We start from the raw sequence: 72,089 nt of genomic DNA on the forward strand, positions 1-72,089 counted from the left end.
CTCAGCCGGATGTACTGGTTCCTCCCATGCCGAGCCAGCAGAAATTCGGCGGCCAAGGCTCCCCTCTGGAGCAGACTCATACGCCTGTGTCTCTGTTAGGAAAAAAGAGAAAAGCCTCACATTAGAATCTACATATTGGCACAATAACATTTCAGAGTTGATGACATCAAAAGATTTACCTGGGACAACATGAGGAGCCGCAAAGTCTTGCATGTCCGTATCCATGTTGGACACGCCAAACACCTCCACAGGCTGCACACACCCCTGTGCCAGCTCTTCTAAGTCCGTCAACTCCAATGACACAGGGGTGGGACCCCCACCTGTCCCCCTTGCATGCCTAGCCCTGTCCGCGAGTTTTTGCTTTAGGCGATATTTGAAGTCGCCCCATCTGTGGGAAAAAATGGAAGCCATTATCCTTTTGTTTAAAATGGTGTTTGTTTTTAGGGGGGGCAAGTGTTTACTTACCGCCGTTTGACATCCCGGGCTAGACGGACATAATCACCCACCCTATTGACAGCAACGGCTACCTCTTCCCACATTCTCCCCTTCTGGCTTAGACTCATATTCCTGTCTGCCTGTGGCAGGATGTCCACACACTTCTGTATCAAAACCTCCATCTCCTTTCTTGTGAAATGTGGCTGCCTTTTTTTTTTGGCAGCTTAGGCCGGAATACTGGGCCCAGCAGCCTCTTCCATGTCATCCTCCTCACCTATTTGTGTAAATATTCAGATTTCTCAAAATCACAACTTGCCCAATCTTATGTTTCAAATTAATCATTGATACAAAATGCATGAAAGACTTACCGCCTGACTCTTGGGCATTGTTTCCCTGGTCTGTCGCCATGTCTGAGGTCCAAACAAGAAATACACCAGAATTTTAATGTGTTTTCGTGACGTATTTATACATGCGTCCTTATTTTGCGGCCGCATCATTGATTGTGCGTTCCTATGATCCCTCCTTAATTTGTGCGGGAAACGAAACACTATTTATGGCTTGGTGTGTCTCGAGTCGAGGTGGCGTTTTTGGATTGTTGGAGGTTACCTTGGCTGGAGTTTATTGTTTGCGTATAAAGGAGTTGGCGGTTGGAGATTATTTTGTTTGGTAGATTTGCGTTTTTATTTTCCGTTCTCTTTTTTGGTTTTTATTTTTTTGACCTCGCTTCTTGATTTGGTAAGTTTTGTGAAGTTTAACTTTTGATCAATTGTTGTTTCATTGTGTTTCTTCTTTTTTTTTAATTTTGGATCCCTAATTTCATCTATTTTAGCTTTTGATTAATTTCGGACCCAAAGACCTTTTTGATTTGGACTCTTATATATTTGCTCTTGGTAAGTCCATTTTTTATCTTGTATTTGTGAACTAATTAGCGCATTTTTACTACTTACTATTGTGACTTGTATTTGCGAACTACTTAGCGCATTTTTACTACTTACTATTGTGACTTGTATTTGCGAACTAATTAGCGCATTTTTACTACTTACTATTGTGACTTGTATTTGCAAAATAATTAGCGCATTTTTACTACTTACTATTGTGACTTGTATTTGCGAACTAATTAGTGCATTTTTACTACTTACTATTGTGACTTGTATTTGCGAACTAATTAGCGCATTTTTACTACTTACTATTGTGACTTGTATTTGCGAACTAATTAGCGCATTTTTACTACTTACTATTGTGACTTGTATTTGCGAACTAATTAGCGCATTTTTACTACTTACTATTGTGACTTGTATTTGCGAACTAATTAGCGCTTTTTTACTACTTACTATTGTGACTTGTATTTGCAAACTAATTTGCACTTTTTAAAATGCTTATTAATCATTTTAATATTTTTGAGGTTGCCCTTTCGCTTTTTGTGCAAACATTTCAACCCATTTTGATGTACTGTGTGCAATGTCGTTTTGCACTTTTGCCAAATGTGTGTTTCGCATATTTTAAGTTTGGTCTAGCACAAAATTTTGAAACAAAAATGCACAGAGTGAAATTTGTCAAATAATTTTTGTGATTCATTTCAGTTTGGACGTATCATGACAATACCCCGGCATGTAAGCAGCAATGGATGGTATCATCAAGCTAAGTTGTTTTGAATTTTCTTTTGGGGTGGGTCCAAAGCCTTACATTCCAATCTTGCCATTTCAGGTTGATCTAGGGCGGATTGTTCTGGCCATGCTCTCGGAAGCCGACCAACCTCAATCTCGTCCCAGGCGTAGGCATCGTAGGCGTGCAAGGCCCCAGATATTTCGAACACGTGTCACCCTTTTTGGAATGCCCGATGATGAGGTTTTAAGACGCTACCGTCTTCCTCCCAAAATCATCATAGACACTCTCTCATTAATAGAGAGTGATCTTGAGCGGCAAATTGACAGTCCTACAGCAATACCACCACTTACGCAATTTATGGCGGTGTTACATTTCTGTGCCTCAGGATCGTTTCAAACAACGGTGGGAATAGTGGCGGGCATCTCACAATCCTCCTTTTCCCGGATCCTGAGGGCAGTGATGGAGGCACTTTTCAAGCGCCTCCATCATTTTATTCAAATGCCTTTGGATATGGGTGCCCTTAGTGTGGCCAAGGCCAATTTTTACCAAATAGCTGGCTTCCCACACATCATAGGGGTTGTGGATGGTACTCACATACCACTTCAGCCTCCAGCACGGCTGGAGGCCATATTTCAAAACAGGAAACACTATCACTCCCTGAATGTAATGGTGGTATGTGATGCCTCCCTCCAGATCCTGTCCCTGAATGCAAAATTACCAGGAAGTGCACATGACTCCTTCGTCATCCGGCAATCAGGGATATGGCACAAATTAAACAACCTACAACCTGGTGATGCGTGGCTTCTGGGTAAGTGGAGACCTTTAGTACATAACAATGTTAAGCTTGATACCCAGTGATCCTATTCTTTTTGACAGGAGACAGTGGATACCCTTGCATGCCCTGGCTGCTCACTCCTTACTTGGCTCCCACACCAGGTCCACAAAGTGAGTTTAATACCGCACTTACAGCCACCAGGCAAGTGGTGGAGCGCTGTATCGGCCTTTTAAAAGGCCGATTCAGATGCCTCCACCGCTCTGGTGGCGAGCTCATGTATTTGCCGGATATGGTTTCGAAAATTGTGGTCCTGTGTGGGATATTTCACAACATCGCCATAAGGAGTGGTGTTCCAATGCAGCCAGAGGATGCCTTACCTGAGGATGGCCCCCCCGAGGTTGGTCGGAGGTCAGTATGTGGGGGGGCCATACGCGATGATGTGGTGGCCCGATATTTTAGGTAATTATTGATCAAACAACAGTGTGTATACCCAATGTGTTCCGTTTTTTTAACGTTCATCTTTTTTTATATTAATTCTTGCACCATCTTCTGTTTGTTTGCATAATCTTTGGCACTCCCACGATGACTACTTCCTGCTACCCTTCCAAAACCTTTCTGTGGAAACTTCGGGAATATATTCTGACACCAATATTGCAACGCCATATTTTTGAAATCATGTGGGCATGGACCTTCGTCAACCAGTTCTTGATTTGTTGTGTGTTTGTTTAGTTTTTTGGTATGTGGAGTTTTTCTGATTATCACTGTGTGTTTTGTTTGTGAGTGACCACTTTGTATTTTGATTTCTGTTGTGAATAAATATTTGGAGAGTGTAATTTGTTTCCTTTTTGGGCACGTTAGAAGCAAGTGTAAACAAACTCCCAAACGTTAATTTTACCTAAGGGGTAACCCAGTAATGAAGCAAGTGGAGCTAAAATGTAATATGTTTTCGGGGTACTAACCAACACAACAAGGAATCGTGTACAATCAGTTGCCTTCGTAAGATTGTCCTAAGCAGTTTGGCCACCAAATAGGAACCTGAAAAATGGTGTAAACTATCATGTTGACCACCACAAAAAAGGAAAATGACATTGGTACTGGGAGGTGTTTCTTGTGCCTGTTTGCATTCAAAATACAACACACAATCTGTAGTGAGTTTCTGGGGCAAACCTTGCTTGAAGAGTCTACTTATGTCAGTGTAAAGAATCTTGGATTTACTCCAAACGCATGAGACAGAGCTTGATTTTAAACAGATTTATTAAGAAACAATTTGTAAAAAAATTAAAAAAAAAACTAATTCCTAAGGAGGACCAACAGATGGTCAAGGCCCTGCATTAGCCCGGCGACCTGCTCCCGCATACGGCCCACACAATTCACAATCTCTTCCCGACGCCTCTGTTCCTCTGTGGGTGACAAAAGTTTGGGGATTAATAAATCGATAATGAAGCAACATTGTAAAAAAACAAAAAACAAGCAAACACAAACTTACAAGCTTGTGGGCCCAAAAAAAATTACACGGATAAAACCCAGAACCCCAAAATGTCGTATGCCAAAAATACAAGGGCCCTAAAAAAAGGCACACAGGTGTGATATGTGTATGGTGACATCAGCAGGAACAGGTAAAGACAACCCCCAAAAATACCCTAAGGCGAAAAAAAGTCAAAAAAAATGGGGACGACACATGATTACATACAGTTTGTGGTGTCCAAAATAAACTTTAAAAACATACCGTTCTCCAAAACGAGAGAGCCAGAAGCCACTCCCTGGACCACCTCGGAGGTGGCTACATTCCCCAACCCGAGGGGCAAGGTGTTTTCTTGATCCTGGGAGGGGGTATTTGGAGGAGGGACGGATGGAGGAGAGGGGGAATTGGGCTGGAGGGGAAGTAGGCCAGAAATATCGGCCACAGGGTCTGGGGAGGAGGGGGGAATAGAGGAATTGGGGGTTGGAGAGAGGGGCCGGGACCGGCGTCTTGTGTGGCGATGCCGCCGTAGTGTTTGCTGTGCCCCTAAAAAATGACCAAAAAATTGTTGTTAGTTTCAACAGGAAACCAAAAAAAAAAAAAAAATAGGACAGACATGAAAACATGCACATGCAGATATGACTACAATGACTCAATAGGACAGACATGAAAACATGCACATGCAGATATGACTACAATGACTCAATAGGACAGACATGAAAACATGCACATGCAGATATGACTACAATGACTCAATAGGACAGACATGAAAACATGCACACGCAGTTAGGGCCCACAAGATAAACTTGAAAACCACAGTCCAGAACACTTACTTTCCGCAATCTGCATGCGAAAGCATGCCAGCAAGCGGGGCGTCCGCCGGTGCAGGTCCGACCACCTGCGCTCCAGCTTAATAAAGCACCCAAAAAAAATTTGATTGGCTAATGTATTTGGGAAATTAACAGGACCAATTCTATTGGTTAGTGTATGAGTCATGTGTTCGACAGGGCCAGAAATCTCTTGAGAGTTATGATAGGCTTGATGCAGTGACATGCGTAAGCTAATTTAAATAAAGAAATGAACCACAGAAAAATTGTGGGGAGACAAACAAATAGAACAATTGTTTAATTGGGGCTAACATGTCTTTGGAACAATAAAAGCGAAGGTTTCAGCCGTACGTATTCTGCGAGCAAATACAAACACGGACAAGATTAAAGTTTATTGCATTGTGTTGAAAAAAATAAATAAATTAAGCTAATTGATACATTGATTGGCATGATACGATTGAGGGAGGTAGGCCGAAAAAACGAGCAGGTAATCGGAATCTGACAGTCCCACTTCCGGTTTGTACTTGTGCGTGCGTTCCCTTCAAGCCATTTCGGGGATGTACGCTCGCTATTTGGCACGCTCGTTAGTCAGAGGAGGGGTCGCCTGAGTTTGGGGCGGATTTTTAGCTGCGTAGGAAAAAACGAGCGAGTGCTTGAATTTAAATATTTTTTTACGTACGGCGAACGTGCGTACGCCCACTTGCGAGTGGGTCTGAATCAGGGCCTTAGTTGCCAGAACATCATGCATGTATAAATAGATTCTCAACTTGAAACACAGAACATCAGGGGAAGACAACATTCCACACCTGTTCTAAAGGCCTAAAGGGGCACTTCCACTAGACGATCTACTCCTTGTCCAATCTCTAAACTATTTTCCCTTGTTGTTTTTTCCCTTGAAATTTTATATTTCAGTCTGAACGATTTGCAAACTATCTTTAATAGATCAAGTGAAATTGACCTGCACGTTCAGTCGCCTGATGAGACTATCAAATGACCAGCGGGAGTGCGCATCGTTGATCGTTAACGACCAAACACTGCACGATTTATAAAAGATTTTTAAACGATTGAACGAGAACGACATCGTTATCGTTCAATCGCCTGCTAGAATCGTGTAGTGGATGCTCCCCTCACGAGATTGCAACTGCGATTCCACACTGAACGTAGCTGTGAAAATATGCTAACAATTCCAAAGAGCACCCGAGCATAAGGACGCCCACTTCTGCCGCCTTACATGCGTATGTCGCTTACCTGTGCAAATATCAGTAACACTGATGAACATCGAGCGCCCATCATGCGCTTGCGGAAGGTCTGACCTGCTGCCGAGTTTGCAGCTCTACTGACACGCAGAGCTACATAGGAGATCGCAAGGGCTAATTTATGCAAACTCATGTAACGGCGTTCAGACATGCCTGTGGGACCACCCCCAAACACTGACAGCCTGTCACTCACTTCGCGATGGATTCCTCTGTGTGTCTGTAATCGCAATGCGATCACTGCACACGTGCAGTGCAGCAACAACAATCATTCGATCTGCGTACGTAATCACCATTGCATTTATCTCTGTATCAGCCCCTAAGTATCCTACAAATAAATCAGCTACATACTTCTCCAGGACCTGTAGTGTTCTGGGGGATGAACAACAATTGTCCTCTCTTACAGGTTACTTACATAATTCATGGCTGACACATAGGGGGAGATTCAATTACTGGCGATGTGCTGCTGTACTTGATGCTCAGTTATGCACATATCGGTCAATTATGATACCCCGGACTTTGCAGGTTTTCCAGTTCACCACTATGGGTTACGAGGGGAAATTTGCATTGTTGCTGGACCGGTTGTGCCATTTGGAATGTCACATTACATTCTATGGTGACTATTCAATTTGGTGGGGGAGGGACATAAAGTACCAAACGAAAGGATGATTATATTTAATGTACAATGTAATTGTGCAGGTGCAGTGGAGGTAAGGAAAACTAAGTTCCCTGCAGTATACAAATAAAATATTTTATTACTGCTAACATTGTTAGTTTAGGCTGCCTGCTGTATCCTCTGATATTTGTTAAAAAATGGGATTTTGGTGCTTACCGGTAAATCCTTTTCTGATTCCACAGGGGACACTGGAGGTTCTTACGCTGGGTATAGAGGCGTGGATAACTGGAGCCGGCACTTTAAATAATTCAGAAGTGTGAAGCTCCTCCCCCTCTATGCCCCATCAGCCCTCAGTTTAGAAAATGAAGACCGAGAGGAGATGGAGAACAAGCTGAGTAAAAGGGAGAGAACACACAATCAAAACAAACAACATACTGAACAAACCCAACAGGCAGGCAGAGAACGCTGAGGTGGGCGTCCAGTGTCCCCTGTGGAATCAGAGAAAAGGATTTACCGGTAAGTACCAAAATCCCATTTTCTCTTTTATCCACTAGGGGACACTGGAGGTGCTTATGCTGGGGACGTCCCAAAGTTTTCCCCACGGGCGGGAGCGCTCTGCGGCACCTGCAGAACAAAGCGGCCAAAACTGGATGCTGAAGCAGCAAACGTATCAAATTTGTAAAACCTTACAAACGTGTGAATCGAAGACCAAGTGGCCGCACGGCACAATTGTGACGTGGAGGCTCCACTACCGGCCGTCCATGACGCCCCCACAGAACATGTGGAATGAACAGAATGGACGAAGGAGGCCGACGGTTGGCCTAAACATAAAGCCTGATAAATAGTCAGCCGGGTCCAACGTGCCAAAGTCTGCTTAGACGCTGGCCAACCCCTCCGAACCGCATCATAGAGGACAAAAAGCGACTCAGACTTACGGAGGGGAAGCAGTCCTGTCAACATAGATGTGGAGAGCTCTAACCACATCCAAGGTAGAAGAACCACCAGAGTCCTCCACCAAAGACGTTACCACCATAGGCTGATTAATATGAAAAGCCGACACTAACTTGGGAAGGAAGGCGGCTCCCGTCTGGAGTTCCGCCCTATCAGCATGAAACACCAGGTAAGGTGGCCTATAGGACAGAGCACTCAATTCTGAAAATCTACGAGCCGATGCTAGAGCCAGAAGGAGGACAGTCTTCCAAGACAAGTACTTAATATCAATCTCTTCCAAAGGTTCAATCATGGACGACTGAAAAAACAGAAGCACTAAGTTCAAGTCGAAGGGAGCTATCGGATGTACAAAAGGAGGCTGCCCACGCAAGATCCCCTGAAGAAACGTCTGCACCTCAGGAATGAGGGCCAATTTCCGTTAAAAGAAAATGGAAAGGGCCGAAACCTGCACCTTTAAAAGTTCCAAGACGAAGGCCAGAATCCAGACCCGTCTGAAGAAAATACAGAAACCGGGACAACCGAAAAGTCCTAGACGGAAGATCCCGACTGGAACACCATGAGATATAAGAACGCCAGATGCGATGATAATGCGCAGCCGAAACTGGCTTCCTGGCGCGCAGCATGGTGGGAATAACAGAGTCTGGGATTCCTCGGCGTCTTAGTATATCGGTTTGAAGAGCCACCCCGTTAAACGGAGCTGCGCTAAGTAGGGGTGTACGAAAGGACCCTACAGTAGCAGATCCGGGCGCAGAGGGAGAGGCCACGGATCGTCTGACAATAGGATTTTAGCAGTCGAGGAACAGGTGGAATCGGAGGAAAGAGGTAAACGAAGTCGTAGATCCACGGAACTGTCAGAGCATCTCTTGACACGTATACCGGGGGCTGACTATTCAATCGTGACGCCATGAGGTCCACCTGAGGACATCCCCATCGACGTATTAGAGCGTTGAACACATCTGGATGAAGCTTCCATTCCCCGGGATGGATATCCTGGCGGTTTAGGTAATCTGTTTCCCAGTTGTCCACACCCGGGATGAATACCACCGACAGGATTACTGACTGGCTCTCGGCCCACCGAAGGATCTGAGATACTTCTCGCATGGCCATGCGACTTCGAGTCCCTCCTTGGCGATTGATGTATGCGACAGCCGTCGCACTGTCGGACTGCACTCTTACCGGATGAGTCCTCAGAAACTCTGTTGCTTCTATCAGAGCATTGTAAATCGCTCTGAGTTCCAACACATTTATGGGCCATTTTTGTTCTAGAAGGGACCATAAACCCTGAAAGTGATAATCGAGGACTACTGCTCCCCATCCTTGACGGCTGGAATCCGTTGTTACAATGATCCAGTCCCACACTCCGAATCTCTGGCCCGCTAAAAGATTGTTGGATTGTGTCCACCAGAGAAAGGCCACTCTGGTAGCTGAGCTAAGATGGATCTGTCGATGTAGATGCAGATGAGACCCTGTGTTAGTAGGTCCAGCTGAAAAGAGTGGAACCGGCCGAACTGTAGTGCCTTGAAGGTAGCTACCATCTTCCCCAGGAGACGTAGACAAAGAAGTAGGGACACCCTCCTTGGTCCGAGGACCAGCTGAACTAACAACCGGATATCTCGAGCTTTGTCTATTGGAAGAAAGATCCTCTGTGATGCCGTATCTAATATCATGCCCAGAAAGAGCAGCTTCTGGGATGGATTGAGATCTGCTTTCTTGAAGTTGATTATCCAACCGTGTTGTATTAGAGTCTGATGTGTCAGGAAGGCATGACTTGTTAGAAGAGATACCGATTGCGCTTTGAGTAACAGGTCGTCCAAATAAGGAATTATGTTCACTCCCGATGACGGAAGGAGAGCAATCATGGCTGACATGAGTTTTGGTGAAGATGCGGGGATCCGAGGAAAACCCGAACGGCAACACCAGAAACTGATAATAATCTTTCAATATGGCGAAACGCAGAAAGGCTTGGCGTGGTTCCCAGATGGGAACATGGAGATAGGCATCCTTGATATCCAGGGATAATAGGAACTCTCCTGGTTCCAAGCTCGCAATAACAGACTGCAGAGACTCCATTTTGAACCGATACATCCTGAGATACAGGTTCAATGACCTGAGGTTCAAGATGGGCCTGACCGATCCATCCAGTTTGGGTACTCCAAAGAGGTATGGGGTTTTACTCAAACCAGTTTGATGTTCTGGAACCGGAACTATCACAGATGATACTACTAGAGACTGGATAGCCTCCTGTAGAACCCTGGCCTTGTCTGTAGGTATTGGCAGACTTGTAGTGAAGAACCGAGGTGGAGGGGGACCTCGAAGTCTATTCGGTACCCCAGGGAGATTAGTTTGCGGATCCACGGTTCTGGAGAGGTCTGGTTTCCAACTTGTTGAAATCCTTGCAGGCGGGCTCCCACTGTAGAAGGTCCCAGGTGGGCCGGAAAACTGTCATGCCACCTGTTTCTCCACTGGTTTAGGCTCCTGTCTACATGCAACCGTGTGTAGGCGACCTCTACCTCTGCCGCCTCTTGCTTGGGAGGGAGAACCTCTGGCTCTACCTCCAGAGTAAGATCTTCTGGGAGCCGGTGCAGTTGACGGGAGGAAGGAAGATTTACCCCCCGTGGCCTGGGATATCCATTTGTCTAATTCCGGGCAAAACAGCATGTCTCCATTGAATGGTAAACCCTCCACCACACGCTTGGATTCAGCATCCGCATGCCAGGCGCGCAACCAGAAGCCTCTGCGGCCCGAAATAGCAGAAGCAGATATGTAAGCACTAATTTGACTTATATCTTTTGACGCTTCTCCCAGGTAAACTGCAGACACACATGTTCTGCTAGTAGGCATAACTGTGCTCTGGAAATACCAGAGTCCAAACCTGTAATCAACTGGTCAGCCTAGCCAACCACTGCCTTATTAACCCACGCCGTAACAAGAGTGGGCCTAAGTTGAGCACCCGCTGCAGTATAAATAGATCTTAGCGTTGTCTCCAATTTACGGTCCGAAGGATCTTTTAGTACTGTAGCTCCCGGTACTGGGCGTGCTGTCTTCTTAGAGAGACGGGAGACGGACGCATCTACTGGAGGAGGCGTTTCCCACTTCTCCATCATGGATGATGGAAAAAGGTAGCTAGATGGAAACCGGCGCGGAATTTGGAACCGTTTATCCGGTTGTTTCCAGGCAAGTGAGAGCTGTTGTTGAAGATGTAGTGAGAACAGAAAAAACGTTCATTAAATAATTAAAGATTCTACCCCTGGAGAGATGGACTCCAGCTTTAGAGGGGTCTCATCCTGTAACGCTTACTCCAATTCACTCTCCTCAGTAGTGAGGAATTCCTAGTCAGACTCTTCTGACTGGAGAACAGTCGATAAAGGAAGCTTTTGAGTCGGTCCTTGCCAGGAAGTGGAGGGTGCGGACACAGCTGTATCCATTACCTGTACCAGGGTGTCAAGAGGCTTGGTTAGCCCAGCAACCCAGAGAGGCTGAGACTTGCGTGCCTCAGCTAACTCTGACGTTAAATCCGTCATTACTCCTACCATGTCAGAGGACCAATGTAGGCGCAGGTGAGGCAGTATGAGCCATAGGTGGATCAATTGCTATACAAGCATCATATAACGTGGACCCAGCAGCATGCGGCTTGGTTAGTTTATTGTTACACCTAGAATAAACAAATATCCTTTGAGACGCCTTTGTTCTGTTTGACATGGATACACACAGTCACCACACACAGAGGGACAGAGTACAAAACAGAAGTAATGAAAAAAAAAAAAAAGGCTGGCTTGGGACACAGAGGAGGAGCACACCCCACTCCCTTCCCACAGATCGGATTCCCTGCACCCCCAGTGTATTATGCACAGCCTCTGTACCAGAGCCTTCTGTGCTTATCTGGAATGGGGAGCCAGAGAATCCAGCCTTCTGTATGTCTGCAGCACTCTTCCTGTGTAAGGGAGAGATGCAGGCATTTAACAGTTAAACAGTTAAAAAATGGCAGCCACGCTGTTATCTACAGCTGCTTGCCGCGTATCGTGGAGAGAGAGAGGGAATAGAGCCATCGCTGATTAGGCTCCGCCCCCTTCCACATGCCCTAAGGGCTCTGATTATGGCAGCTATTTGGCCATTACCTCCCCTTCCGCGTGTATCAGCGGGGAGAGGGGAGAAGCAGGAAGCCGGGTATAGCGCTGTTTCAACAGCGCTATGATAAACAACACAGCACAGCATGTGCTAGCGCTGGTCAGCGGGGAGAGGGGAGAAGCAGGGAGCCGCGTGTACTGAGTACACACAGCTTCCCTGACACAGCGAGATGGGAGCCACGTGGGCAGGAGCCGGGGGATGCGCAGCATGTTACTCACTGCGTGTCCCCGGAGGTCTCTCTCTCTCGGCAGGTCAGCAGAGTCTTCTCTTCTCTGTGTGAAGACTTGCTGTGGCGGTAAGGAGCTGTCAGGAGCTCTTTTAGAATGAGCCCTGCGCACTCCTTCCTGGTGTTTGCTAAAACACCAGGGCGCCAGGTACCCGGACCCCACCTTTTAGATAGGTACCCTTCGCCACCTATAGGAGTGTAAAAGATGCTTTGAAATGAAAAAAATAAAAAATAAATGTATTTGCTGGAGCACAGCATAATGTGACCAGCTCCTAGAGGCACATTTTGTAAACTGAGGGCTGATGGGGCATAGAGGGAGAGGAGCTTCACACTTCTGAATTATTTAAAGTGCGGGCTCCAGTTATCATTGCCTCTATACCCCAGCGTACGCACCTCCAGTGTCCCCTAGTGGATGAAAGAGAAATATCACCGTAGAAAAGCTCCTTTCGTGCAGGGCCGCATAAGGGATGGCTGATGACAACTGTTTTTGCCATTGATGTCAAGTCACTGATGCTGCACCATCGGCAGGAGTACTCTAATGTTGAGTAACATCGGCAGCAGCCCAATAATGAAGGTCTTCACATACGCAACACTCAACCTACCAAATGGTTTTCTGACAATGGTTTAGAGCAGTGTTTCCCAAAGTCATTCCTCAGGGAGTACTAACAGTGCATGGTTTCCATTTTTTTCTAGTTGGTGTATTCATTACTGGCTGACACATTCTAAAAGATCCACAGGGGGAGCTAATTATTTCACTTGTGATTCTGTGAGTAAACCTGGAAAACATGAACTGTTAGCGCTCCCTGAGGAATGTGTTTGGGAAACACTGGTTTCAAGGCATCGATGGCCGTCACTAGTCTGTATTATGTTTTACCAAAACAATTCTATTTAAATATTAATGCATCAACAAAATGACTAAAGGAACTTACAATTTTGATCATTGGTCATATGATTTATTGGCTTTCAAAATAAGCAAAATCTAATATGTAATAAACTGGAGGTGGCACAGGCTTAAATGGTTTGGACTTGCCCTTAAAAAAATAGCCCACTGCTGTATATGTTACTGCTATCATTCTGTACACTAAGAAAGTCTTTCATAGCCTCCCAGCAGCCCTGACAGCTACTTCACTGTCGGAGAATTAAATAGAGGCAGAACTTTATGGGGCCGGGAAGCACATTGCTCACACAGAAGAATAAAGCTACTATATTCCCACAAAAAATTATTTTATTTCAACCTGTGAAACCGATCCCGAATTTATTCTGCAATGTCAAACTAGGAAAAATAATCATGAACCAGTGTATTAAAAATGCATATAAATGAGAATTAATCCACTATGGCAGCAATACCCTATTCACCATGAAAACAAACAAAGCAATATAAATTGTAGTCAACTTTTTTTTTTTTTTTTCTTGGAGGTGGTGATCCTACCTAGTAGCCATGTTTTCCAATACTGTCCTAGATGTCTCTACAATATCTGGAGTGAAGTGTCCCACTAGTTCTACTGCCAATATTAAACTCTTCACTGTCATTATAGCTGTTGTAGCCACTGTAAAGGTGCCCATCCACTAGACGATTAAGTTGAGCAAGTGAACGATAACAATAGTTTACAAAAATGTCTAAAACGACCAGTGATGCGCGTGCCTGCTGGTCATTTAGACCTCTATCATCGTGCAAACATGCTGGACAGCCTGACGGTAACATCAGGTTGAGCATGTTTGCAGATGATTGATGAGCCTGCACTGAACGACTGCTCGTTCAGTGCAGGCTCATCACAGACTGACAAATGACTGCACGATTACAATGTCGTAATCGTGCAGTCGATTTCATGTCTGCTAGTGGATGGGCACCTTAAGTCCCACACTAGCTGGTTATGTATTGTTGCCAGGTAGTTGTCAGACACAGAAATATCTATTGTATAATTGTGTGGGTCATCCATACATTCGGACACTCCCGGCTTACTATGGGACAAATTTATTAATTATCAGGTTTTAGAGCTGATAATTGCAATTTCTCATCGTTGCTATTCACGGCAATAAGAAATTAACATTGGGCAGAATGCATAAAGAAAAAAAAAAACGCAGGGACATGGGCTCAGAAAAGAGCTGGGATGCATTAGGAGTGAAGTGATTGCATTAGCGGTTACTTCTTCCTCTATCGGGACCCTGTTGCCCTACTGAACTTGTGTGGTCTATCCTAAAAGGACAAAGGTCCTTCCTGCATGCTAAAGCAGACTTAAAAGAACAATGAAGTGCTGTCTGTATGGTGGAGGACCACCCAGAAGGGGAGGAGCAAACAGCCTATGGCTAATGTCTGTCTCTCCGTCACAGCTATCTATAGATAGAGCGAGGGAAACAGGATAACCGGGAAAGAGAGATGGGATTGGAAGATATAGTGGCAAGAGATGGGATGGGGGCACACAACAGCTAGTGACCTGGTCAAGAACAGGTTAAATAAAAACTCTAGTTTATCTATATGCTCACATACAATAATAAGGGGTTTTCCTAAGGTGAATAATATGTCAATTATCTTACTGCTATATTAACTGCTACTTACACTGCTAGGAATAAGCAACAGGCAACTAAAATGTAAATAGCTACGCCATAGCAATAAAACAAACAAACAAAAAAAAAAGAAACAGAACACACTAAAGTCTTATTCATACTATCATACACACAATCGTGCCTTAACAAAAAAACACATCCAGGCACTTTGCCAGCACAAAACTTCCACCATTCTTCAGCCAGAGGTGAGTACAGCAGAATGGCAACAAAACCGTCATGATATCAGGTAGCTGAGGAGAGTGTGGAAAAACTGTGCACTGCAAAGCAGCCATTTACAAACATGGAAAACAGAAGGAACAGAGCTAGAAAGATCCAGTTTTCATGCAATGCTCCTATAATGTGCTGGGAGCAGGTAGAACACATTATTACAGTATGGTGGCCAGACCAGGCCTTTATTTAAAATGTGAGACATGTGTTGCAGCATCTACACACATTTTACAGAGGAATCCTTCTAGAAAACTTTAGTAAGAGGGGTATACATTACATTAAACATTAGAGGGATGAGAGAGACCGGGATCTGTTAGAGCCCCCCCCTTTTGGTTTAACATATTTTTTGTATATTCCTTTTTGACTTAAAATAATATATTAAACTGGGTTGTTAGCAATTAAATAAATTGGTTTCATATCTTTTAGTTGTAAAATAATCTTATTGTAAACTTACTGTTTTTAATTATAATATATGGTAACTGCTACCCTTTAGGTACTGTACTGCTTAATATAAATAAAGCAAACATTGTAAAGGGAGGACATAACATACAGAGGAGGCACAATAAAAAGCTGCATGGATTGCATAATACATAGATCGAAAAAATACGGACAGTAAAATGAATAGGAGTTGGACTAAATGTGATAAATGGCATAGATATGAAGTTGTGGACAGTCACCAAGAATGGGGTAACATGCCGTGTGCAGTGAATAAAGTACAACTGCTCACCCGTTGGACTGAATGTGTGATAATTCTAACCAAGAACAGCCAGTGTCACCACATACAGCCTGTACATGCTACACCTATGTATTTTTAGCTTCTATTATAGCTCACAATAATGTGAAGGAGCAATCCCAGGTAATATTTACACATTTCTAGGCTGCATTTACACTGTTTAATATCTTATTGGCTGTACATTCATGGTGACCAAATGATATATTACACTATACTGGTGTGTAAACAGCAGGGGACAAGGCTAGGACCTGGATTGTCATCCATTCAAGACTTTAAAGCTGGGTACACACTATGCCAGAGTTTCCCAAAATCTGCCATTACAGTCCAGGTTTTAAGGCTATCCATGCTTGAGCACAGGTGACTTAATTAGTACCTCAGTCAATTTGATTTGATCATCGGGGCTTAACCATGCATCTACTTAAATACTGGACTGTAATGGTGTAGTTTGGAAGCCTCTGCACTATACAAAATGTGATCCAGGGACGATGCGATGTAACGATACAATGCATGCACCGTACATACTGCATGATCTGGCGTACGATAGCACGATGCTTTCCAAAACACATCTGGGCAAGGGACGCCCACTGCTGCATTCTCATGTCCGTAAGACGATGTGCAACAGTGTAAACATCGGTAACATCGTCACACAGCAGGCAGCCATGCTTCATCTGCGGCAAGGCTGACCAGCTGCTCTCCTGACACGCAGTGAGCTCTCTTGCTGCTAAAGAGATCGCAATTACTAATTTATACACACCCATGAAACGGCGTATAAAAAGATCAGCTAGATATAGCTGCGTTTTTCTAACCACCTCCCCCGTTACCACCCCCAAATGCTGACTGTAACTCACTTTGAAAGAGGGTAGTCTGTGTGTCTGTAATCGCTATGCAACTGCTGCGAGTGCGCAGTACAAAGTCGCACATGCGCATTAACAAAGTCTCAATCTGCAAAAAAATTGCCATTGCATCAGTCTCTGAATCAGGCCCACTAAGATATCGGTCTGATACGCGTCGCACAACTACATGTAAGCGTGAATAACTTCATATTTAGACAAACATGGTAATTAAACTTCTAAAGTTATACTGAAGGCTTGGGTACAGGATGCAGATACTCGGGATCCCTGCGGTCAGATTCCCGACACCTGTATCCTAACAGGGTTAGGATACCAACACTCGTCGGTAAGTATCCTAACCCTACCCCTAACCCTCCCTCCCGGAAGCCTAAACCTAACCTCCCCTTAGTGCCTAACCCAGTGATTCCCAACCTCGGTCCTCAAGGCACACTACCAGTCCTGGTTTTAGTGATATCCATGCTTAAGCACAGATGGTTACATCAAAATATCTAAGGTACTAATTAAGTCACCTGTGCTCAACTAAGGCTATCCTTAAAACCTGGACTGTTAGTGTGCCTTGAGGACCGTGGTTGGGAACCCCTGGCCTAACCCTTATATATAAGAAATTAGTGTTTTTTATTAAACGCTTAATACCCTTTTTGACAATGTGGAAGACATTAATATGACCCCTAATTAGAAACTGAAACAAAGACAGATTAAATATTTGTGACATGTGAATAATCAAACATTCATATAACAATTCACCAATGGGAAGGAGATGTGTAAGATATAAAACACACACAAAATGGATTAAGGGAAATGGTATAAGTGATTCCAGAGAGGCAGTAAGTTTACACTATTAGTCCATTTGTTCTACTCTGCTATGTTTGAACCTTGTCTTGTATACAGTACCCTGACCACCAAGATCCAACGACTGCTTTGTACAAGGTAAGTGACCGAATTGGCTGCAGATCCTGCCTTTTCTGCTGCTACACCCATACAGACAGTACCCCTCCCCCCCGCACTGCAAAATGCAGGGAATTGTTGACTTTGGGGGAGGTCCCAGCTATATAACAAGAGACCTGGCTAAATTACATCAATTTCAGTTTGAGAAATTACAGCAAAAATAGGATGAGGAGCAGACGTTCTAAGACATTTCCGGGCTGATTTGGAGCTGCACAGAAATAAATATGAAACATTGCCTGTATGTATCATTGCACACATCTATGTGGTCGCACCACCTCTACCCATCTGCATGTAAAAGTATGATTCATCACTATCATCGCGCATTAGCACCAACCCTGTACCTGGTGCAAGATATCTGTCCAAAATCAGATGGTCTCTCGTTACACTCAACTCAAAATAGCACACAATTCCACCCCCACCTCCACGCATGCCCGCAGAACAATTAGCCTATGTGCAAATGCTCCGTTGCTACCCAGTTACACCCATTCAGCCACAAGTGGAGATGCACACGATGCTGAATCTCCCATAGTTTGGTGTGGCCACGGAGCATGTGCAGTACTAAAACTAGCAAGATACACCAATCCATGGGAGTGCAAATCTGTATTAGCCCCTTAGGGCTCAATGCAATTAGCTGCGAGTCCCCTCGTGGCACGAGTGAGTGTGGTTGTATGCCGCACTTATGGTTTGAAGCCCTATAGGGCTGCACACAAATATGCGCGAGTCCGGGGTGAAAGCGGGCTGCAAGTGGGGAGAGTTGCCGTCCAGTTGCCAGGGTTTCTAATTTATTGCGACGGAAACTCACCCCCGTCACAGGCTAATTGGATTGAGCAGTATGAAATGTTTAAGAAGTACCATCACAATGTTTCATGCTTTTTACTTCTATTACAATATAGCAAGTAAAACTTTAAATAAATAAATAAATATTTAGATGGAAACAAACAAAATTTAAGTTAAATATAGTTTATTTGTTGCCGGCTGTTGAAAAATGTGTGCTGCAAAAACCAGAACACCTGTTCCTCTAATGATATTCTGGACATCTACATCATTGCCATGTAATTACATGCAGAGACAGTTCCCAAATAAAGAATCATTATAGGCAAATGCAAGATATTTAAAATTGTATGTCCATCTTGAAAACTGTTTTTTTTCCCCCATTCACAGAATAAAAAAAAAAAATTTAAAAAAATGAGATATCCTTTAAAAAAAATAAAATAAAACATTAATGTATTATTAGTAAGCTCTTGTTTTCCTTCAAGACTTGCAAAACACTGCAAGGGGAAGAGAGCACAAACTTACCAGTGCTAGAACATGACTGAAATATTTATGGAGGTGTCAATCACATGTGCAAAATACAATATTTGACTGTAATGTCTTGGAACAAAATACAAGAGATGTAGCTAGATAACAGTACATTCTGTTCATATTTACTTCACTGAACAAAAATAAATTGGTAAATGATGCAATAAAGTTGTTATTTTGGTGCTGTTGAGGAAGAACAGCAATAAGCGATATAGGAGGTAAACAAATCGTGTACATAAAATGATAAAAGCAAAATTTCAAAATGTTCTACATTTGTTAGACCCCGCTGTCCTTACCCAAGCAGGGCAGAATATAACCCAATGCATTTTCTGTGTAATAGGCACAACACATTTCTATTCTGAGCCACAAAAAAAAGAAGCACTTGTTGGGGGTAATGTTGTGTACACATTTTACGCTGTGGAGCAAACACAAGGAATCTCAGCTCAAATACAATAATTGTAAACCAACATACACGTATACTGTACATTCACACTGCTTCTCATTCCCTCCCCCAAAAATGAAATCTATTCTACCCAATATTAGAAGATGTTAGATTGTAGCAATGTATGGGTGTTATTTCATGACAGTCATATCGATATTCTGCTCCCAAGTGGTAAATCCATTGAAATTTTGTTTCAGACAAGATTAAGCAGATCATTTGCTTTTGTGCGCAATTGCCCATGCAAATAATAAATACTCAAGTCAGTCTAAATGATAGGTCAGCACCGTGTCACAGCAACATTCACTTCACAATAGCCTGTCAGCATCTAATAAAACAAAATCCCCATATTCAACTTTTCAGTCAAATTGTTTTTCTAAATAAAAACAAGCCACCAAAAGTAGATGTTATAATAGCTTCAGGAGTACTGGGGTCCATGATCATTGGAAGCATACAGAAAATAAAAGATTGCTCCCTCGTCTGGTTACAACATGGCTTCATTTTCCCAAGCAATACTATCCATGCGTGCATTAACATTCCTAGGTCTTCATCTTGTATATCCAGTTACTTAATTATCCTTTGCGTATTTCTTGTCGGATGGGGTATTTCTGAATATTTATCATTTTGCAGTAAAACGCAGACAGGAAGTGGCTCAGCTTTGTGTACACTCATGTCCAGCTCAGGAAGCAGGCTACACCCGCTTGTCTTACCTCCACTGTGTCAGCTTTGTGTACACTCATGTCCAGCTCAGGAAGCAGGCTACACCCGCTTGTCTTACCTCCACTGTGTCAGCTTTGTGTACACTCATGTCCAGCTCAGGAAGCAGGCTACACCCGCTTGTCTTACCTCCACTGTGTCAGCTTTGTGTACACTCATGTCCAGCTCAGGAAGCAGGCTACACCCGCTTGTCTTACCTCCACTGTGTCAGCTTTGTGTACACTCATGTCCAGCTCAGGAAGCAGGCTACACCCGCTTGTCTTACCTCCACTGTGTCAGCTTTGTGTACACTCATGTCCAGCTCAGGAAGCAGGCTACACCCGCTTGTCTTACCTCCACTGTGTCAGCTTTCTCCGTTGTGTACTTTTTGCAAAAATCACACCTGTCTATTCATTGTCTTGAATATATTAATGTGGCAGAAAATTACTGCTGTGACAGTCCTATCTGCCAAATTTACAACTTAGATTAAATTTACCAACTGTGATTCAACAAATGAAAATAACCGGGGATACTGAAATGATATTCAGATTTCAGATTCTCTGCACAGTTCTCCCTCAATGCGTTTCTTTGGGTAAACCACATGAAAAAAAAAAAAAAGGAAAATCAAGATTTTTTTTTCTTAACCCTTGCTGCTAAAATAATCATGTCTACCTACGTTACATAAAACCGCTATTGTATATTGCACGCAGAACAGCAAGGGTCATCTTTATCAGGCTGGGCGGCATAGTTCATTTGCCTTACAATTTCTGCAAACAGCTCATCCACCATGGTTTTACTCTTAGCTGATGTCTCCATGAAAGGGCACCCCCAGTCTTCTGCCAGAGCACGCCCCTCGCTGGACGATACCTCGCGTTCACTTTCTAGGTCAACTTTGTTGCCAACCAAGATTACTGGCACCTTTTCATATCTGTGAAGAAAATAAATGTAATTTTATTAAGTTCAATAAAACATTAATGTTCCCTATTAAATTATTTTTAGAATATTTAGGGAAAATAAATTAGACTATAAATCTATGGCATGTGCCTTTCTACTCTTCCACTGGTAATCAAACAAATAAAACGGTGCCACCACCTAAACTTTATAGCTCCCCTTCCCTCAACTAGGTTCAGTAGTTGCGCACACCAGCTGGTATTGCAATTAACAGGCTTATGAGCATGGGGTAGTTAGCCGAGCGGACTGCATGGCCGTTAAGGTACAGCGATCAGCAATAACATTAAAACCACTGACAGGTGAAGTGAATATCCTTGATAATCTTGACACAATGTCATCTGTCGGGGGCGGGTTATATTAGGCAGCAGGAAAACTGGGCAAAAAGTGTAAGGATCTGAGTGACTCTACAAGGGTGAAATTGTAATGGCTAGATGGCTGGGTCTGAGCATCTCCAAAATGGCAGGTCATCACAGCAGCACGGCTTGCTGCATGGCTGCAGACTGGTCAAAGTGCCCATGCTGACCACTGTCCACAACAAAAAGTGCCTACAATGGACATGTGAGCATCAAAACTGGCCCATGGATCACTTGAAGAAGGTGGCCTGGTTGATGTATCTAAAAAGGTTTTCTTTGACATAATGGACGGCTGAGTGCATGCAAGTCATTTACCTGGGAAAGAGATCCCACCAGGATGCACTGGGGGAAGAAGGCATGCCAGTGTGATGCCCTGGGCAATGTTCTGCTGGGAAACCTTGGGTCTTGGCATTCATGGGGATGTTACTTTGACATGTACCACCTATATAACTGTTGTTGCACACCAAGGGCAATGGTATTCCCTGTAGCACCTACCTAACTGTTGTTGCAGACCAAGTACACCCTTTCAGGGTAATGGTATTCCCTGATGGCAAAGTAATCTTTCACCAAGATAATGCACCCTGGCACACTGCAAATATTGTTCTGTAATGGTTTGAGTAACACAACAAAGAGTTCAAAGTGTGGACTTGGCTTCCAAATTCCACAAATATCAATCTGATCGAGCACCTGTGGGATGTGCATCCAAAAACAAATCCGAGCCATGGAGGCCCCACCTTGCAACTTACAGGACTTAAAGGATCTGTTGCAAATGTCTCGGGGCCAGATACAACAAGACCCCTCCAAAGGTCTTGAGGAGCCCATGCTTCAATGGGTCAGAGCGACACAAGGAGAACCTACACAATTTTAGGCAGGTGGTTTTAATGTTATGGCTGATCAGTGTAGGTCTCGTCAAAGACACTGACAGCAATTCAATGTACAAACACTATGTTTATATAGCATGTCCTTTTAACATATTTCAGTTAAGAGAAAGCTTAAATTAAAGATATATATCGGCCACAAATGAAAATACAAGGCTATACAAACTGATATAGCATGCTATGACATCTAATCTGTATATTCTCCAGTAATATAGCTGATAGACCAATACTCCCCCTAGTTTCCTAAACAAAGGATATCCTAAATCTCTTCAGGTCTGACAAGATCCAAAATAATGGGCGAGATTCTAAGTTGGAAATAAGGAAGAAACAGCAAGTAACTGCATCTTAAAAAAAAATGTTGCACTGCTGGTGGTGCAGATATGAAATGTGCAGAGAGATTTAGATGTGAGAGAGATGTTTCCAAACTGACATTTAAAGTGCAGTGTAAAAATAAAGCTGTCCTGTATTTGTGGGCTACATGCAACAGCAACCTGTATTTACTCTGCAAAAATAATAAATGTATTTGCACCCATTGCACATACTTCCCTACTCTCTCGGAAGTTGTGGGAAGGCTCCCGAACTTTCGGGTATCCTCCCACACCCCGGGAAGAATATCTGGATCTACTGCATCTCACCTACTTCCTAGTGAAGTCGGCAGGATGGGGAGTTAATTGCTGGGAATCACTGCTCCGTATGTAGGGGCGGAGCTAATTGATGCAAAAACACAACACTAACCCCCTTCTCGCGGCCCTGCAGTTTACCGTGGTGGGGCCTAATGACATAGGAGCCCAGCCCCGCTCCCCGAAGGATCCAGCTGAGAAGCCCAGAGATATAAAAAGTCAGCGAGTATGCCCTTGCATTGCAACATGGTTTGTCCAGGTGCAGTTACTTGCTCTTTCCCAACTCAGAATGAGGCCCAAAATCCAATGTTTTATATGGGATGTAGTCAATTCCGACACTGAAAGTTCGAAACGGGATTTAAGATAGGCATCGAAATACAGATGCCTATCTTAATCCCAACGCCAGAATCCAGAAGGACGCCAGCCAGAACGAGGTAAGTCCGGGGCGCCCTCAGTGTTAGCCGTGAGGTGGGGTTGTTTGGGGAGGGTTAGTTTTAGAAAGCATAGAGGGGTTAGCGTTCGGTTTCTTGAGGGGGGGAGGTTAGGGTTAGGCACCCCTAGGGGGGGGGGAAGGTTAAGGACCACTGGGGGGGGGGGAAGAGGGGGGGGTTAGGTTTAGGCACTAACTGGGAGGGTTAGGCTACAAGAAGGGGGGAGGGTAAGTAAACCCTTCCCGGAGCCTTACCAGACTTTGAACCCATACACAGAGGACAGCCTTCATTGTGGCAGCTATGTGAGCTTAGGGCCTGATTCAGCAGCGGCAGAGTAGCTATCGCAGCTGCAAACAAGCTCTTAAGACTCACTACTTCATTAAAGCCTTCCAGCTCTAATCCTAACTTGCTGCTACATCTTCCTTTCTCCCCGCCTACCCCATCTGTGTCACTCCTGTTTGTCTGCCCCTCCCTTAAAGAATGTAAGCACTTTCGAGCAGGGCCCTTTACCCTCTTTTGCTTCTCCCTACTGTAATTTAATTTATCGCTTACTCCCCACTAGGGCAACTAACACTTGGCTGCTTATGTGGGTGTAAAGGTCGCTAATATAACAATGTTTATTATCCATGTCCTGCTTTGTATTGTATTGTATTGTGAGTCGCTAGTTACTTATTTGTTTATGTACTTTGTAAAGCGCTGCAGAACACTTGTGGCGCCATATACATAAATGAGTATAATAATCATCTGCGAGACCACCGGCCAGCTAAGTGACCTCTGAAGTTACACAAGCCAGCAGCCGCAGATTCTGATAAGAAGCCAGGAAATCTCTGTCAGCCAGTGTAGATCCTGCCTTGTCACCTACTCATGTAGTCCTGATGCGTTAATATGATCTAAATCTAAGCATCAGGCATTCTCATATCCACATTATATCAGAAAAAAAGAACATATATATATTGCTTCACACATCTAACCAGCAGACTGGTATAACAACAAATGCACAATAGGCAAATATTAAATAATTAGGGTCTACAAAGGTTGGATTTTTTCAAAATCTAAATGATTTAAAGTAGATTAAAAACACCTTAGCATACAAAACACATAAGCTCTGATTGTAAAGCATGGCTTCTTGTTCCAGAAGTTTGCTAGATCAGCTGCATATTATTTCAACTTGGCATTTAAAAATAAAAAAAACACCCAAACTGCTCTATAGTACAAATGAGCTCTTACCCATGCAAACCATGTTAGACATGACCAGAATAATTATCAGGTCTAGCTCCTGTCTAATCCAAAAGGTCACCTTTTACAAATGTCGATAAGCAAGTTTAAGATATAATCATCAAAACAATTTTTATTTTTATTTTATATACTCACAAATGCAAACACACATGTACAAGTATATCTATACAAACATAAGGATATATGGCATGAATACGCATACACATATACAGAACTGCAAACTGTACAAATACAATTCAAGAGCAACATCATACAAAAACATCTTCGTAAGATATAACTAATCAAAAATAATTATTAAACATAAGCACAGAGATAAAATATATAATTAAATTAGAACCATAACAACAGAAAACAAAAACAAAATATATATGTATAAAATAAAAAACACTTACAACCCCCCTCCCGAACCCTGGTGCAGCTTGACCTTTCCATTAATTGAATACTCCTACATTGGAGAGGTCATTGTTTCTCAAGAGAAAAGGAAGCATATTCCCTAACTCGTAAATATGGAATCTGAAAACATAAATATATAATATCATCCAAATTACGAATAATCGCATTATATGTGTTCTAGCATCAGAATCCAGGAAGTCGATATATATACCCCATTTAGCATAAAAGCAAACCACCCCCTTCTCAACATCAGATATAGTTGCCAGTCTATCAAAATAAAGTATTTGTAGTAAAATAGTTTTAACTGCTTGAAGAGATGGTGCTGTGGAAACTGTCCAATTGCGGAGGATAGCTTTCTTTGCCACAGTTACCACCACCGTAAGAAAGGGCAACAATTCCATCTTACAACCCTGCAGGTCCCAATTCATAAAATTAGCGCATAACATAGCCAATGGGTCCTTCATAAGATGTAAGGCGCATATCTCATTTAGAAATACCATAATCTTACCCCAAAATCTCCCCACATATTATGGAAAAAAGTAGCTTATGAGAATTTACATTTCAGGCAGCAGCCTGACTCCTCCTCAACATGTTTCCTCTGACTCTGGGACATATATGCCCTATGAATGGTCCTAATATGCACTTCCTGCCAAATAGCTGAATGGAGAATTCTCAAAGTCTTCTTTAATACAGCATTTTTCAACCACTGTCCGTGGCACACTAGTGTGCCGCGAGTGGTTCTCAAGTGTGCCGCGGCGGTCAGTTCAGCGCACTTGTACTGTATTGCGTTTTATTCCTGTGGAGGCCAATGTATTGTGTTTTATTCCTGTGGAGGCCAATGTAGTGTGTTTTATTCCTGTGGAGGCTAATGTATTGTGTTTTATTCCTGCGGAGGCCAATGTAGTGTGTTTTATTCCTGTGGAGGCTAATGTATTGTGTTTTATTCCTGCGGAGGCCAATGTAGTGTGTTTTATTCCTGTGGAGGCCAATGTAGTGTGTTTTATTCCTGTGGAGGCTAATGTATTGTGTTTTATTCCTGCGGAGGCCAATGTAGTGTGTTTTATTCCTGTGGAGGCCAAAGTGTGCATTTTATTTCTGTGGAGGCCAATGTGTGTGTATTTTTTTGTGTGGGAACCAATGTGTATGTTTTTTCATTGGTCACGCAGGCCGTATAGCCGGATGGTGTGCTTTGACATTTTTAAAATCTTGTGTAGCGTGCCTCAAGTTGAAAATCACTGCTTTGATAGAACATTAGGGGAATCTACCTGTGGTATTTGAGGACTAATTTTGGATGCAACTCTCCCATAAAACCTCAGCTGTCGCAGGAAGCATATAAAAAACATAAAAAAAACATAAAAAATCTCTATTAGTAAGAAGAAATTTAGACTTCAAATCCTGAAAAGAATACATTTGGCCCCCTGGATCAAACACATTTGGCCCCCTGGATCAAACACATCGCGAATGGCAGCGATACCCCTCACCCTTCAGACCAGGTATTCAGCGCATTCTAGGCCAGGAAGAAACATAGGATTACCCCAGAACGTATTATATTGAGACACATTGTGGCGCCTGTGAAGCTTCCGGTTTATTTGTAGCCAAACTAGGTAAGTGTTGAAAAATAGTATATTATTTTGCACTAATGGTGGGAGATGTGATCTGGGGGTATGATGTAGAGCAGGTAAAGAGTAGGGAAAAACCATTTCTTCCTCCAGGGATCTATGGGTATGTACCTCACAACCCGTCAACCAATCGAGTATATATATTGAAAAAAATACTGCATTGGTGAATGCAGAGATATGCGGAACAGCTAGTCCACCATCAGATTTCCCCAAATACATCTTAGCTCTAGATATACGTGGTTTCCCACCCCTCCATAAAAACGTAAAAAACAGGCGAGTAAGTTGAGTAATATCAAACGGGTTAATCGTATTGGCAACATTTGTATAGGATAGGCCAGTTTAGGGAATATGACAGATTTCAGCAATGCAACTCTGCCCAGGAGAGATAATGGAAGTGTCGCCAAATGTCCAGTAGTTTAGTTATGTCAGCTATCACTGGGGTGAAATTAACAGTATATAACTTATAGATTCCAGTATATATAGATTCCAAGATACTTAATAACTAAATATATCTTTGTGCTAAATGTAACCAGAATGAGACCGGTATGGAATGAATCATGCACTACATATAAGTTTCTAAGCACATTTAATAAAAATACATATCAAAGTCAATAATCATCTTAAATAAATATTATTAAATGACCGGTCATATTGTAAGCAAAATCTTGTATAAAATACAAAAGTACATTAATTCTAATAAAAAATAATAAAAATACTAAATAATAGAAAAATCTAACTGTCAATAATGTGAATATACGATGTATAAATCACTTAAAGAGGTGGATCTATTAGCACAGTCATATGTAATCCCAATAGAATGGGAATGGAGATAATCAGTGTGTCCACACTTGGAGAGTGATGAAGAAAATTATATCCAATGTGTAATAATGAACAACAAAGTTAGTAGTGTTAAGCTCCGTGGAGCTTCATACCATCAGGTAGATGTGATTGTAGATCTCTCCAAAATATATGGTAGCTGACACGAGTGAAGACGGGTTGGCAGAAAAAGGGGAGGCACGCTAGGAGAGACCCAATGTAAAGGGTGTGTGCGGCAAATACGTGGAGCTCCAGCCGCGTCTCTATCCCGGCCTCTACCCCCAAAGCTGCAAACAATTTCTCTGGTCCTCCTCGTCCAAAGTATTAAGGTCAGTGTGTAGCTGTAAGTGTGCTATACTTTGGACGAGGAGGACCAGGAGCACCTGTGTTATGCAATTAAGCTGATTTGAGCAACTACCATATTTTTTTGCAGTTTGGAGAGGCATGAAGGGAGTCAGCATTAGGAGGATGTGCTGATCCTTATAGTGCCATGTGGAGGTTTTTTGGGGTACCTCCAAGGTAAGTTAGCTCTCAGCTTATATATGTACTGTTATCATGCAGTACACTAATTGTAATTATATGACCAGAGTGGGTGCTACCATTATGTAGCAATAATTATTTTGGGGTGAGCGTTTGGACGTGGGGCCTCCGGGGGGGGGGGGGGGGGCTGGTTCTGACTGGACCTTTCTCATGGCATCACCACTTAATTCACATAGAATACTTTTATCACTTCTCTATTTGTTTGTATATTATTTATGTCATTTTAATTCTCTCTCATTTCGTTAACACTTATTGATTTTTCCTTACACATCTTTTCTTTACACTTAACTATCACCTTTTTCGTGTGATGCCCTGGGGATGGCCCTTGGCTGGAATTTTTTGGGGGTGCCTTGCTTCTCGGACGTGAACCCCTTAATGTTAGGGACGCCAGTATAGAGGAGCCTTGACGATTGGCCTGGCGCTTATTCATATATTTGCAATTGTATGTAACTAATGCCTCTGAATCTCTATTATCATGTAGGATTTAAGTATTGTTTTCGCTGCAGTGTGCTGGGGGGCAAATCTCTTTTTTCTGAGATCTGACACAAACAAGAGCATGTCATCCGCAAAGAGATATATCTTCAACATTACTTTCCCCAATAGAAATCCCTCTAAATCTCTCATGTTGGCGAAGAGCTATCGCAAGAGGCTCCAGGGCTAGTGCACACAACAGGGGTGAGAGAGGACATCCCTGTCGGGTGACTTTCTGAACCTCAAAAGGGGTAGACAAGTAGCCATTAGTGGAAACCTGCGTGAGTGGGTCACGATACAAAGCTTGTAATATTGAGACAAACTCATCAGGAAATCCAAATCTCTTCAACGTTTCAAACATATGGTCCCAAGTGACTAGGACAAAAGCCTTTTCGGCATCCATAGAAAGTATAGCATGAGACAGAGGACCATCTGGGAAACCAAGAGCTTGAACGGCTGCTAGCACTTTCCGAATATTAACTACCGAATGCCGACCCATGATAAATCCAGTCTGGTCACTGGAAACAATAGTAGGCAAAATATATTTCAAACGATCTGACAAGATTTTAGTTAACAATTTGTAGTCAACATCCAGCAGTGATATTGGGCTATATGATCCCGGATCCTCCGGATCTCAATTGGGTTTGGGCAGTACTCTGATAACTGCAGAATTAACATATAAGGGTAATCTGTGTTCTTTCAAAATGAAATTAAAGACCGAACAGAGTGTGTCACTTGCTCTATTAGCTAATAACTTGTAGAATTCCCCGGCAAGACCATCCAGCCGCTGGGCCTTAAGAGGCTTCAATCCCACAATAGTTTTAAGAATTTCTTCCTTAGTAATAGGGGCGAGCAAGGACTTGTTCTCCAGAAATACGAGGAATGGAAATATCTGTCCAAAAAGCAGCTTTTTGGAATTAGTCTATAGGACCTTGTGAGTAAAGAGAAGAATAGAAGTCTCTAAAAGTTTCATTTATAGCTTTCCCTTTATAAATTAGGGTACCATCCGGCTTTTTCAAAGCAGAGACTACAGTGGAAGAACGTGTATTTCTCACTAAATTAGATAAAAGTCGACCAGATTTGTTCCCATGCTTATAAGATTGAAAATTAGCAGAGAAGGTATGTCGAGTAGTCTTCAAACTGAGTCTCTTCCTGCATATAAGCGGTTCTATTACCAGGCGATGGGGAGAATTTAAAGTTTACATAGGCTGTAGTTAATCTCTCCTGGGATTGCAGATATAAATCTGAAACATCTTTTCTAAATTTGGAAACGTTAGAAATAATTTCTCAACACAAAACAGACTTTGCCGTCTGCCAAAACAATAAAGGGTCAGAAATATGTTCCCACATCTACTGATGTTGCAATAGTGCACCATACAAGTGCATAATCAGATAGACATATAGGGGCAATCCCTGTATCTAATACTTTAGAAAATTAAAATTTGGTCGGCAGAATATAGTCGATACGGGACAAGGTACCATGAGCTGCTGAAAGGCACGTGAAGTCCCTATCAATAGGATGATGCATCCTCCAACTATCCACTACTGAGAAATTAAAAATTGTAAACCTAATTTCGGAGGAGTGGGGATTCGTTTAGGGTTATGAGATTTGTCCATAGTAGGTAGTACCGTTAAATTAAAATCCCCACCTACCAATAACCGAGAATCAGTGAGTGGGTACAACTTTGCCAACAATCCCCGGAAGACGACTTTAGAATAAACTGTGGGAGCATAGATATTACAAAGCACCAGTGTCTCAGACAAAACAGATACAGTGCTAACATCATATTGGCCTTCAGGGTCAACTATATTATATTGAACCTGGGGAGATCAATCTTTCCTGAACAGTATCGCCACCCCTCTGGCATTGGAGTTGTAAGAGGCATGCTCCACCAATGAAAAACCCAGTGAAGACAATTTGACAACCTCGCTATCTGTCAGATGAGTCTCTTGCAATAATGCTATATCTATTTGCATCTTTTTAAGATACAAAAGTATTTTCTTCCTTTTCATAAGAGAATTAATCCCCCCCCACATTCCAGGAACACAACTTAATTTCCGACATAATTCAAATTGGACAGGATATATATCTGAAAAATGATACAGATTACACATTCAATGACGAGGAAAAGTAGACCAAACATACACTGCACCAGGGCCCTCAACACAGACAAAAAAAAAAAAAAAGGGAAATACAAAAAAAATTGTACAAAGAAAGAAAGAAAATAAAATACACAGAAATAGAAAACTTGACTGAAAAAGAAAATCATCGTCAACATCTAGTGGACATAGTTATAGAAAGTAACAAATATTGACAACCAATAGACCAATAATAAATTGGAACAGCAAAATTAGAGTGGAGAGAATACACTTCAAAAGATATAGCATAGAATCAATAATACGTTCGAAACCAATATGATAGATTCAAGTAATGTAAAAACAATGCTGATAAGTGGAAATATATATGTAGGCATATACCTATATTTGGACATACGTATCTGTGAAGGTATTCTATGTAGAATTAGCTAAAGACTTTCAACTGTAAACTATACAAATATCATCCAGACTAACGATTTAAAATATTGGGCAATAAAAGGCATATACATTTTGAAACAAGATACTCAAGTATTTCGATCCATATCGGAGGATGGTGCGGCGTCATCCTCTTCCTGAAGATAAGCCTGTGCGTCAGCTACATTGGTGAAGTCTCTAGGACCTTGTGAAGTAAATATTCGCAGCCGAGCCGGATATAGAAGAGCAAATAGTTTACCATCTTGAATAAGTTTAGAGCAAACCGGAGACATCTCTCTGCGAGCTCTAGAGACCTCTGCGGAGTAGTCCAGGAAAATAGAGACATGCTTGCCATCCCAGGAAAGAGGCCTTTCTTTTTGGCTGTAGACCAGATGAGTTCCTTATGGAGAAAAGTTTAAACACTTGAAAATGATTGCACATGGCCTGGTGTTATGAGAGTAACGGAAGGGCCCAAACGGTGTGCTCGTTCAAACTCCATGAGCTGTAATTCTTCTGAAATGCCAAGGAGCTCAGGAAGGTCAGATAGTAGAAATTCAGCAATATCAAGGCCCCCGACAGATTCGCTCTGGCCTATTAGCCGTAGGTTGTTACGTCTCGACCTATTTTCAAGGTCATCGACCTTGGAGAGTAACTGATGCTGTGTGGTAGTATGTAATGACACTTGCCGTTTTAACTCCGCAATGTCATGAAAATTAGCCCTGATACGATTTTCATTTTCAGAGATTTGATGAGACAGAGGACAATTGTGATTTTCTGTCCGCTACTGCACCCATAAATTTGTCAGCTTGTGTTTGTAATACTGGTCCAACAGTTTCCTGAATGGCTCTGACCACCTCTGCATACGATAAAGGAACAGGGGGTACCAGAGAGTCCGGAGCTGAAAGGGCGGCATTAGAATCAGGAGTCGCAGAAATGTCTTCAGCACGCTGCAAGCTAGCGTCCGCACGTTTGACTACACTTTTACCCCGCTGAGTTTTAGGAGTGGACGCTGAAGCCACATATTTATCCATTCTTCAAAATAAAGGGTCAAAAGGCCAAAATCACAACTGAGGATCTCCAAATCACTTTGGTCTTGCAATATAAGCTATGACCACTAGATGGCTTGCAATTCACATTATATAAAATAGCATAGCTTTATAATAGTGTAACCAAGTCCAGAAAAGTTAGGATTCCACGTGGTTCAATATGAGGTCTGCAGTCACACAAGAGAGAAGTCCAAACTTAGTGACCTGTCCAGCAGTGTCACCAGTATAGTAAGCTGACAGGTAGTGGTGACTGTCAGCCATAGCCCAGGAGCCAGAAGGGCAGTAGCAGAGTTCAACAGGAGTCAGTGCCTGGTGAGCTGGATCACCCCTCTTCCGGATGAGACAGCCCTAGGCAGGCAGAGCACAACCACTAGCAGCAGGAGCCAGCCAGTCCCCACCAGGAGTACATACAGTGCCGGGAGGCACCCACGCGCACCGCTATCCTTGGTGATTGTATCAGGCAGCAGAGAGCGGGACCCAGAGGAGGAGGAGGTCACCAGCGGGCAGGTATGACAGCCCCGGGCCGCTCCGGTGGTAGGAAGAAATCGAAGCAGCGGCTTTAGCGCGGCACGCAGGCACCAGTGCCGATGATCACCAGCGGGAACCGGGAGACAATGCGGCTACAGCGGAGATGTCCAGGAGCAGAGATAGAAGAATTTTTTGGAACAAATGGGGCGCAAAAACGAATACTTGCAGCTTCAGAATTTCTATCTTATCTTGCCCAAATATACAAGAAAAACACACATTTACAATAACAAATAGATAGTATTCATAAAGCGCTTGTATAAAAACAATAATATACTCAAAAGTTCTTTTTTAGCTTGTCACTTTCTGGAGGTGTTTCCTCTTCACACAATGCATGTACATGAAAAAAAAGAGGGAGATAGAGAGACACATATGTGTAGACTTGTTTCCAAAAATTCACAGATCTTCTATAAAAAGTAACTGATTTTCCAGGGTGGGATGACGTACCACACTCACATATAATTATGGGGGTATAAATCTCATAAAGGTATCTTTTGTTCTCGTCAAACAACTGTCTCAGCTCTATTTTAGAGCTTCAGCATATAACTATAGACGGAGTTATAAACGTACCCTACTCACTTCAAAAGTGGGATAAAGTATATAAAGGTATCTTTGTCCAAAAGATGTAACACGTACCCATACATTATACATTGAAGATTCTTGGACAAAAAGATACCTTGATGTGCTTCTGACTGCATTTCTATAAGTGAGTTGGGTGCGTGTTACATAATTATGTGAGTGTGGTACGTCATCCCACCCTGGAAAATCAGTTACTTTTTATAGAAGATCTGTGAATTTTTGGAAACAAGTCTACACATGTGTCTCTCTATCTCCCTCTTTTATTCATGTACATGCATTGTGTGAAGAGGAAACACCTCCAGAAAGTGACAAGCTAAAAAAGAACTTTTGAGTATATTATTGTTTTTATACAAGCGCTTTATGAATACTATCTATTTGTTATTGTAAATGTCCAGGAGCAGAAGCTCCACGAAGGCAAGGTAAGGAGGGGTGAAAAAGGGTCTCCAGTACTTAGTAAGGCAGGAGCTCCAGCCCGGTCGGCAGCCAAGCCACGCTCTCCACCACCATCTTGTCTTTACAGGATAGCAATAATAGTTAGCAATTTAGCTAAACAGTAATTGCAATGCCAATCCTTCCTATATGTACATATGCATCTAATGCTGGGTACACACTTACACGGTGAATTGGTCAGACCGAACCGCCATCTGTGCGGACGATTTGTAAGTTATACACACTTACCAATTGGATGCTCGATATGTCTGGGATGACATAACAACTGGAGGGCATTTAAATTTGTTTGCCCAGTTGAGATGTCCACGTTGGCAGTCTCTGCAGCTAGTGTGGGCGCAGTCGAAGGGTCGCCCGTACAAACATGCAGATGCACCAATATATCTGCATGATCTATCGCATCGGCTGTGCTGCCAGGCAGACCGGATATGTCTAAACGATGTCAATCACAGACATATCTGGTGTACACACCCACCAAGCCGCTACCGATATATTGTTTGCTCGATCGACAACCGTTCTATGGACAAGTGTGCACCCAGCATAAGAGAAGCTTTTTTCCCCCCAAACCTCGACATAGAAGGTAGACAAAACTATATAAACATGAAAACTAGGGAAGGCCCTCTCATGAGAGCGTTTACATTGTAATTGGAAGGCATAATATAAGCGGAGCGAGTGTATCTCAGAGTAGCAGGGGTGAGCAATTAGCAGCCCTGCAGATGTTGTAGAACTACAAGTCCCAGCAGGCCTGGCAACAGTTTTAGCATGGCCAAATAGCAAAACTGTGACAGGGCATGCTGGAATGTGTAGTTCTATAACAGCTGGGGGGGCACTTATTGCCCACTCCTAGAGTAGAGACTGAGAAGTTGGGGGGTGTATTAGTGGGTGTAGGGTAAGCTCCAATAAACAGGTGGGTTTTTAGACAGCATTTAAAGAGACTGTGGGAGAACCTGATCATGCATGGTGGGGAAATCCATAAAAGTGTGTTTCAGTAACAAAGTAGTCTTGTAGGTTACAGAGGTGGTTCGCAGAGGACAGGAGCAGACCAGAGGCAGGTTGTTACAGGAGAGGTGTTGTAGATGCATTTGTAGGTCAATGTGAATAATTTTAATTGGATTCTGGAGAACACAGAAAGCCAGTGTAGGGACTTCTAAAGTGGTGTGGCAGACGCTCAGTGACGGGAGATCAGACTTGCTGTGGCAGTTAAGATAGATTAAAGTGGAGATAGATGGGAGAGGAGCAATAATAAATATGAGCATCAGTTTCTTTGGTAAGAAAAAGGGCATATCCTGGCAATATTTCTGAGGCAACAGGACTTGGAGACAGGTGGGTTGTGAGGAATGCAGAGGGCGGCATCAGGTGCGACACCAAGGCTTGGAGACTGAGGTGGAGGTGACTGTAGGAGGAGGGGAGGAGGATAAGCTCCATACTGGATATGTTGAGCATTAGGAGATCCATGTGGAAACAGCCGAGTAACCGTAAGATGAGATTGTAGAGAAGGGCAATGGCCAAAGGAGGAGAGGTATATCTCTTTGCCCCCATCATACAGGGAATACTCAAAGCTTAATTAGCAATTTCATTCCCCAAAAGACAATGTGAGCAGTGACAAAAGCAGAAGGCCAAGATCAGAGCCTTGTGGAAGGGAAAATATAACACAGGCACTACAGGAGCAGTTTAATATGTAGGAAGTGATCCAGGTAAGACTTAAATCATAAGGTCAATGAAGAGAATAATGTGCAGGAGAAAGAGGGTGGTCAACAGTGCCAAAAGCATCAGAGAGGTCCCAGAGGAGGAATATAGAGAAGTGAACCTTAGACATTGTTGCAAGTAGATAATTTTTAAACTAGGAGATCTATAATGCGCAAAAAAACTTTATACGTAAAGCCGCCCTGTGTGACACAAACAGAGCCTTCACCAACTCTTAAATAGATGCTTAAAAATAGAAAAGTGTCCAACAATGGCGCATTCACAAGTGTCTCTTACATAGCGATTCCACTAAGTCCTTTTTCATAGACTTTAATGACTTCTATTCCAGATCAGTGATCTTCCAAACACATATTAATCTCAGGAAGGAAATAAAAGAGAGACACATAGCATAATATTGCCTTCTATCCAAATAAAAACATTTATTTATACAATGCACTCACATTTCAACAATAAAAATAAGCATATATCACCATATCCCAGGTGTATAACCAGGGCTCACTGTCTTTCCAGAAGCTCCCATCCATGATAGTTCTTAGTTGGAGTGGGGATCCACAAACCCCGGAAATTGTTTCTCCACTCCTGGTCAGGTATTTGTCAACACCGATAACGCCCAGAGGTCCCAAGTTTAACACGTTTCGGACTGTGTAGTCCTTCATCAGAAGCATGAGGAAAGTGTCCATACATCCCCCTATAAATACCCCTACTAATTGAAGACAGAACTCCCGCTCTACTGCGACTTCTGGCTCCGAAGTAAACAAATTTTAAAGTAAAGAATGTTTACTTTATTTAAACAAATTTCTGGGATTTGTGGATACCCACTCCAATTAAGAACTATCGTGGAAGGGAGATTGTGGATTTCTCTCTTCAATTAGTAGGGGTATTTATAGGGGGATGTATGGACACTTTCCTCATGCTTCTGATGAAGGACTACACAGTCCAAAATGTGTTAATCTGAGGATCTCTGGGCGTTATCGGTGTTGACAAATACCTGACCAGGAGTGGAGAAACAATTTCCAGGATTTGTGGATCCCCACTCCAACTAAGAACTATCGTGGAAGGGAGATTGTGGAAAGACCGTAAGCCCTGGTTATACACCTGGGATATGGTGATATATGCTTATTTTTATTGTTGAAATGTGAGTGCATTGTATAAATAAATTTTTTTATTTGGATAGAAGGCAATATTATGCTATGTCTCTCTCTCTCTTTTTTTTCCTTCCTGAGATTAATATGTGTTTGGAAGATCACTGATCTGGAATAGAAGTCATTAAAGTCTATGAAAAAGGACTTAGTGGAATCTCTATGTAGGAGAATTTACACATATTGATGGACACTATTTTCTATTGTTGTAAGTAGATCAGTCTTAGTAGAATGGGATTTGAAAACCTAATTGAATGGAATGTGAGGAGAGAAAGTGATAAAGGTCATTGTGCACAAGTTGCTCAAGTGGTTTGGAGACAAAGGAGAGAAGAGGTAACTGGAGAAAGAGGCTGGGTTGAGAAATGGTTTCTTTAGGACTGGTGAGATGATTGCATGTTTAAAGAATAAAAATGTGCCAGTGGTGAGAGACAAGTTGAAGAGATGAGCATGTGGAGTGGGAGAAAGAACAGACAATAAAGGAGGGGCAAGTTGTAGGGTAAGAAGATAAATGTAGACACTTCAATCTTTGGTTACTGGAGATCGAGATGCAGTCTAATCCAGTCACAGAAGGTAGGCAGCAGCCCATTGTGCCCCACTCCATCTCACTCACTGTTTAGCGGGCTCTGGGTAGAAGAAGCTGCAATGCTCGCCGCCAGTGTAGGATAGGCCGGAGACAATCCGGAGGGGGTGGATGGTATCCTCCTTCTGACAAGAGTGGCTCCGAGCAGTAAGCTGCACTGTAATGCGGCCAATAAGTTGCGCTGTGCTGACGTTTCCATATGAAACGGCAGTGCAGCGTGACTTTTAGCCAGAGACGTAACAAGGCACAATTGCGCCTTGTGCCAGCACCGCCCACTGAGCGTGCGACATCATCACATTGAGCAGAGGGAACGTGGCCGGCAGCTCCAGTAAGTGCAGTGCAGATCGGGCATTCTGAGGGAGCCCAATTGGCAGCATATACTGTACAGGGTGCCAGTTTGGAGCATCCATTGAATGCTCTGCGGGTGCTGCAGCAGCAATAATATGGAATCTAGTTGGTCTGGTGTATGGCCAGCTTTACTAATATTATATATATATCTATATCTATCTATCTATCTCTTACAGCAAGAGAACATGTCTTCAGCCAGTCAGCTGTGTGTGCTAGTGTACAGTTGGCTGGCCAAGATGAAATACTTTCCCCTCTTGTAGTTTTATATAAGAAAAAGTGGGGAGCATAACTACAATTCTGCAGGATTTCTCAGTAAGCAGCATGATTTTGTGTACAGAAATGTGTATGTTTCATATATACCTTATACACACAGCCTGTAGGTCATTTTATATATTATTTTTTAATAATTTGTGCCTTAGACAAAGTTTGTGTACATTGAACCATCAACAATCAAAGGTTTCATTATCCGAGTGATGCCAAAATTATTCCGTATTTTGGAATGTTGAGTATTTCGGCATATTTGGCTATGGGAGATTCAACCTGTATCACTTTTATACTTTTTATATTTAATTTCTGTATTGCTGCAAACAGCAATGTGGCAGCTTGAATTTTGTCTAAGGTGAATTCATTTAGACGTACAGATGTGTCCACATCCATATTTCTTCCTTACCAGCAGATTCATCTTTGTCTCAGGCCACCCAGGACCGCTGTTCAGGCGTCTATACACTACAGAGTCAACGTTTGGAAACATAGTCCTCTTTGAGCGAATGCAGTTTATATCTGCACCCTGGTGAGGTATTTCAAGCATTTACTACCTCATTCATACCACTATATGTGTATCCTACTACAGACACATTATTACTCATGGGACAGAGTTGTTACTAAATATAGTGGATTTATATATTAGCTTTCTTCAGTGACTGTTACGCTGTATTGCCCCAGGGACTGCATCTAATCCATCCATCATATGTTATGTGCCTGGCTCAGCTGGCTTTGAACAGTTTAACATGCAGGCAGTGCTTTCAGGTCAGCATATTACTTCAGCACGTGGTAAGTTTTATTTTACAGATTGAATGTTTCTACTTTTTTTTTTTATACATTTTTATATATTTGAATACTATAACTAAAAAGAGAGCTCATCAATAAATATGTATATTAATTTTATAGATCACGTTATATGCTTTATTATTATAAGTTGGAGGTATAATATATACATATACACACATATATATATATATATATATATATATATATATATATACATACATACACACACACACACACACACAGTATATATAAAGTAGCAGGGTGAATGGCTACAAATTGTGGCAAAGCACAGAGCGTCACTCCAGGGTTATAACAAGAAGGTACTTTACTTCAACGTTTCAAGACTATTACAGCCCTGTCATCAGGAATAAACAACGATTGATGTGCGGATCCAGTTCACAGAGAACAGAATTTAGGGGGTCCGAGTTGAACAGAGTCCGAGGTCAGAATCACTTTGAAGTACCAAGTGAACAGTGTCCCGTTTCGGATCTTCCTGCAGTTTGGAACATGGATTTAAAAACCAAACTCGGGTTTTGGATTGCATGTTGTTAACAGGTCAATATGACGTCATTTAATAAAAAAATAAAAAAAACAGATCGAAAACCAAAAACACATGAGGGCGGTTTTACAAAACCAAGATGAATCTGGATCCAAAAACAAAAACACGGGGGCCGGCGCACGTCTCTGATAGAGATATATAATATCTCTATTAGCCATATTTTATGCATATTAACTATGAACATTTCAATCTAGCTTAACTTTTGAAAAAAGGAACAAGCACTTCAGGTCAGCGAAGCTAAATGGCTGGAGTGACTCACAGTTGCTGCGAGTTAACAGTAATCAAGGTCTCAGCAAATATATTTTCTCTACTTGACTGATGTGTCAGACACCATCTTAACAAAATAAGATCTGTGCACAGCAGGGTTTGCACTTACGTATATTATGTAACAATGACAGCTGGGGACTCCGGGGGGGGTGGGGGGGGAATAAAAATTACCAGGTCATTCCGCATTAACTAGTACCATGGTGTTACCGCGTGCATCTAGTCTGGCACTTAACCCCAGAGATGCAGTATACTGCATCTATGTTATGCATGAGTCACGGTAGGTGAATCGCAATGCAGTAAATTGAATAGCTCTGGCCAATTAACATGGAAGCTACATCCCCGCAATGAGAACTGAATCCCCCCTTTCTTACTAGTGGCTCTTTTAACACTTGCTGAAATGCTGAAATTCAGCTGAGAATCTTTTCTCAGTACTTAGATTTTATTCCTTTCTGGTATTCTTACTGGTGTAAAAGCTTGGTAAATGGCAATCCCAAAAATCCGATTTCAAGCAATACTATGCAAAACATTGGATAGACCGATTCAAAAGCCCACTTTCCATCTCCCAACAGTTATCCATAACTGCCAGAATGGCCTAAGCCTATTCCCTTAGTTGGTCTGGTCCGTTAATGGCAGGAGTTGACAAAATTCTAAATGAATTCTCTGGTAAGCCCGGTCATCCTCTGCAGCTAAACCATAGATCTTAATTCATTATCCATATGTCTTAACCACATCCCATCCACTTATGGAGTCCATGTTTTTCAGTTTCTCAACCTAGATAGCATGGACCACTCTTAAGAGGTCGATTAAATTAAATGCAAGGTGGCACACCCCACGAGTAAGAGTGGCCCTATGGCCTCAAAAGGATGCACAAAAGAGATCTGCAAGACCGGAGTTAAATCGGGAAGAGATGAAATGTAACTGCTGGCGGTTCCATGACACTGCAGCGGCAATCCCCCCTTCTCCACAACAATTAAATCAACCCATTTTCATTTAAAGCACAAATAACAGTGATACATAGGTCATGTTTGGTTTATTTGTTTTATAATGTTGTTTTCATAAAAGTTTTCAGATAGGGAGAGCAAACTGACCTTGGTGCACCTCCATACCAAAGGACCAGCGACAATTTTACATTTCCTTTAGTTGATAGCCACTGTCCTGAATGGCTCAGCTCGTATGCATCAGCCAGTGAAGGCAGGGGGTTGATCCATTCCTCCTCCCTGATAATTCAGCTGCTTCCCTCTGTAGCTCCTCCCCCAAACATTCCTCTATCAACTCTTGTGTCTCACTGCCTACACACGTGGGCCTTCCCCTCCTATGTTCAGTAGATGTAAAACACATCACATTGAAGCTCTGTAATCTGTATGGGGGATGGGGAGTATTAATATAATTTCTGCAATCATTACATTAATGTAGTGAAGCTATTATTGTAATATGCATGGTTCTTATTATAACGTGACTTTTATTCATGTTAAGTATCACCTGTTAATTTAATATAGGGTGACAGGTCTCTATTAAATCTGCAGCTAATAAAGTAAGGTGGGCTTTAATAATACAATTTAGGGCCTACTAATGCAATGTGGGTTGCTTTATTAAACTTTGGAGGTAAATATGTAATGATGGAACAAGTTCAAGAAAATGAGGCCTACGTAGTAAATGTGACTAATATTCATTAAATGTCAGGGCTAGTTGGAGAGAGACATAGAAAGTTTACTTGTTGCTCCTCTTTCCAGAGACTGAAATATACCCATCAATTGCCCAAAAAGTACCCCAACATTCCAGGATCAGGCCAAGCAGCAAATTACCTTAAGACATTAGAAGCATAAGGTAAGCAAAGTTACAAATGAAATCAAAGCAATTCAGGTGGGTTAGTTCCAGTTTTGGGTTAACTGTTCTGACTGCAGGGGGAGTAAGGAGTTATATCCTTCTCGATCTCCTAGCGGCTCATTTATCAATGAGTTTTATCATACTCGTTGCATATGATAATGGTGCTCCAGCCAATCAGCTCCCGTCATCTGTTTGAAAAATGACAGTTGGGAGCTAATTGGCTAGAGCACCATTTATCATACGCAAGGAGTTTTAAAACTACAGGACCCAGTATGACATTTCTGGGGTCGGGACCCTGCATGTAGCAGGTGCATACACACTTGCAGATTCAAGGTCTGACGGGGCAGGAGCTATGTGTCATGCTGCAGTAGGGCTGACAGGGGATGTTGCTAGCGACCCGTGGGAACGTGTACATCATGGGTACACAACTAGACACTGTACCTGATATGTCATCCTATCCCGGATCGGAGCGACATCTAATCTAGTGTGTAAACAGCTTAAGGGCCTCATTTATCAACAAGTTTTATAATTCACAACGAGTGATAAAACTGGTTGCATATGAAAATGGTGCTTCAGCCAATCAGTTCCTGTCATCTGTTTGTTGTGAATTATAAAAGTAATTGATAAATGAGGCTCTAAGTCTGCTCTGGAGTCCACTGGAGGAGGGACCGGACTGCTGCAGCACTGCTCACATGGTTACATTATTAAGTGGGCAATTAATGGAGAGGGGATCAGAATGCTGTAACACTGTTACATTATTATGTGGGCAATGTATGGAGAGCACTGGTAAAATCATCAGGTGAAGTCCTTCCTACATGCAGCTGCTGGGAAGACCAGGGCTAACATCTACCAGACACCATAACAGGCAAGAACTCACAGGGTGTGGAGGCTTGGACACACATGACCATCAGAGAATGGTGGGTGAGCATATGTGACAAAAGTGGGTGGACACATACATTACATGCCAACATAAAAAGCATGTTACACTTTTGTAAGAAGTTATCTTAACAGTATTTCATAAGAGTTATAACAAAAAGTGGTAGTAAGATGAATGAACTTTGCTATGGCATATACTGTACATGTCTGCACAGGGCACCTCTGATTAACTTACAGATGTATCCTCATTACATTCTTGCTATAGTTGTGCCAAACAGCCCCTTTTGGTGCACCAGGTCCTATGTGACAGCTAGCGCCGGGCGCCTTCGCCCAAAAATGCGTCTAAAGCAATGTGATGTGACCAGGACGTACCAGAAGACTGCACTGATTAATCTGACATGTGACACTTGCATATCTGTGCACGACTGAATCTATATATGAAGTGTGGCACTAGCATATCTGTGCACGACTGAATCTATATATGAAGTGTGGCACTAGCAGAGCAGGAAGGGACTTGGTGGATCACTCGCACCACATGGCGTATTCAGGCTAGATGAGGACACATCTGTAGGCACACGACTAGCTAGCGGAGTCCCTGGCCAAGAAATTGATATTGTGCTGGATAAACTGGTGGCAGTTCTCTCTGGTGGGTTTCGGAAATGATGGATGCTACATTTTAGTTATTCAAATTTGAGATCTTTTTAAAAGTAACCATTAACACTGGTTATGGTTTTATTTCCTACACCAATGTCACTCAGTGTAATACCAACAATTTGAGGCAAACATATACAAATGACAAGGTCAGGAAAGACATTCTCCACGCAAATATCAGTTCCATAAAATACACCAGAGATGGAAATCTTAACGTGAATTTATAAGGGGATGTCATTAAGGATTATGAGTACAGTTCAGCAAAGTGCCAGCTTTATAAGGCTCCAACTAAATAAAATCACTGGAAGCTCCTAAACCTGGATGTGCACAGTGATCATGTATAACATTATTAATAATAACAGTATTTGCTATTTCTTTGGTTTTCAAAACTTTCTGAACAGATCCTGTACTGCTGGCTGTTTTAGCAGGGCGCTGCACCCTACCCGATTGTTAATGGGCAAAACGCGCCCTGCCGTTTTAGCTGCACCACTGCTAAAACAGCCTGGCCGCTGCCATTCTGCCGCCGCGTGAATAGACGCACGGCATCTATTTACATTAAGGGAGAGCTTAGGGGAAGCCCAGCACCTACGTAGGTGCCGGGCACGCCCCCAATATTGACACTATGTAAAGGGCATGCCTTGCTATGTACCGGGTTTGTCGGTACCGCACTGGCACTGTGCCGCAGCAGAAGTTAGCTAGGTTGAGGTAATAATGCACAACTTGTACTTACATTAACATAGCAGCAAAATGTATAGGTTGGTGTATTGTCACATCAGTAGCAAGCAAAAGTACAAATGCATGTGAGAGGTTCCTTGTTGAATACATGATTGACTACCATCACCCATTCACATTAGAGAATAAATTGATGTGTAATGTATAATGTATGCTGGTAATTGCAAGCTAAAATATGCATGTCTTTGTGTAGCATAAATAATGTGCAAGATATTGAAGTCATTGTTTGGATCTTTGCAATCAAATATCCTGTGAAATAAGTGTACTGCGGATTCTGCTCCCATTTGTAAAGCCTCTTTAAAATGAGGTGTACTGATATGGAAATACATTTGGTATAGACTGAGAATAGTGCAAGAGAACTAGGGGCCCGATTCATCATGAATCGCAACTACAACAGCTTTTGCAGATCGGTCGATGGTGCATACTGCGCATTCACCACAGTGTGTGAGTTAGCATTGCGATCACACTGCTATCAGTCACACAGAAACAAAGCCATCGCAGAGTGAGTGACAAGAGGTCAGCGTTTGGAGGTGGGGACGTGGGAGTGATCAGAGAAATGCAGGTGTGCCTCTCCGTTTAAATGCTGTTGCGTGGGCGTGCAAAAATTAGCCACTGCGATGGCATACACGGCTTGTATGCCATCGTTAGTTTGAGTAAGGTCAGGGCTGCTGTAATTCTGCGTGAGGGGGTGACGTTATTCGATGTTCCAGATGTATACGCAGGACTGCAAGGTCTTACGGATGTAAGATAGTGGGCGTCTCTATGCTGGCTGTGCCACTGTTTTACAATTGCATTCATAGCGTTCCCGCTAGGCTGTTTCAGCGGGGCGCTGCGCCCTGCCCTAATTCTGAAGGGCAGAAAGCACCTAGCCCTCCAGCGCAGCCCCCCGTTGAAACAGCCTGCAGGTTCTGTCCTCCACCCGCGGACCGCAGTGTCCCGCGGGTGGGGAAAATGGCAGAGCATGCGCCCGGCATCCATTCACAGTGACCGCGGCACGTGGGGGCTGCCCGGCATGTCTAAGTGCCGGGCACGCCCCCAAGAGTGACGAATCCGTAATGAATCAGGCCCTAGATCCTTAAAGAATTGCAAAAGAGGAAGTCATACACAATAAAGGAAAAAAACAGCAGCTTAATGAATTGGGGTGCACTTTAAGGTGGATGCACACTTGCCGACCGGCTGATGCGACGTCCGATAGTGCTTATGAATGATATATCAGACGGTCAGTACACACTGCACAATCCGGTGACCACCCGCCGGATATGTCGTTCACATACACCATTGCCGGCGTTGGCAGCTGGTCCCGTGATCGCAAATACGCGCTCTAGCGAATATTTTACAGAGTATTAAGGACCAGAGACTCACTTTTTCAGAATGGTTGGGTTCCTCGGGACAAGCTCCGCTGCGACCAATCCCTGGCTCCTCAGTCAGCTGAGATGCTGTGTGCTGCGCCCAATAGGAACCTGCCCTGTCTACCCCTTCAAAAGCTGGAGGAAATGTAAATTTTGCTGCCATCCCTCCAGCTGTTTGCAGATGGAGACCTGGCTCACAGGGAGGAGCAGAAGCCAGCGGCGGGCTGGGCCGGGGGACAGATGCACCACTGGCTGGTCCAATTTTAGCATCTTGGGGCGGGCCACAGTTATCTGCATGGGCTGCTCTGTGCTATCTATTGTCAGAGACAATGTCCAGCCAGAAGTACAGTGCAGACGCAAGGCCTCGCCCCCTCTGCCTTCTGAGGACAGTGTGGCCATTGCCATTTAGTGTCAACCTCAGTTTTGGTATAGCCAGCCGAGCGCCTGCTGTGAATGATAATGAAGAGTACCGCAGTGTGACTGGCCCCACAGTCCCCGGGTTTCTGCCTATAATCCCCGCCTCCCCTAATACCTGATGGCACCCAGCTCCTTCTCCTGTCCCCACCTACTCCTGTATGTGGCTCCACTCCCCCTCTAATACCCGGTGGCACCCAGCCTTCTCCTGTCCCTAGCTCCCCTCCCCCTCTAATACCCGGTGGCAGCTAGCCTTCTCCTGTCCCTAGCTCCCCTCCCCCTCTAATACCCGGTGGCACCCAGCCTTCTCCTGTCCCTAACTCCCCTCCCCCTCTAATACCCGGGAGCAGCCAGCCTTCTCCTGTCCCTAGCTCCCCTCCCCCTCTAATACCCGGTGGCACCCAGCCTTCTCCTGTCCCTAGCTCCCCTCCCCCTCTAATACCCAGTGGCACCCAGCCTTCTCCTGTCCCTAGCTTCCCTCCCCCTCTAATACCTGGTGGCACCCAGCCTTCTCCTGTCCCTAGCTTCCCTCCCCCTCTAATATCTGGTGGTACCAAGACTCTTCTCATGTCCTTGCCTCCCCTCCTGTCCCTAGCTCCCTCCACCTTTTATACCCAGTGGCACCCAGCCACTACACCTGTTCCCAGCTCCCCTCCACCTCCTCCTGTACATGGCTCCCTTTAATATCTAACAGCTGGCACCCAGCCCCTTCTCCTGTCTCTGCCTACCCCTCCTGTCCCCAGCTCCCCTCCACCCATAATAAACTCCCTCCCCACCTCCTACACCTGTTCCCGGTTCCCACCTCCTACACATTAAGGACCTGCAACATGAGCACAGCCGCCCCCATCCAGCTCACACAGAATAAAAAGGACAGAAGAATGCACAGCTAGTAGCACACAATTCCTTCAGCATTTTTGTTCAAAGAGAAAAAAAATCTTTGATATTTTTAAAATGTATTTATTGGTTCACGTTTTTTTCAGAATATTATGCAGAAACTGCAGTTTCTGCATAATTTTATGTATCACCGCTATGTAAGTGCAGTCTAATGCAGAAGATTTCATAGACATCTCCTGCGGAAGGCTAACAACCGCAGCAGCATACACTCCCCATTATTGTCACTGGGTACTGCTGTCTGACTAAGTACAAAACTGATGCTATTGGGGGATTCAGATGGGCATTCTAGGGGTATGTGGGGATGAGTGGTGGCATGTGGGAAGGTCTGAGGGGCATATGGGGAACTCTATCATAAGATACCTCGTACGATACAACGCAGGTCGTAACGATGTATAATACACAAGTATAGTGTGTACACACAGTCATTCAGATTATTTAAAGCATCATCCCATCTGCTGTCCTGCACGGCCGATGGGATGATGCAATGTACGGCGCCATGTAGCATGTAACGATACATTGCGCCATCATACAGTGTGTACGGTGCGCACGATCGCATCACAATCATATGGTGTGTACCCAGGTTTAATCTGATCTTGTTTATATACTGTAGGATCACTATGCTAATCACATACGCTAGATATCTTATTTCCATGAAAGATGAACAGTGATATATTGCAAAGTATTCAGTAATTAATAATTATCTATTTCATTTCTATCTAAACTTATGTTAATCCTGGGAACAGGAGACTACAGCTAGCAGATGACTTCACAATTGACTATACTAGTTAATTTGCAATGTTTGTGTCAGGTATCAGATAATCCTGTAACATTGTATTTGTAGTGACTGATAACCTTCAATAGTGTGATAAGGGTGTTTAGTATCCCAAAAATACCTCCAACATGCATAATGTAAACAGAATTAGAATATTAGAGATATGGATGGGATACTAATTATGTTTTTCAAGTTTATCACACACGGAGGGTGGTGGTGGTGGTGGGGGAAATAATTCACTTTATTGCACTATTATTTACGTCTATGCTTTTGACACAAAAGTGTCCAACTGTAAATGTGTGTACTAATGGAGCATACACACGGTCAGATTTGTCAGATCTGTCAGATGAACGATTTGAACAATTTTACCAACGATTTGAATGATTTTTGACTGCATTAAAATGAATGGAAATCGTCCAAGTCTGACTGCAAACCCATCAGATATCGTTATCTGACCATCGGGAACGCGCATCGTTCAAATCGTTCATCTGACAGATATGTCAGATGAACCTTCAGATATGAACAACTGAACGATTTTATAAATAGTTATCGTTCAGATCTGAAGGAAAAATCTGACCGTGTGTGTGCACCATTAGGGATATATCCACTACTTACAAAATACTTTGTTTTAAATTATGTTGCATACTAAATAAAACTTACTGAGACATCTCCCGCTAACTGTCGTCAAATGTTTGCCAAAATTGCCTGTTGAAAGCTCACAAAACATTGTTGCGGTTCTGGTTTTTTTTCTGATTACAGATTATGCAAAGTTGTCGGTTCTTTACCTGCGAAGTAACAGTGTTTCTGCATTTATACAAGCAGTTCCATAGAGAAGTCTTATTTCATTTTTAAGGTGTTGTGCACAGTAAAGTCTTATGCCTACTATCAGTGCTATTTAATATATAACTGGGTCCAGGGCCAATATCCCATCAGAGAGACCCACACCCTTTTGCAATACATTATGTTTAAAATGACTGTATTGAGACAAGATCACTTTTACAAATTATACGGTACAAGTATTTTTACATTTTTAGAAATTGATCAGGCAAAAAGAACGAAGTCTATTAGGACCTGATTTAGTTTTTTAAATATTAATTGGACTATGGCTTGTATTTAAATTGGCTGCAAATTTAACACACAAGTTATGGGACATGCTATGGTATGGGTACAATCAAGATGTTTTTAATCCTAAAATATCCTGGGTCAAGTAAACAAGGGAATGCCTGTTTTCCTAGAACACAAAGGATTTCAGATAAAACAATTATATGGATTCTCCTATCCCACAGGTTCTCAAACTCGGTCCTCAGGACCCCACACAGTGCATATTTTCAGGTCTCCTCACAATCACAAGATAAATAATTAGCTCCACCTGTGGATCTTTTAAAAGGTGTCAGTGAGTAATGAATACACTTGTGCACCTGCTGGGTGACCTGGAAAATGTGACCTGTGTGGGGTCCTGAGGACAGAGTCTGAGAACCACTGTCCTATCCAATCTCCATATGACTTAAGGCGGGTAAACACCTGACAGATATATCTGTAGATCACTCCATCTGCAGATATATCTGTAGATGATGGTCGCTCATACACACACTGAACGGCCATCAGCCACGGGTCCCGCTGGCAGCCCTCCCTGCGGCTGATGATGCATGTGTACGTGCGGTCTACAGACCGCACGGACACACTTGCCGATGGACAGATATGTTTGCAGACATACCTGTTCATAGGCTGTGCAGCACAGCCAATGCAAAACGTCTGTGAACTATGTCGTCTGTACACATTGGCCAATATATCTGCTGCCCATCGGCCAATCAATTGATCGGCCAATATATTAACCAGTGTGTACCCAGCATAAGACGTTAGTCCTATTTGTCCAGCAATCAGCCATGCCCGGCATAATAGTTTAATTGAGCACAAATTTGAGAGTCAACCTTTAATATTTGTTTCAGGACTTCATGAAGAAACCAAAGTCCAATTATACAGAGTTCTGTAGTCTAACAAATGTTCTCTCTGAAAGCAATTTTTAAGTGAAAACAAAAAAATAGGAACAGCTAGTTAAATCTAAACATAAAAATGAAGTTTCACATACTGTTTATCTACTTTCTCTATTGTTTAAATGATATTCTGATCTTTGCAGATATCATTTGGGATAAAGAAAGAAAGGCTTCTAAAAATCACTGGGATATTAGATATTTGTAATTACTTGTGTCCCAAAAGCTTGCAATAGTCTCAAATCTGAAAGGATCTCTTCAGTATATTTCCAATCTCCTTATTTTGAAAGGAGTATGAAGGAAATACAGTATAATAAGTCAAGAACATGTGTTAATTTAACCTTCAAAGACTCTAGTAACAGCCCATAGTATTGTATAGAGGTTGTGATGCCACATGCAAACCTAAATGTGTGCTTTGAACTACAAAACTGTTACTGAATTTGTTTGAATGGCTCAATACTTATGGCATTATGCAATAAAAACACAAAAGACTTCCAAGGTACAAAATCTCCCTGTAATGACAAGGTAACATATACACCACTACCAGAGTACTCCATTTTCATAATACAGGTTGAGTCTCCCATATAAAAATGCTTCGGACCAGGGATATTTTGGATAACGGAATATTCTGTATTTTGGAATATTTGCATAGCATCATAAAATCTCTTGGGAATGGGACCCAAATCTAAACACAGAATTCATTTATGTGTTATATACACCTTATACACACAGTCTGCAGGTAATTTTATACAATATTTTCAATGATTTTGTGGCTCTAGCAAAGTTTGTGTACATACATGAAATTAATTTATGTTTCATATACACCCCATACACACAACCTGAAATAATTTTATACAATATTTTTAATAATTTGTGCCTTAGACAAAGTTTGTCTACATTGAACCATCAAAAAGGTTTCATTATCTGATTCATGCCAAAATTATTCCGTATTTCACAATATTCCGTATTTCAGAATATTTGGATATGGGAGACTCAACCTGTAGAATGTTTGGAAAAACATAGAAATCATAACAGGTTATGCTGGCCATACACTCTGCAATTATCGGGACGATCCGCACGATATCGGCGGATCGCCGCGATAATTGCAGCGTGTATGCGGGCGACCGAGGGTTAAATATTGCTCGATCGGGCATGCTGGATTGTCCAGCATGCCCGTCCGATGCGATATTTACCCGGGAAACTGTCGGCCGCATCGGGCAGTGTATGCCCAGCGCGGCCGACAGACAGACATTTCCTGTGTTCCTTCCTACGGAAGGAACAGGGAAATGTCTCCTCCCCCGGGGGCGGAGCGCGGATGTCGGGCTATACACTGTGAGATTTCTCTCACAGTGTATGCCGGCGACATCTGCGGCTGGCAGGCAGCCAGATAAAATGTCTGTCGGTCTGACAGACATTTTATCTGGCAGTGTATGCCCAGCATTAGTTACATCCATGAAGATTGTAAAATAAAGGAAGGAATTTTCAAAACATGTTTGTTGACTGCAAATACCTAGTATAAATTAAAGAGGCAAATACAAAATTGGACCAGTGTATTGCTGGTTGCTAAATTGTACATTATCTTAATAGACTGCTCACTTTTTATACAAAAGGGGGTTATTATTGTGCATATATGATTTATACATATTGTGCTCATACATCTTTGTTCTACTCATGCCAAATAGCCCCATTTGGTGCGCCATGGATTTAGCTGCGCCCTGTCTTTTTCCTTAAAATTTGTGTCTTATTCGTACCGCTAAAGCAACAAAACCACATTGCAAGCATACACTGACCACTGGGACAGGCAGTACAAGTACTTCTGTGTGCAACCAAGTCTCAAATCTGTGTAAAGAAAAGTTGTCACGAGCGGCCATTCCACCCGCCATGTTTCGATATGCTTAATATGCAACACTTATGAGAAAGTACGCTACACTACCTGTGGCAAAGCAGCTAAAATGTGCAAGCGTCTCACCCCATTTGCAAAGACACTAGGGGGTATATTTACTAATGTGCAGGTTTAGAGAAGTGGAGGTGTTGCCCATAGCAACCAGATTCTACTTATCACTTATCTAGCACCTTCTAGAAGATAATAGCTAGAATCTGACTGGTTGCTATGGGCAACACCTCCACTTCTATAAACTTGCACTTTAGTAAGTATACCCCTAGGTGTATCAGAATACATATGTATTTGCAGATTTTTGGGATCAATTTCTATTCACAAAATATTATTAATTGTATTTAGTTATGTTAGATTTTAATTTAAAAACTATGCCAAGTATGGATGAAACTCAAGAAAGTTGGGTGGTACAGTGGTAAGCATTGCAGTCACACAATGCTCGGGTTCAATTCTGACCAAACATTATCTATGTGGATAATCAGTTGAAAAGTTGGTTGTAGAGGCTGCGCTAGTTCTGTCACATATGAACGGATATGTAGGGTGTTCGATTACTGCTGTGGGAATATATAGTGGGTGGGGACACTACAAACCCCACAACATGGAATGTGTTAAAAGAAAAATATTCCCAGCGCACACCTACTTGCACATCAGACTCGCATGATATTAATTTTATTCCAGGATAATGGATAAGCTCAAAGCATGAAGAAAATAAAGTTAAATATTATTTCAAGATTCCAATGTATATCAAAATCCAAATTTATTATCAATAATGACTGTTGGGGTAAAGGTAAAAATTACAATAGAATAAAGAGAGTAGTTGAGGATCATATAGATATAGGCTAGATAGAGTCTGTTACCTCATATAAATGCAATTAAATATAAAATATACTGCCAATAGTGACTCCTAATACCTGTATACAAAACAGATAAATATTAACATCACAACAAATATCACAGTAGACCTAAAATGCCACATAAATATCGCATTGAGCATGCAGTCCAGAGAGATTTGATACTGTGTGTTCTGGGGCTTGAAACAATACTAATAATTTGTTGTCAGTGAAACGGGTATTGTATAGGCTGTAAACCTCACAATGGATAGGGTGATACACTTAATTGCATTTTACTCACTCCCGCTATGTTAAGCTGCTTTTGTCAACTAAATTGGTCCCATTTAGAGGACTTTGGTTTATCAGGCTGCTTATGTAGTATATGCTACTTATTAGTAAGTATTGTCATTGAATATTTAAACAGGGGCTTATTAATTGCCTCCACCTGTTCGCTGGTTCCTATTCAGCCAGGTTCCGTTTGATAGTTAATAAGACTGGCTCCCCTCTCCAGTGGACGAAAAAGTCAGATAGTGTAGTCCGCTGTGGCGGTATAGAGAGGGGTCTCCCAGCAGACTTATCAGTCTTTCCATTCCCCGTGCGTTGCAGTCGGTTGGAGCGGTAGATACGGGATCGATGTGTGCCTTGTAGTACATTAGCAGCCTGATAAACCAAAGTCATCTAAATGGGACCAATTTAGTTGACAAAAGCAGCTTAACATAGCGGGAGTGAGTAAAATGCAATTAAGTGTATCACCCTATCCATTGTGAGGTTTACAGCTTATACAATACCCGTTTCACTGACAAATTATTAGTATTGTTTCAAGCCCCGGAACACACAGTATCAAATCTCTCTGGACTGCATGATCAATGCGATATTTGTGTGGCATTTTATGTCTACTGTGATATTTGTTGTGATGTTAATATTTATCTGTTTTGTATACCCGTATTAGGAGTCACTATTGGCAGTATATTTTATATATTATTTGCATTTATATGAGGTAACAGACTCTATCTAGCCTATATCTATATGATCCTCCACTACTCTCTTTATTCTATTGTAATTTTTACTTTTAGCCCAACAGTCATTGATAATAAATTTGGATTTTGATATACATTGGAATCTTGAAATAATATTTTATTTTCATCATGCTTTGAGCTTATCCATTATCCTGGAATAAAATCAATATCATTCGAGTCTGATGTGCAAGTAGGTGTACGCTGGGAATATTTTTCCTTTTAACATTATCTATGTGGAGCTTGTATGCACTCTGTGTGGGTTTCCTCTAGGTGCTTTGGTACAAAAACGTACTGGAAGATAAATAACTTCTGAAAAATGAATTCTAGTGCAAGTGTGTTTGAATCTTTTGACTGAGCAGTGGCAGATATTAATGATTAAATACGCTCTACAATATGTAGGTGCTAAATCAATAATCAAAACAAAAAAATATAGTGTATGGTTTTATTCTAGAATATGTTTTTACGTCAGTGTTCCATTTCACCTCAATAGAATTGCTCCATCAATCGCCCATTAGTTAAGGTATCCTATAAAAGAATGAATCGCCCCCCAGGATCACTTTTGCAGTAAATGTATTCACTTGAAGGCCAACAAAACTTTTGTGTTAACATAGTATTACAAATGATTTTGCAATTATTTCATTAGACACCCCCCCACTATCAATAAGTTATTTTAGAAGTACACAATTGGGCATTAGATAAAGGATTTGAAGGGCAGTACCGCTCGGGCAGTCCAGAACATCCAGGAAAATAAAAACCTAAGGATAGCTTAGATGCTTAAAGAGATCTATAACATGAGAAATAAAGGGGATAATTGGGAGTAAAAAAAAACCGATTAGTTTTTGGGAAAAACTAAGATAATCAAGATACAATGTATGCCCAGCATAACATTTTACAATTATATAGCCATATATTGGCGGATCGGACAGATAATTGTTATTTCTAAGATGGACCACAAATTATTGCCTGTCAGATATGCCGAATCATCAGGCATGTCAGTCAGATCCGATAACTTGTGAGCTGCTGATCGACAGCATCGGGCAGTGAATGTGCTGCCCCTGGCCGAGCGACGGACATTTCCTGTGTTCATTCACAGGGGATGAACAGGGAAAAAAAAGTCTCCTACCCAAGTGTGGAAAGCAGATATCGTATGGCCAATACGCTGGCAAATCTCACAGCAGTGCTTAAAGTGGAGCGGTATACAGCGTATGGCATACAGTCACTTAATTCACCCACTCAATTTTTAGTCAAGGGCATAGCGCTTTTCCTGCTTCGCTGTGAATCTGACTCACAGCTGTAGACTTTGCAGCTCTGCTCAGTGCCTTCGTTTCTGTACTTAATGTCCGCTGCAGATCATACTGACAATCCCCCCTTCCTTCTCATTAGTAGAGGGGAAGGGGGTCTGCACCAATTTTAAAGCAGGCAGTGTGCAGGCCGCTTGTGCTGTCCTGCGTCATGGAACCAGATGCATTATTGGGTGCTAGAGCCAGATTACCTAGGGCCCAGTGGTCCTAGGGGGCCCGGCACCTGCCTGCTGCCACCATAATGCTACTGTAGGGGCAGCGGGATGCTGTTGGCGGGGACTCACTCCCGGAGCCCCGGGCTGTCAGAGAATATGACTGCTGGTTTCGTTGCAGGAGCTGTCATCTCCTGGGGGTCAGTGACTGGTGAGATGACTACTGGCATTTTCAGTTTTGTAAATAAAAAGTAGAGGTGAGAGAGGGAGTTAGAGGTGCAGGGATTAGAGAGAGAGAGGGGGAGGTGCAAAGGGTGAGAGAGGGAAGAAGAATTGTAGGAGTGAGAGAGGAGGGAGTGAGAGGTGCGGTATTAATAGGAGCAGGGGTGACTTGTAAGACATTAAGGAATAGTGATATACAACGGACATAGGAAAAAGGAGAATGGACACAATGGTGGTAGGGAACACAGGTAGCATAACTTTATATAATATGGTTTATTTTATACCATATAGCTTCTAGGTCACTGGTCGGGGTACAGGGGTAAATTACCCCATATAGGGTAAAAATTTAATTCCTGGGGGTAATGGACAGACAGCCGGGCATGTATATTAATCATTGCATGCCCGACTGTTTGTCTATTACCCCCAGGAATGGAGGTCACTGGCGCCGGGTGCAGCGCCAGTGACCTCCAGCCTGGTGCCGCAGGGAGGCTCTAAGCCGGACGCCCGCTGAGAGGTTATTCTCAGCGGGCGCCCAGCTCCTTCTATGCAGCGCAGCTTTAGCCGGAGGATGGAGTTCTCTTCTGAACTCCAGCTTCCGCCTCTCTCCATGTGCACTATGGGAGAGATGTCATGACGTCTCTTCCATATTTCCGAGGAGCAGCCTGGCGGACAGGATGGCGGCGATTGCAGGAGAGGGGATTAATGTAATTGTTTTGGTTTTTTTTCCTTTGTACAAGCGGCACTACAGGGGCACTACTACAGAGGCATTACATGGGGGCACTACTATATGGATTCCTTCCTTTCAAATCAAGGGAGCAACATCGGTGTACCTAAATATAATTTGGGGTAAAGGGTAAAAAAGTTCCCTGACCCCTGTTCTAAGTGTACTCCAGTCCACCAGCCATTCTATTCAATTCTCCATATTTCCACTTTGACCACTGTGTATGGTGGTCATGATACCTGATGGGTTACAGGCTGTCAGACAAACATTTTATTAGACAATGTATGCCCCGCTTTAACCTTTAACTGCCCATCCAAGTTTGAGCACAATATATTAATTTCAGACACAAAATGGTCCCACATTGATTAACAACACAAACAGCAAAGCAAATGTTGATCATATCTGAATAGAAACTGGTCTGCCAGATATCGGGCTCCAAGTGATCAAGGTGTAGAGTAGTTCAACAACAGCTGGAGGGCTGTTTATTGGCCACCCCTGGTTGTAGAGACAGAACGTCTCCATGCTGGCCAATTTATACATCCAGGTGGGTGGTCAAGTAAGATTTTACGAGCAGCTTAAAATTGCCTCCAACTAAACCAATTCCCAAATATTAGTGCAAAAAAGTGGGGCGATATCACTCTGGCAGGGTTAAGAAAATTAAGAGAACAACATTGGTCATTGGCTAAGAAGCAGATGCAGGTTGATTGGGGGCAGAAGTTGTGTACAATATTTGTAAATAGAAATATTTTGACAATATTAATAGTCTCGCTTCAGAGGGCATTTACCAAGAGGCTACGGTTAATTTTCAAGACAAGGGTTAGACCAGTCTTACAGATTTTGTTGCTATGTGAAATTACCAGAGAGGAAGCAAATAAATACCTGCACAAGAAATGAGTTCAGCAGTACATGACTGGTATAGCAACAGCTTATCACGAGAGGATAGCAAGAAAACAAAATAAAGCATGTTATAATGACAGCACTTCAACGCCTTATGACGACAATGTTTTACATGAAAGTAATGAGAACACAATGAAAAGCTTTAACATAATTCCGTTTTTATAAGACAAAGGCATCAGGGCAGGTTTGTAACACACACGATTTAATTACAATCGGATTTCTACCATGTGGGTCTTAATCAAAGCAGTTTCCAGAAATCTATCAGCTGCAACAGATGTGACAGGGGCCCAGAGCGCCCGGATCCCAGCACCACACAGCGCTATTGTTCCCATACACACTTTGCATCTCATGGACTGACTACTGCCACACATTCATCCCCCCATATCCCCGCCACACTCCTGACCAAAACACTGGCCCACAGCTCGTCTCACCCCCTCTGTCTGGCAACGCCCTGCACAATGACTTCTTGCCCCAGCACCTAGGTGAGCCCCCCCACACCCGCTCGCCTTTTGACGCGGATGATCTGGTCCCTCATGGGCTTGATGTCCTGGAAGCTCTGCTGGTTGACCAGACTGTACACCAGGATGAAGCCTTGGCCGTTCTTGATGTACAAATCCCGCATAGAGGCGAACTGCTCGGTACCGGCCGTGTCCAGGATCTCCAGCACAGAGGGGGACGAGTCCACCTCGATCTCCTTACGGTAGAAGTCCTCGATGGTCGGGTCGTACTTCTCGATGAAGGTGCCGGTGACGAACTGCACGGTGAGAGCAGACTTGCCGACCCCGCCGCTCCCCAGTACCACCACCTTATACTCGCGCATCGTCCCCCTCCGCTCCCCGGCGGCATGCACCGGTCCTCACACCACCGATTCTCCGCCTCCTCCTCCGTCGTCGCCGCCGCCCCTCTGCAGCGGCTTCCCGAGGCATGGGAGAGAGGCCGGGCTGCGCGGCCCGGTACCCGGAGACCTGTCCCCGCCTCCTGCGCCTGGCACTGAGGAGAGCTGTTGCTTGTTCGACCGCTAGCCGCCCCCGGCGTATCGTGCAGCCGGCCTCGCCGCTCCGCTCTCAGGCCTCGCCCCCGGCGCGTCACCTCACACTTGCCCCGACTATTGGCTTCTATGTCTGTCACCATGGCAACTGTCTGTCCTACCCATCCCTGGGCGGAGACAGCAACTGACAGGACCAACCACCGCCTCCTCTTCCCCGGATGATGGGAAAGGAACAAGAGCGGTATCCACAGCCCGAGCCAATGGTTAGGTAAGGGTACAGACCAATCACAGCGAGCCCCGCCCCCAAAGTCATAGCCACTTCACACTGATGCCAGCGCAGTGCCAGTCTGCTCTGCTACTGCTCTGTATAAGGAGGGGGAGTGAGGAGGACGTGCGACTAGTCCAGTGGTGCTCCCCAGTCCCCAGCTCTCATCATACTGTGTGTATCTCCGATGGTGAATAGGTGTTTTATACATTCCTAGACTGTCCACTGCTAATGTATCATTGGTGGCGACGCTCATCCGTCAGTTCTGTAAAAATACTGATTTTCAACATTCAGAACACAGGACTGCACATATCAGTGCGTAACTTTACACTTGCGCATTGCTCCCCTCCCAGCAGCCACTTGTGGGGGGAATAATATAATTGCATACATATGCTGGACAGAGCAACGCAACATAACTAACATACTATAATAATTAGCAGCATACATGCCAAATTGTATTCTGATTTCTATCAGTCATTATAACTCAGCAATAACCAGCTTACTATTTATTTCATATCATTCCCCATTCATTCTATCATTTCCTTGCCTAGGGACTCGGAAAAGTATGTATAGCACTGACCATATTCCCATGCCCTGCCTGATAGAGAAAGTAGCCATTAGGCAGCTGCTAAGAGGGTGACTATGGACCTGATTCAGACCCGATCACTAAGGGGCGATTGCTCGCAGGCGGCCAATTGTTGCAAACTGTGCATGCGTATTAGTCGCAGTCCGTGCGCCTAAACCACTCACTGCGATCAGGAATCGAGTGCTCGTAGCACAAAGGCAGATCGCTCCTTTGAGTGACAGATAGTGCCTTTTGTGGGTGGTAACGGGCAGGTGCATGTAAACGGGGGAGTGGTAGTGTGAACGCAGGCGTGTCTGGCCGTCATAACAGCTTTTATGGGTGTGCATAATGTCAAAGCTGCGTCATTGTCCACGTCACCTGGCATCTTTTTTTGATTGAAGCACTGGAGTACTTGCGGGAGCCAAGGCCTACCCTAAGCATTGCGAGTGCTTCCGATGGCTCTCGATGTTACTGATGGTCTTATACACTTCCTGGAGATGACGTGTGCTGCGAGAGTAGAGGGGGCGGTATTACACGAGCTTGCGAGCACTTAGGCGCCGCTTGCTAAAGCCTTGCCTTGTGATCGTGGTTTTTGTATGCCCGGCCTCTTTTCTGGATGCGAGCGATCGCATATAACGAGAGGCTCTGAATGAGCTCCTATGTCTTTAGAAACATATGGCTTGCTGGAATGGAACCCTATCATACATCCATCTTGGGGAAGTTTAGTTGCTAGTAAAATATGAGTTAGTGATGGTCATTGATGTTAATGGTTTTGTCACTGATGTTAGAGACTCAATGGTTCTAATGCCATCGGTTGGCTTTTTCCATGACGCATGTGAAACGGTGCATACTGTAGCTCTGTCCCCAAGGATGGTGCCATCGGTGACTTACATCAATGGCGAGAAAGAATTGACTGGAAACCATTGATGGCTTACATTACACGACTGATGACTATCCCTGCTTGTGAAACCCGGCAGCAGGCCAATCAGAGAAGAAGGGGTGCCAGCTAAGTGGTGCTTCGGGGCCAATCAGTGCTGTGGCACTTGGTAGCGCTGAACTTGGGGCTCACTTGTGATAAAGAAGCGATCACCATGTTTAGGTTTTCAAATGCGACTGCACTCGGCAAAGAGTGGTGTGCAATTCAGCAGGTTCTAAAGAAAAAGATAGTCCCTCCCTAACGTGTTTCTTCCCCGGCTGGGGATTTCCTCAGTGAGAATATGGTGGATCTTGGCAATTAACGGTTCTCTCTTGGGGATTGCTACAATAATGTTTGGTGACCAATTTATTTACAACATAATTCACTAATAATATCAAGTAACCAATTTAGCCGGACGCGGCTATATGGTTAAAAGATCTTAAGGATCAGTGGTCACTATTATACCAATTTCTACAATACAACAACAAAATAACAAACACCAAGAGAGGTTTACTGTGGACCCTTTCAAAAGGATTTTAGCAATCATCTGATACAATGTATTAACGTGTCAATATCGAAATATCCCTTATACTATTTTGTTTTTAGGTCTCTACATTGTATATATGTTTTAAAGTAAGCATTTAGAGATAATATATGTAATATATATATATATATATATATATTAAATAATTTCCAATTAATCAATACACGCTGTTGTTTTTAATATATAAGAGTGCGGTTATCTTTTTCCTTTGTATATGTATTGGTTTGCAACCATTATTTTAACTGCAGCTCAACAATACATGACTAGTTTAGTATATCGAATAATAGATAGGCTGTGAGAATCTTTGAATTTTGATATACACAAAAATATTTGTTTTATATATTTAATTAATTGTGATCCCTTCCAGCACCTAAAGACTTAATTTTTTTCGTTTTTCACCTCTGGATTATCCTTCTAGTCTGCTATTTGTTCCTGAAAGATTCTGGAAATCGGGCCTACTGGATTTTCATGCTCGTCGACCTTTTGGTCATCCGGGCATTAGTAAGACCATGGAGTTGCTTGCCCATTCAGTCTGGTGGCCTTGCTTGTCCAAAGATATGCGTGCATTTGTCCTGGCTTGTGATATCTGTGCCCGAAACAAAACACCTCGGACGACTCCTTCAGGTCTGCTATTTCCTCTTTCCATTCCTAGGAGACCCTGGACTCACATCACCATGGATTTTATCGTTGACCTTTCGGTATCTTCTCGATGTTCTGTGATCTGGACGGTGGTGGACTGTTTGCATTTTATACCATTACCAAAACTTCCTTCTGCCAAAGAACTCTCCGGCCTGTTTCTCCAGCATATCTTTCGCCTACACGGCCTACCATTGGATATAGTGTCGGATCGAGGAACACAATTTGTGGGACAGTTCTGGAGAGCTTTCTGTGCTTCCCTGGGCATTGACCTTAGCCTTTCTTCAGGGTACCATCCGCAGTCCAATGGACAAACTGAGTGCGTCGACCAGTGTCTGGAGCGATATCTACGCTGTTACATCTCCAAGTGCCTTGATGACTTGGTATCCCATCTACCGCTTGCTGACTTTGCCTTTAACAACACATGCCATTCTGCATATTCGGTATCTCCATTTTTTTGTGTCATGGGCCAACATCCGAGAGCAAACTCTTTCGACTCCAGTTCACCAGTCTCATCTTCTGTCTCTCGGCTCCGTCGTATTTGGAGCAAGGTTCTTCAAAGTCTTTGGAAGGTATCTCTCCACTCCAAAGAGTCTGCCGACAAGTATCGGAAGTTGTGCAGGTTTAAGAAGGGCGACTTGGTTTGGCTGTCCACCAAAAACATTAAGCTTCGCCAACCTACACAGAAGTTGGGTCCCAGGTTCATTGGTCCATTCTGCATCATTTCACAGGTGAACCCGGTAGCCTTCAAACTTCAGTTACCCAAATCTCTCTGTATCAATAACACCTTCCACTGTTAAACTGGTCTTCTGTTCAGCCAAATTCAAACCCAACTTCCCGCCCAGGCCTGCTTCTGTTGTGGTCCACGGTCAACACGAGTTCATGGCGGAAAAGATCTTGAACTCTAGGATCTCCAGGATTCGTCTGCAGTTTTTTGTCCACTGGAAGGGCTATGGTCTGGAGGAGCGCTCCTGGATTCCTGAAACTGCTCTGCATGCTCCCAGGTTGAAGAGACCGGGTTCTAGGGGTTCATCAACCCTGCATAAAGGGGGGGTTTTGTTACAAGTCGTGGTCACGACTTGTCTCCCTCGAGCAGTTTGCCTTCCCTGGATATTGTTGTTCTGGTTCCCTTAGATCCTAGGCGATCGGCACACCTCAGGACGTCACATGATATCCTTAGCACTGCGTGATTGGATTGTCCTCCTATTTGTACACACTGGTCTTTTACCGCCTCGCCGACTATAGTGTTCCTGTGGGTTTCCTCAGCTCGGCAGCATGGTCAGTGTTCTGTTCTACCTCGTGATGAAGATTCTGGTTTTCCCGTAGTGGCTTCCATGCAGTCTCTGGCTCTCCAGCTTCTCCTACGGCTTCCTAGCCGCCCCTATACCACCATGCTGCCATCAGCTCTCAAAGCCGCAGCACCTACTACCAACTCTCTACCATTGGCTTTTGCCGCACCATTGGCACCTTAGCCACACCAGCAGCTTCCGTGCTGTCCCCCACTGTCCAGCTTCTTGTACGGCTTCCTAGCCGCACCAATACTACTGTGCTGCCATCGGCTCTCAAAGCCACAGCACCTACTACCAAATTTCTACCATCGGCTATTGCCGCACCATTGGCACAGAAGCCGCACCATCGGCACACTTGCCACACCATCGGTTCCCAAAGCCGCAGCATCAACTACCAACTTTCTACCATCAGCTATAGCTGCACCATCGGCACACAAGCCGCACCATCGGCTCTCAAAACCGCAGCACTCATAATCAGCATTCTACCATCGGCACCATTAACACATTTTCCGCACCATCGGCACACAAGCTGCACCTCTCTTAGCTTCACCATTGACTCTTCCTGTTCTAACTCTTTCTCTCATCACAGGATTTCAACCGACACTCCTGTAAGCTGCTACTACTCCGAGCAGTAAGTCCAGACGGCCACCTAAGTACCGGTGAGCTATTAATCTCTAAGGGAACAGCGGGCGGTTGTTAGTGGCGGAATACCTCGATAGCCTGGGTTCTAGAAGGCTTACTAGGGGTGGTCACTGGAATTCATAACAGTAGGTTGTGCAATCGTCATCTATGAACTGCAAAAACGTGATCATTGGACAGCTTCAGACATATCATATTTTTTTTTTTTAAATAGTTGAAAATAGGAATGAAATAGTCACATAAAATATGAAAGTCCTACAAAGGCAGATATTTGAGAAAGGCCAGGAGGAATTGAGGAGTCATGCCTATGCAGTGTGCCCATGAATACTGCATGGCTCCAGAATCTGGTGATGAGATTGTCAGTAATCTTTGTAGACTCAGTGATGCAGTCATCTCCACCAACAGAAATAAAAATTAACTCCTCAATGGTGCTGTGTGTCACTGCTGCTGGATAAATTGGAGTAAGGAGCTAAGGCGTTACAACAAGTGATGGCAATCAAACTGTGGTTATTGCTTGCAGTAATGGTCGATGGATATCCAAAGTGAGAAGCAGGATCAGTCAGGTAAGTTAGAAGTGTTCATATAATGCTGATTCGTTTTGAGCTATACTAGAGCTCCTTGTCAAGGCACTGAATGCAATGCACTAAAAGCAACAATTGTGGGATGAGCAGATCTGGAGCCCCGAAACCCTTATTCCATAGCACAATTTACGCTCTCATCCAGTATGGAGCTAGTCTAATAATTTACGAGTCTTTTCTTGTACTCTTTTTGTGCTTTATAATACTGTGTATTAAATCTTGTTGCTAAAAAAGGTAATGCACAGTCAAGCTTTTCTGGGGTTCCTTCCACCTTAATTTCCCTTACCTAGGGTCCTCCAGCTCCCCATTACCTAGGAGCTTCTCTGACAGTGCCGTTGGGTGCCCGGGCCACAAATAGTTACTGCAGGGGACTGCGGCCACTCTTCCAGCTGGACCTGTATATTGTTTCTCCCAGCTGTGTCTGCTGTGCTGAAGCTTTAGTCTAGCTGTCGCAGACCTGGTCTAGCCCCTGGCTATACAGTGATGGGGGCACCCAGCCTGAAGCCTCTTGTGTGCAGTTATATCTGGAGGCAACAGTTTTCTTCTCTTAACGGTGGCTGCTGCTGTTCCACACATCCCCAGGACAGGATCATCAGAAGGTTCCAGTCCTGCTCCAGCTACATCTGGTGCTCAGCCCACGTCCCCTGCAGGCTTTCCCCTTACAGTGCATCACTGGGCAATGAAGAGCCCTTTCATGGAGTGTGTTACTCCTAAAATACTCTTGGGCCTGCAGCCTCACATTGGTTTTCCTGTCTACTTTTTCCCCAGTGATCTACCTCCTGTTATTGTCCCCAGAGTTATGCAGAACAAAAGTATTTAGTATACTCATAAAGAGCGCTGTATGCGGTATCAAATGAATTTTAATTATGCATATATGATCAACAAGAACATAATATATATATTGTGACACAGTCAGATTAGGAGGTCCCTCTCCTGGGTAGGGGACTCCTTCCTTACACACACACACAGCAGCAGGGAAGCAGCACACCAGTCTGGAAGCGAGTACAAGCTGGTCGGCGCCAGTATTTATTGTACAATGTCAGAAAAAACATAAAGAAAACATAAACATAAATCCTAGCCCTGTCGGGGCACTAACTTCACAGGTAGTTCCCTCACTACCAGAACCTGGCAGGGCCTAATGCCCTCGCCAGCAACAAAGCACAGCACAGTACTCAGATAGGTTTTCCAAGTGTCTCTGAGCAAACTCCCTGTCTGCTCTCCCAGGTGAGACAATCAGCCCTCAACACACTAGGCTTATATTGGCCACTCTGAGGTGGAAAACTAGCAAGCCTGATACCAGGCTGCGAGAACCAAAACCTGGAGTGGCCATGGGTGGAGCCCTCCCTCTCCTCTCACCCACAACCCCCAGGTCCCAAACCGGCTTTTCAAAAAGTCGAAACTCAAGCTTACTACACTGCAGACTTTCTCCTGGGGATTTTAAACACATAGGACAGGAATCTGGGATAAATGTCCCTGCCACAGACCACTTTACCAGTGATCCTATCACATATCCCCCCCCTTTGTTTCGACCTATGGGGCGGAACAACTGAAGCCCCCAAACAATGAACGCGTGACAATGCGTCTGCTTTAAACAACAGGCCCCCTGGCCTGTGTTCCACCAAAAATTTAAAAGTTTGTAACGCCCACTTTATGGCCAACGCCTCCTTCTCCACTGTGGCACCGGGTAGGCATCGAATTTTGAAACACTGTTCAACTTTCGGAAGTCATTGCAGAAACGCACACTCCCATCGGGCTTTGGAATCAACACAATGGGACTTGACCATTCACTATGTGATACTTCAATAACCCCTAACTCTAGCATATTTTTAATTTCTTTTGACACCGATGCTCTTGGTGCTTCTGGTAACCTATAGGGCTTTAGATTAACTTTAACCCCTGGGTCAGTGATGATGTCATGTTTAATGACCGAGGTTTTCCCAGGTACGTCAGAGAACAGCACCCTATTTCTAATCAGAAACTCCTTGACCTCTTGTTGTTGAATTGCCGACAGGGTTTTTGCCACTGTCACTTCGGGAACTAAGGGCCCTGAACTTACTGGAGGGGCTCGGACGGCCGACAGTACCGTTCTATCTTTCCAGGGCTTTAACAGATTTATATGGTATATCTGTTCCGGCTTTCTTTTCCCCCGGCTGGTAAACTTTGTAATTGACCTGTCCCACTCTTTCTAAGATTTCAAAGTGCCCTTGCCATTTAGCCAAAAGTTTATTTTCCACAGTGGGAACCAACACTAACACTCTGTCCCCAGGAGCAAAGCTGCGTAACCGAGCATAGTGGTTGTATACCCTCTGCTGTGCCTGTTGAGCCTGTTCCAGGTGCTCTCTCACTATTGGCACCTCTATAATAGGCAATGGAACTAGTGGTCCCTTAAAACGTGGTCTGGGAACATGATACTGACACTCAGGGCAGGATAAATCCTGACACATTGCCATGTGGGGATAGGACAAAGGACTATCAGGGTCTACGGGTTTACCATCAACTACCTTTACATTCTCCCTGGCTTTTACCAAAGTAGGGTCATTCAACTGCTCCACGGCAAAGACCTCTCTTCTGACCTCTAAATCAGGCAGACGATCAACTGGCCCAACAACACTTCCCACCTCAATGGGAGGCACATCAGTTGGCGGGCCACCGTCATGCTCCGCATTCTCTAGTTCGCCAACCATAGTAGAAAAAGGGAATAACTCTGACTCAGAAGAAACTCCCTCCTCCACTACATCGACAACCTTCTCAAATGGATCGGGGTTGTTCACCTCTGGAACAAAACGGCTTTCCCACAACTTCCAGAAGTGAGCAAAGTCTCTCCCCAATATTGCATCGTACATCAGACCATGTACCAAACCTACAGAAACTATAGCAGAACCACATGGTGTCTCGATGTTCACCTCGGCAGTAACATAATATCGAGTATCCCCATGTATGCAGGTCACACCAACAGTTTTCCCCTCACGCCGCAAGGGGTTCACCAGCTCAGCTTTTATAAGTGTCACCAAGCTACCAGAGTCTAACAGTGCCTCTACTCGGTTGCCATCTACAGTGAGTACACACATGTGCTTATCAGTCACAGCCTGCCGGTCAGCCGTACAGGCTGTCTGTGCAAAGAAAGAAGCCCTGTGGTAGATATGAGCAGTATCACATTGCATAGGTTCAGTTGTAAGTGAACAATTAGCGGCAATATGGCCGAAGTCACCACATCGGAAATACTGAGTCATATTAATGTCTATTCGTTTACGGGGCAAGAACCTTCCTGGCCTGGCAGGCCTGGCTCCAGGTTCTTCACCCTCAGTCTTAGGTACATCCCACCGCCCAGCACCCTTCTCCCCTGGAACAGTCTTACCAGTGTCTGTGGGAGTTCGCCGGTGCGCCATCGGGGCTTGGTGGGGCATACTCCTCAGCTCCTCAGCCGCCACGTACCTCTCCACCAGCTCGACCAACTGGTCCGCGGTCTTAGGGTCTGCATGGCTCACCCACTTGCGCAGAGTCGCGGGTAATGATCGCAGGTACCAGTCCATCACGACCCTTTCCACGATCTGTGGTCCCGTCAGCGTCTCGGGCTGTAGCCATTTTGAGGACAGATGGACGAGGTCATGCATCTGTGAACGTGGAGGCTTGTCCATATGGAACTCCCAGCGGTGGACCCGTTGGGCACGAACAAAGGTGGTGACTCCCAAGCGAGTTAGGATCTCCTGTTTTAGTTTTTTATAGTCCTTGGCATCAGCCAGGCATAAGTCGAAATATGCTTTTTGTGGCTCCCCAGACAAAAAAGGTGCCACCAGACTTGCCCACTGCTCCTGGGGCCAACTCTCCCTTTCGGCCGTTCTTTCAAATGCGGCGAGATAGGCCTCCACATCATCGCCCGAAGTCATCTTTTGGAGGAAGTGACTGGCTCGTACGGAGTGAGTGGTGGTGGGAGGACCAGTAATAACATCTCTGGGCCGGGCGACCAGGTGCTGTACCACCTCTTTTATGGCCTGGCTGTTTTCCGCTAAGGCCTGGCAGGTTTCCTCGATGGCAACCTGTTGTTGCCCCTAGGCTGTCTCCAAGGCCAACAGTTGCACCCTGGTGGATTCCTGCAGAGCCCTGGTAGCTTCCTGCTGAGCTGCTGTAGCTTGGAGCAAGGCCTTAATTATGTCCTCCATTTTGTCCTGGGGTGTAGGTTGGAAGCTGAACCTTGCTTCTCTGAGTATTGGCTGACGCCTCCTCTATGGGACTCCAAGGACACAGCGTTATTTCCACACTCACAAATTGGGTGTCTGTCCCTTTATTTTTAAAAGGAAAGTTTTCCTCTCGCTGCATCTTCAGTGTGTGTGGTTGCCCGCATTCTCCACCATATTGTGACACAGTCAGATTAGGAGGTCCCTCTCCTGGGTAGGGGACTCCTTCCTTACACACACACACAGCAGCAGGGAAGCAGCACACCAGTCTGGAGTACAAGCTGGTCGGCGCCAGTCTTTATTGTACAATGTCAGAAAAAACATAAAGAAAACATAAACATAAATCCTAGCCCTGTCGGGGCACTAACTTCACAGGTAGTTCCCTCACTACCAGAACCTGGCAGGGCCTAATGCCCTCGCCAGCAACAAAGCACAGCACAGTACTCACAGATAGGTTTTCCAAGTGTCTCTGAGCAAACTCCCTGTCTGCTCTCCCAGGTGAGACAATCAGCCCTCAACACACTAGGCTTATATTGGCCACTCTGAGGTGGAAAACTAACAAGCCTGATACCAGGCTGCGAGAACCAAAACCTGGAGTGGCCGTGGATGGAGCCCTCCCTCTCCTCTCACCCACAACCCCCAGGTCCCAAACCGGCTTTTCAAAAAGCCGAAACTCAAGCCTGCTACACTGCAGACTTTCTCCTGGGGATTTTAAACACATAGGACAGGGATCTGGGATAAATGTCCCTGCCACAGACCACTTTACCAGTGATCCTATCACAATATATACAGTCAGGTGCATAAATATTGGGACATTGACAGAATTTTCATATTTTGCCCTCTATTCACCACCACAATGGCTTTGAAATGAAACAAACCAGATGTGCTTTAACTGCAGACTTTCAGATTTAATTTGAGGGTAATTACATCCAAGTCAGGTGAACGGTGTAGGAATTACAGTGGTTTCTATATGTGCCTCCCACTTTTTAAGGGGCCAAAAGTAATGGGACAAACTAAACAATCCTAAATCTAACTTTCACTTTTTAATACTTTGTTGCAAATCCTTTGCAGGCAATTACAGCCTTACGTCTGGAACGCATAGACATCACCAGACTCTGGGTTTCATCCCTGGTGATGCTATGCCAGGCCTCTACTGCAAATGTCTTCAGTTCCTGCTTGTTCTTGGGGCATTTTCCCTTCAGTTTTGTCTTCATCAAGTGAAATGCATGCTCAATCGGATTCAGGTCAGGGGATTGACTTGGCCATTGCATAACATTTCACTTTTTAGCCTTAAAAAACTCTTTGGTTGCTTTTGCAGTATGCTTCGGGTCATTGTCCATCTGCACTGTGAAGCGCCGTCCAATGAGTTCTGAAGCATTTGACTGAATATGAGCATATAATATTGCCCGAAACACTTCAGAATTAATTCTGCTGCTTTTGTCAGCAGTCACATCATCAATAAATGCAAGGGAACCAGTTCCATTGGCAGCCACACATGCCCACGCCATGACACTACCACCACCATGCTTCACTGATGAGGTGGTATGTTTTGGATCATGAGCAGTTCCTTTCCTTCTCCTTACTCTTCTCTTCCCATCACTCTGGTACAAGTTGATCTTTGACTCATCTGTCCATAGGATGTTGTTCCAGAACTGTAATGGCTTTTTTAGATGTTGTTTGGCAAACTGTAATCTGGTCTTCCTGTTTTTGTAGCTCACCAATGGTTTACATCTTGAGGTGAAACCTCTATATTCACTCTTGTGAAGTCTTCTTTTGATTGTTGACTTTGACACATGTACACCTACCTCCTGGAGAGTGTTCTTGATTTGGCCAAGTGTTGTGAAGGGGTTTTTCTTCACCAGGGAAATAATTCTTCTGTCATCCACCACAGTTGTTTTCCATGGTCTTCCGGGTCTTTTGATGTTGCTGAGCTCTCTGGTGCGTTCTTTCTTTTTAAGAATGTTCCAAACAGTTGATTTGGCCACACCTAATGTTTTTGCTATCTCTCTGATGGGTTTGTTTTGATTTTTCAGCCTAATGATGGCTTGCTTCACTGATAGTGACAGCTCTTTGGATCTCATATTGAGAGTTGACAGCAACTGATTCCAAATGCAAATGTCACACCTAGAATCAACTTCAGACCTTTTACCTACTTAATTGATAATGAAATAACGACGGAATAGCCCACACCTGTCCATGAAATAGCTTTTGAGTTGATAGTCACATTACTTTTGGCCCCTTAAAAAGTGGGAGGCACATATAGAAACCGTTGTAATTCCTACACCGTTCACCTGATTTGGATGTAATTATCCTCAAATTAAATCTGAAAGTCTGCAGTTAAAGCACATCTTGTTTGTTTCATTTCAAAGCCATTGTGGTGGTGAATAGAGGCCAAAATATGAAAATTCTGTCAATGTCCCAATAGTTATGCACCTGACTGTATGTATGTATGTATGTATGTATATATATATATATAATCTAAATAAAATCAATATTTTATGAACATTTCTTGAAGCCCGGTGAGTGCACCCTCTGACCAGAGCGCTCGCTCTGAATCAGGGCCCTCCTACCTAAAATTAGAGCAGCCTCCTGGCCGCTCGCATAGCTGTGGGTGACCACCCACAGCTTATGCGAGCGGCCAAAAAGATGGTCGCGATGGTCAAGACCATCGCGACCATCGGGCTTGCGACGAGACCCTTGTGGTAGGGTCTCGCTGCCACAAGCCCAGGAGTGATTTTGGCTCTATCAGAGCCAAAAGTACTCCCACTGACATCACTAGTGATGTCAGTGGGGCCGGACCCAGACGGTAGGCGTTCCCATGGGAACGCCTCCGTCTGGGCAACAACGCCCCCGGCATGCCCACCAAAGGGGGCGTGCTGTCACTCACCATCGACAGCACACCCCCTTTGGAACGAGACCCATAGCGATGGCTGGCCGTCGCTATGCGGGTCTCGCGCATGCGCACGACGGAGCTCCCTCCGTCATGCGCACTAGGGCACCATCGACCCGCTTGCGAGCGCTCAGCACTCGCGAGCGGGTCTGAATCAGGCCCTTAGTTACCACTGTATTGGTATTCACTCTTGTTTTGTGCGCCTTTTTAATTGAAACATTAAATAAAGAGTATTAAAAAAGCAATACACTATCCAGTCATTTCATTTTCCCGCATTGTATGGTTAATTCATAACTTATCTTCAACACCTGCAATAAGATCCAGAGAATCTATAGCAGGCATGTCAAACTCGCGGCCCGTGGTCCATATGTGGCCCAAATAAACATTTTAATGCGGCCCAGCAGTGTGGGCCCAAATACATATATTATGCGGCTCCGATCGCGGCAGGGGTGACTGGCCACATAATATTTGTGTTTACTCTATTTAAAACGTGGAACGCTGGTCTCTGAAGCGATCAGAGACTAAAGTAACCTCTGATCGCTTCAGAGGCCAGCGTTCCCAATGATGCAGTTCGCGGGTGACATCATGACGTCACTCGCGATGACAGGAGTCTGCCCTGCTGGAGCTAGTTAGATCCAGTCAGCGACAGCGTCTACGAGGGAGCAGTGCCCAGCGGCCAGCGTGAAGAAAGCTAAATACTGCACAGGGGAGTGGGGCCTGTTCTATACTTGGAAGGGGGCACAGCATAAGGGGCATTATTGGTGGCACAACATAATGGGCACTACTGGGGGCACTGCGTAAGGGACTCTAATACACGGGACATTGAATAAGGGGCATTACTGGAAGCACTGCATAAGGGGCACTGCATAATGGACACTACTGGGGGCACTGCGTAAGAGGCTCTAATACAGGGAGCATTGCATAAGGGGCACTGCATAATGGGCATTACTGGGGGCACTGCATAAGGGGCACTACTTGGGGCACTGCATATTGGACACTACTGGAGCACTGTGTAAGGGGCTCTAATACGGGGGCATTGCATAAGGGACTCTTATACAAGGGGCATTGCATTATAGGCACAACTACAGTGGCATTGCATAAGGGGCTCTACTCCAGGGGGCACCATTGGTTTTTGTTAATAATAACCCTTTTAAAATTGCATACCGTATAAGACTTTTTTTTTTTCTTGCGGCTCACACACTCTTAGACCTTGAATATTTGGCCCGGTTGGTATTTTGAGTTTGACATGCCCAGATATCTACCGTACATAATTTATTTATATCATCTTTTCACTGTGCAGCACTCTGTAATATGTCAGCGCATTTTAAATAAACAACAGTTTCCACAGCAGGGGGGGGGCTGACCAGGGGCGTGATGCACATTTGGGGGTGGAGCAAAGGGCTTGACTGAACGATCGCGTCATTGTGCCCCCCCACTACACAATGCTGACATTATTGGCATTGTGCAGCAGAGGGCGGGGCCTCCATGATGAGATTCAGCGCGAATCGCATCATCTGCTCTCCCCCAGGACAGACCACTTGCGGCTGTGGGGAAAAAGTGGACGCTGGCGGGGAAGGGGAGTGTAAGCAGGTGGCAGCCAGTCAGAAGACCACTCGCCAAAAGCGCCACACGATTTTTGGGAGCCTCTCGGCATTATGGGAGAGTAGGCAGATATGATTAAAGATAATAATATAAACTCCTGATTAAGGCTTGTTTATCTGATGAATGGACATATAAAGGTAGGCACTCTGATGTGGTATAATTGACATTAGCCTGATAGCAGGACTTATGCTCAGGGCCGGTTTAAGAACTGTGGGACCTCTAGCTGAAAAGCCATGGGAGCCCTCCAGACTGCTGCCAATGAGAGTTAACTGGCCCCCTAAATGGTAATGTTATCCTTATGTAACACCCTCTAAGGGATGGTATTTGTAAATACACCCCTCTCAGTGTTAGAGCTTGCTTCCTGTTGTAGATATTACATGCCTGAGACCCGGATCAGTTTTCAGGTAAAGGAGGGGCTGGAGAGATAGACATGCAGGGGTGGGAAGACTGGGTGTGTAGCTGGCAGAGGAGGGGGAGAGAACAAAGGGAGTTGAGAAGAAGAATTTGAGAGAGAGCAGACATCTTTGGAAAGCTTCAGAGCTGGAAGCAGAAATGTAGCCCTCGTGCTCCCCTGGCAGGGGGAGATTGGCGGGGCCGTGGTGACTGCCACGATGCCCATCTAACGCCAAAGGAGGAATAGGTCTGGAGTGAGACCACTGAGATAAAGTCTGTGAGAGTCCACAGAGAAAGAGCTGGAAGGTTGCAGTGTGAGCCGCTCAGTGAAGTGTTCAGCACCCATGAGAGGGGTAAGAGACGCAAGTATATGTGTTGAAGAGATGGGGAAGAGGAATTTCCCAGGAGCTTTTACTGTTAAGGTACCAGAGGAGTCCCTTATGCATAAAAGCCCCCCAGCAGCCATTAAAGGGGGGGTCACTGTGGTAGCAGTGTGGCTATAGGAGCCATTCCTGTAGGATAGGGATGGACGGCAGCTGAGAGTTTGATAGCTGCAATAGAAAAGTCTGTATATTGCTGTCCCATGTGAAAGAGCAGGGGAGCAGAGAGAGGCAGACTGTGTATGAGACACTCTGTATATTGTCTTAGAAGAGACAAAGGAGAGGCAGAGTGCAAAAGGAAGTTATGTGAGATGTGTGTGAAGCTGTGGAACTACAGGCACCAGCCAGCATAGGGCCAGGTGGACCTGCATGTATGAAGTGGAGAACTACAGGCACCAGCCAGCATAGGGCCAGGTGGACCTGCATGTATGAAGTGGAGAACTACAGGCACCAGCCAGCATAGGGCCAGGTGGACCTGCACGTATGAAGTGGAGAACTACAGACACCAGCCAGCAAAGGGCTAGGTGGACCTGCACGTATGAAGTGGAGAACTACAGGCACCAGCCAGTAAAGGGCTAGGTGGACCTGCACGTATGAAGTGGAGAACAGGCACCAGCCAGCGAAGGGCTAGGTGG

General features: G+C 43.9%; 1 protein-coding gene across 1 annotated transcript; it reads right to left on the reverse strand.

Annotated features, from left to right (window-relative positions):
• Positions 1-18,514: 18,514 nt before the first annotated feature.
• RAP2A (RAP2A, member of RAS oncogene family) lies at positions 18,515-56,805 on the reverse strand. The gene is made up of 2 exons (XM_088458835.1): positions 56,104-56,805; positions 18,515-20,932 (listed from the first exon to the last, which is right to left on the reverse strand). The coding sequence occupies exons 1-2, from the start codon at positions 56,415-56,417 to the stop codon at positions 20,695-20,697; spliced, it is 552 nt and encodes a 183-aa protein (XP_088314961.1). The 5' UTR covers positions 56,418-56,805; the 3' UTR covers positions 18,515-20,694.
• Between the last annotated feature and the right edge of the window lie 15,284 nt (positions 56,806-72,089).

The sequence above is a fragment of the Taudactylus pleione genome, unplaced genomic scaffold (genome assembly GCF_031769625.1).
Source record: "Taudactylus pleione unplaced genomic scaffold, aTauple2 ptg000041l, whole genome shotgun sequence".
Classification (NCBI taxonomy): Eukaryota; Metazoa; Chordata; class Amphibia; order Anura; family Myobatrachidae; genus Taudactylus; species Taudactylus pleione.

What these genes read in the sequence shown, in the direction of transcription:
- RAP2A (XM_088458835.1), bottom strand. Translation starts at nt 56,417, where the DNA reads ATGCGCGAGTATAAGGTGGTGGTACTGGGGAGCGGCGGGGTCGGCAAG. An exon ending in CAGATCATCCGCGTCAAAAG is followed by an intron (nt 20,933 to 56,103) that starts GCGAGCGGGTGT and finishes TTTTCTTCACAG; the next exon opens with ATATGAAAAGGTGCCAGTAA.